This window comes from Trachymyrmex cornetzi, unplaced genomic scaffold (genome assembly GCF_001594075.2).
Source record: "Trachymyrmex cornetzi isolate Tcor2-1 unplaced genomic scaffold, Tcor1.1 scaffold16, whole genome shotgun sequence".
Lineage (NCBI taxonomy): Eukaryota > Metazoa > Arthropoda > Insecta > Hymenoptera > Formicidae > Trachymyrmex > Trachymyrmex cornetzi.
The window spans coordinates 6456218-6528306 of NW_017296201.1; the positions used below are offsets into that span (position 1 = coordinate 6456218).

At 34.9% G+C, this 72089-nt stretch overlaps 2 protein-coding genes across 2 annotated transcripts; one reads left to right on the forward strand and one right to left on the reverse strand.

Annotated features, from left to right (window-relative positions):
• Positions 1–7130: 7130 nt before the first annotated feature.
• On the forward strand, positions 7131–41927 carry LOC108758891 (muscle M-line assembly protein unc-89). The gene is made up of 6 exons (XM_018504104.1): positions 7131–9687; positions 24122–24288; positions 34274–34484; positions 35970–36097; positions 38874–39042; positions 41525–41927. Exons 1-6 carry the CDS (start codon positions 9642–9644, stop codon positions 41632–41634), a joined length of 831 nt encoding a protein of 276 aa, XP_018359606.1. The 5' UTR covers positions 7131–9641; the 3' UTR covers positions 41635–41927.
• A 2348-nt stretch (positions 41928–44275) lies between these two features.
• On the reverse strand, positions 44276–52838 carry LOC108758581 (tubulin glycylase 3A). The gene is given in 15 exon segments (XM_083287347.1): positions 44276–44583; positions 46194–46339; positions 46341–46430; positions 47965–48086; positions 48260–48320; positions 48449–48489; positions 48491–48512; positions 48514–48529; positions 48598–48685; positions 48687–48806; positions 50369–50785; positions 51110–51321; positions 51452–51541; positions 51544–51562; positions 52473–52838. Coding segments are annotated over 15 exon segments (2118 nt in total).
• Between the last annotated feature and the right edge of the window lie 19251 nt (positions 52839–72089).

The following is a 72089-nucleotide window of genomic DNA, read 5'->3' on the forward strand; positions in this document are numbered from 1 at the left end:
TTTCTCTCTCATACCTAAATATAAAAGGAAAGCATGATTTTGCTAAAGTATCTAAAAATTTAGCTAGATGCAGATCTAAAAATAATTTTATTGAGCCATCAAAATAAGTATGCAGGACGCTTAATTTGGTTGCCAGAATGTCAAAACTTTTTGCAGCATTGCTCATTATGCTTGAGATCCTACATAATTATTTTGATGGTTCAACAATTTTCAGATCTATATCTAATTTTTAGATGCTTCAACAAAATCATTGTTTCCGTATACGAATTTATAAATCAGTATAATTTATATTGATAAAGATCATATTTTTTGTATAGCGCTCTTATTTCAAAATCAAATGCGCATTTTACAAGGATGAAATCGAGACTCTTACCGCTTACTTATCTTTATCCTTCCATAAACAGAGAAGATTGGCGAAAGTACGGATAGTCTTAATGCAGCAGCGGCCGCGCATTTCACCCTGCGATTATACGGCGTTAATTAGCCGGCAAAGACCGCAGTTTAACCTACAGTTACCTCAACGATTTCCGGTCCGAATTTCAGCCCGTTCTGTCGGTGTACGGACCGTGAGCCTAATTATCCGACGAAAGACGCTTTCCATCTCCAAAAAGATCTCTAGAGGTCTTTGCGTCTCGATGGAAAGCGTGGCCTCGCAAGTTTGTTAGCTACCCTGTTACGACGAACTATCTCGCGCGAACTTCTTCAAAAGGCCTTACGGTGGTATCACGAACGCCCGAGCCGCGGAATTACCTTGCGGATCTCTAACGTGTTCTTCGCCCCGACGTCACCTAGGACGATACGTGTCGGTGCCTTGAATTTAAATTGAACGCGTCACGTACACGCTGCTGCTCGTGCATATCTACCCGTGCGGACTGTGTGCATCACGTGCACGGACTCTCGATATATGCGCATCCTTGTACCAGACCCATCGTCATCGTCGTCGTCGTCGTCTGGAACGAAGAGTGCAACTCGCGTTTGCTGGTGTATTCCAGCTTTTTTCTTGTTTTCTCTATTTTTTTACGTAGCTCGCTGTGCCATTTTGTTCGTTGTCGTTGCGGAGCTCGATCGATGATGGCTTTCGCCCGCGGCTTTTCCCCGTACCTCGTTTTGGTCCACGCGTCTCGTCACAATGGATGGAGACTACGGATTACGTTTGCGCGACGTTCGACGGAAGCGGGTGTATCAGCTTGTGCGCGACGCTGATAAGAAAAATGAATGATCTAGTATCGGGGTCGCAGGCATGTATGGCAACTCTCGCGAAACGATTCACGAGATTTCGTTTCACTGCCAACGGTCTGAAACGGATCGAGTCACTTACGAACTTTTGGCGATTTAAATACTCAATGGGACATGCAAACGTTATGATGGATGCGCACCTATTACATAAGGGAAATGGCGCAGCTTTTGTTTCCACAACGCGATGACAGAAGAATATAACGATGTTACAGCGCATAAAATACGTTGAAAAATTATCGAGAAAAGCTGTTGTTATGGGAAACATAAAACTGCCACATTGAATATTACGCAAAGGCAAAGAGAATATTAATACTTTTTATCAACTCTTTTAGTTCGTTGTACTTTATTTACAGTCAACTTCTTGTCGACAGATAAATACCAAGGATACGCGGTGAAACATATTTCCTACCTCTATTTGTGTGTAATTTTTCTTTCTTTGCAAAAACACTGAATGTCGTCTTATAAAACTTCTAACTGGAAAGCATCTTTGGAAGTGACATTGTATTTACTTCATTTAAATAACATTTTTTCTTTAGACGAATCGTCCTCGATTCACTTTCGTTGTGCGTAATTTTATGCGCACAACTCTTTAGAGATATAGCAGTAAACACATTTAGGCTCAATTTTTCGTTATCTGGTTAACTTGGAGTTAAGCTCTATCTGATATTTCACCCAATGTGCTTCATCTATGACATCATCATATAGATGGAGCCCATTGGATCATCAGATTAAGCCAAACACAAATTAACCAGATAATGTAAAACTGGGCTTTAGCGACATAAGAAAGGAAACTACAAAAATCTAAATAAAAAGTTAAATAAAAACAATTACTTATCATTTATATAAGTTTTTATTTAAAAAATAGTTATTTTAATATATATTATAGTAATTCAAACCATAATACTTAACATTCATATATTAATATAAATTATAATTTTAAACAAAAAACAAACCTTGCCATTCGGAATTATTTTTGTTCAAAGTTATAGATTATATTAATAAAATATAAATCTTAATTATTGTAGTTTAAAAAGCCAATAATCTTTTAAATAAAAATTTTATAATTGATAAATATTATCGTTTTTATACCGAGAAGTATAATATGTTATAATAGTATCGCGTTTATTCCATGTTCGCGCAATTTCTTACTCTGCCCTAATTAATATATAAAACGATTCAGTTCAATCATCATAGAACGAAACATTTCTATAATATTATGCTGTAAAATGGATTCTTTACAAATACCCAAATTCCTCAGATAGAGAAATTTGCGGTCGAGTGTGCGGTTTTCGTACGTGTTCTATATCTAATCTCAGTTTACCTACTGGTACGTGTACAGACATACCAACGGGATACTTCATTCTAGACAAAAATTCTTGGATCTCCATTCGATGTGCATGTTATTCCGTTTTTCGAGCATTTTGTTTTCTAGAGAATAAAAAGAATCTCGAGTACATTCTTTCAAGTAGGAAGACATAGGGCATTTTGTACGTCCCTGGAGCGCGTAAAATCTGTCTAAGATTAACTGAAAGCACATTGCATTACGATATGTAGACATCTCTGAGATATTCCATTAACATTCCCCAAAGCGACCAAGATCATCCTTAAATGTCCCAGATGGCTCGATGTGATAGCTACGAATACAACTGACACACGACGGTACGAGAGATTCGCACTACGTTCACGTGCAGGATCCACTCTCGTATTTTACAGCAGTTAAGGACTTGAGCACGAAAGGGGAAATGATGATTACTTTAACTTCAACACTGAAAAAGATTTGGTAATAGCTACCAAATGTAGAGTGGAATAATTTTAACTAAATGTTTAATTAATATAATTAATATAATTTCAAGTAATATAATTAAAGTAAGTTCAAATTTGTTTACGGTTTTTCAATACATTAACATCTTTCTAATATGATATCGAATTGAGCATCAAGTTACTAAAAATTTGCTTGACAATTCAATTTAATTTGTGATATATTATTACAGTAGTTTAATTGCGTTTATAAGTCCGGAAATCAATTCGGCGCGCAGTTCGAATGACTACAATAAATGTGGTGTAATATACATGTAGGGTACAGCAGGATAATTTGAATAATGGGAAAATTCGAATAATAGTAAGCGTTTGCAAGAATTTCAAAAAAATTTGAGACGTCATATTTATATTTGAGGTTAGTACTAGATATTAGTACTTAATATCTATATGTTTAAATTGCTTTTATAATCTATGTTTTATTATTGATTATTTTTAAGTTTAAATACATGTAAAAATGATATGATCTATTGAACGTCTTCACAATTTGACTCTTGAAGGCCTTATTTTTCGTTTTTGTATTTTAATTTATAAAATAAAAATCGTTTTATATAACTTTTATTGAAAAAAAGTAGCCTCAAAATAAATACATTCTATGCTTGCAAGCCAAATGAAAAAATATTCAAAATAACATAGTAGAATTAATAATAATAAACCCTTTGCAACGGATATAATTAAATAATACAGCGAAACACTTGTAACTACTTCGTAAAAACTTCGTTAAATATGTCAAAACAGAATTTGGAAAAGTTAAGCCGTTTCTGAAAAATCTTGCAGACAAACGGACGGTCGGATCAATACTGTGAAATTATAAACTAGTTTATTACACTCGCGCTGCACTACTTAATAAAACATAATGATGTTTTTTCATTGACTATTGTACCTAATTATAATAACAAATGATCACAAATGTACGTCGATCGAGGAACGGCTTGAAATCCCACAAGGCGCACTATCGCCGCGCTTCGGCGTCAAACAACGAAGAGGCAGCAGAAGCATTAGAGTCGCATTAGGGATTGCATTAGAGTCGGATAATAGTTCGGAATCAGTAGCAAGAGGCTTCACCTGCGTCTCACAGTCGGCAGACGCTGTTGTCCTGATGAGAAGGGCCCACTTCACTCGGCGCTGTATCCATAATTCGGTGAAGGATCGAGATAGAGGGAAGCGTGGGCTGTTCGGAACATTCGCGGAATCTGGAACGTACGGATGTACATTGTACTTGTCTATTGATCTCTCTTCACGACCGCACCATCGTGACTCGCCGATCGCAGGTTCTTGACCACAAGTCCGAAGTATGAAAGTTAGGCAAGAGATGTTCGCATATTGCGTCGTTGAACAGTAGGATCCTTGGAATTATATTCTTGGAATTCGGAAATGTGAGGTAAATGCCTATTGAACCGGACGGATAGCACAACCCCGTCGTAAATTCCAACTGATTGGCATTTCGTGCCATAGGACCGGCACGGCGCAGCGTGGTGGTCCTTTGGCAAGGAAAATGAAAATTGCAGCTTAAAGTCACGGTGCATGGCTTCTCAGGGGGAGAGGGAAATGACAAAGGCCCATTTGTAAATTAAAATTTACACATTGCGGTTTCAAATTTTCATTCTTGCTGCGAATATCGGTTTTTACGGTATAACGCGCGTGAATGATGTAATGACATGCGTTCGTAGATTTAAATATCGCAAATATTCGCGGGTTCGGACCAGTTGGTTTGGTTACCGCGTGTCAGATGATAAATCGTGACGGACGTTTTCGAAATTCACGTGCGTGGAAATATAACCATCGATCTGTCTGTATGGGTCGTGCCTTTGTCAACGATAAGCTCGCCATTGACAACAATTGAGCCGTGTGAGCTGTAAAAGCCGTACACAAAATCCACGAGAGAATCTCTCTCATGGAGCTATCAACGATATTTTTTTGTTTAAGGTTATCTGTACATGTACACACACATCTGTATAATCTCAAAATTTATAACTAACAATGCATTTTAATACAAACGATTACAATGCGTATACAAAGGTACATTGTAATTTAAAAAGACATAAATTTATTAAATTGCAATATGAGACTTACACTTGCAATATCAAAATCTATATGATTAAAAATAAAATGAAATATCATTGCGTTATAATAAGAAACAAATGTTGGAAAAACATAATTTTTTCAAATTATTTATCACTTAGATTTAACGGAAATTAACGATTTTTATACAGTCCTTTAATTTGGTTTATCTCTTTAATAAACGTAAAATATGAATTAATTTTAATCGATCAATCTAAAAGCATAATTAAAGCAATGAGATCCGAAACAAAGCAATGAAATTATTCGCGAGACGCGAGAGGAAGTAGTTGAAGTAGAAAGGTACATCCACTTGAAGTCGATGACAATATTCACAACACGTCGCGGGAAGCGCTGTAATGTGCTCTTACCTCTGACAAAGCGAATGCTAATCAAGTAGTACTACTCCGCGGAGTTCCGCGCGCATTAAAATTCATGGCAGATCGATATAACAATTAATCTTAGCACGCGCGGTGCATCGAATCGTCGTACGTCGGTAATCGATACTCGATGGAAGACAATTAAGATACAAGACCCGGTATTGGAGATGAGGATACGTACGTTGTTTCTGTGTCTTACGACAGAGGTTGCTGCGGCGATCGCTTCATTAAATTTATCCCATGCCCGACACGTCCCATCGGATTGTTTCGTTGCTTATAGGTTCTTATTATATGAGGATCCATATCCTGAGGATAATCCACAGGAGAGTGTTGGCATTCTCATGCCGTTAGCGAGAGCCTTTAACGGAATGCAAAATTCATTCTAGGATCGGCAGGGTCCTCAGGACCGATCTTCCCGTAATCGCTAGTCAATATCGTAAAGAGACGACGATCGCGAGTCGGGCGGTTAATTTTCCTGGGACGGTATGGGAATATCCTCGGAATTCTTGACGTATTCTCGGAATGCCGAAGACGCGTGGGATATGCCTATTGATCTTTCCGCGCTGAGTTTCCGATGTGGTCGGTATAGTCAGTGACACGTGACTGCAGTGCATCTCGGATCTCGTCGAGTCCTTAACAGGTAGTTCTTAACATGATAATTTCGTCCCGTCTTCTGCACGTTCCACGTGTTTCACTATTCTGTGAAGGGACATGCGACGCACTGTTCATTTCTTTATCTAGAATTGCAAAGGTAATTTAATCGGTTAGCGGAAATATAGGAAAGATTAAAGAAATCAAGATAGATCATAAAATAAACGAAATGAAAGTAAGAATGAAATAGAATTGAAGCATAAAATTAAGTATTTAGGTACTTTATATTACGGTTATCTACGCGAGTCAGCGTTTTCCTGACGTCAAATGTTCACGATGACAGAACGTCTTTGAGATCGCATCAGCGCGAGAAGAGTCGGGAAGTTGGCGATGAGACTCGCCAACCTGACCCAAGAAATGGGTGATCCGCTGCGACCACCAGTCAGCACGGATAGATCAGCTCTCGCTAGTGCACGGAGGCCGCGCAAGAAGATGACAGGGATGGCACTCCATTATCGTTCTGTAACTCCTTTTAATTATCTCGGCCATAAGTTATAACCGGATTCGCGCTTTTTCGCGTCCTTATCGGACCGGGGCCGCGATTTTCCCCGGTGCCGACGGGAAGAAGAGGAAAAAAGAAAGAACGAAGAGAGGAGAGTGGTGATGAGGAAAGAGGTCGACGCGCGAGGGAACAAGGAGAAGAGGAACAAGGCGCAGAAGAAGAATAAAGAAAACAAGAAGAAGTGGAAGAAGATGAGGAAGAAGAAGGAAAAGGGGGATGCGCGCAAGATAGGCAACGGGGTAAAAGGGTGGCGGCTCCCTCGCGGGGCGGGGGTAGGGGAAACGGTCTGATATACAACCGGGCTATGGGAGGAAGTGGCGCGCGCGCACATGTACGTGTAGAAAAACACATACACGCGCACGCCGCACAGCCACCCATACAGGTAGCTCGAGGTGCACACAGGCGCAGTTCCGCAGGCTGGACGGGGCGGCTGCGTGCTCGACACCCGAGTGGCGCTCGCGCAATGTAGTCCCTCGGCTATCCTCGACGCGGGAGCATCGTCGTTTCGAAAGAGCCGCGACCTTCTCCCCGTCGCGTCGCGTCGCGCGCGTCGCGTTCTCAGTGGTGTCCCGTGTCAGGGGGTGAAGTACGCGCGAGAGGGGCCCATTTCGCACTCCTCTTCTGCGAGAACCCTCTTCTGCGGACCCTATCGCCTAGTGTTCTGTTTCCGTAGAGGATCCCGCGAAATCACGTAGCGACGACATGAAAATCCAGCCTCGCAGACTCCGTCCCCGTGCGGTTCTTCGGAATTGACGGAGACGTATATCTATTTTGCCCCCGGTCTCTTTTCGCCCTCGTTTCTTCCCGCAAACATTTCTTCTTCCCATCCGTCTACGTGCGTATTCTAAAACGGAGTAGCGCGAAATAGTGCGTGACGCGGTGCGTAAATATTTCCGGGGGCATCTTTATACGATCTACGATCTCTTGACGAAGTGATAGTGATGGTATAGTGAAGTAGTGTCTAAATCAAACGATATATCTCGCGCTAAGTGGATGATTGCGCTGGAAGATTTTGATCGTCCAGCGAGTCATCTGCATGACGTTCGATTGAGGTGTGAGACGTTTGATCGGAGTGGAGAACACCAAGTACATATCGGAGCGTCGTTGGACATTCTGGAATTTTGAAAAATTTAGAACATTTCGTGTCACAGGAGTGGTCAAGTATTTATTCAGCAATAAATCCTTCACTGCCCGCTAGAAAAATTCAAATAAATTTCGCTGAGAAGGGAGAAGGAAGAAAACGATGCCGATCGATAAATAAGGAAAAAATCATTGATCACAGATACGTATGCGAATTTCTTCTGGTTAAGTATTTATTCAGCAATAAATCCTTCACTGCCCGCTAAAAAAATTCTAATAAATTTCGCTGAGAAGAAAGAAAGAAGGAAACGATGCCGATCGTTAAATAAGGAAAAAAATCATTGATCACAGATACGTATGCGAATTTCTTCGCAAATTCCGTCCTGCAGTGCTTTCCTTCGCTAAACATAAATCCTGCGTGAAACAACTTCCAGCTTCATGATAGAAGGCCTCTGAACGCTTAAGGACGTCGTCGACAGTCTCTCGAGGGTCTGCGTTTAATTGCCGATGGCATTAGACGTGCAGAAGTACGTTACAGGCGAAACAGACTAGAGAGAAACTGCTAGAGGAGAGAAGGCGTGGTAGAAAAAAAATCGTATCTGTCAGGACAGAGAATCGTGCAACGGGGCGACTGATGGGGAGATGTTAAAGTTAAAAGCCGCTCGTAAAATGCGTCGTCTCGCGGGTGCCACAACACTGCCGCTGTACAAACGAAACTTGTTTATTGGTTCCGCAACAACGACGTCGATGCACAATTGAAAAGTCAGAAAAAATCAGCGGCTTGTTCTCTGTTGTCAACGCTATCGAAAGAGTTTTACGCGTCGTGGGCGGACAGAGCTCGCAACCGTGAAAGGGAGCGATTTGTATAGACCAATCGTCGAGCGACAGCTATAAAGGAACAAAAGAAAAGAGAGGCGAAGTTCCTTCCTCGTTTGCGGTTATTATCGAAGCACGTTCGTAGTCGATCCCTCGAGCGGAGGAAGAGAAATTACGAGTCCGGAAAAATGCGGTGAAGCCGTGCACAGTGCACACAGGGCAAATAACCGTGGTGGAATGATCGATGGAACGTCCAGTGCATCGTGCGGATTGCATTAATAACAACGATCAGCCTAATGCATCGTCAGCGATCTTACGGTCGTCGACGTAGCGAGAGATACGAAGACGCTGCTTAGTGCCGGAAACGATCCTTCGCATCGATCAATATGGATCACAGGGGAATAATCTCCGTCGGCAGACCGAGTGATAATGGTGATGCGGATGTGTTCTCCATCTAAGTAAAAGTTGGAATCACGCGACCGATACTGCCAAGTTAAAGTTTATCACTATCGCGATTGACGTCAAAGCGACGTCGCGATGTAAATAACCAAAGTTCGTTCACGCACAGATCGCTAGATTTAACGACAATCTTCGACCGACGGACGTGAATAGTAGATGTCGAATTAATTATTCAAGCATCTGTTTTTCGGGATAGTCGATGTGGCCATTCGGAATACGCGATTCACGAAACCACAATACATTACGCAGCAATTAGTGACGTCGATTTGTAATTCGGAGAATGTGGTACCGTCGTAGAGTTGTTTCGTGATAGTGAGCGAATTATTGAGCAGTGACCTCCATCGGTCCCGTTTAGCGCGATTTTATCGACGAGGGAAAAACTAATTGAGACGCCACGTTTTAATTTGTGCGACGTGAAGCGAGATTACGGCATTCCCATTCGCGCGCGAGTGGTTGTGCATGGGATGTACGGTGATACGAAGTGATTCTGTCCGCTCTGAACGAGAATAGGTGGAATGCCGCAAACGCCGATGCGCCGAGTGTGTTAGTGGATCCGCCTCTATCGTTTAGCGTTTTCTGAAAACGACTGCGATGCGTCTGAGATAGTATACCAATATGTGAATGAACCACGCTGGGGAAAAGCGATGTCTACTTCTCTTCCCACACTTGTCTGTTTTATAATTTGTTTTGGTGAGTGTACTGCATCTATGTAAATTACAAACGCTTATATAGAAGCATTTATGAATTATGAAAGAGATCTGCTTAAGGATGTTTTATACATATTTTCAAAATGATAATAAAATTATGAAAAAATTACAGATTATTCTAAATCACATTTAAAAATAATACGACAAATTTGATGACGGTTTACCGTCTGGATCATAAGTTATTTTAATAAATAGCAGTATTTTTTAAATCTGTGCTCTAGTAAAAATGTATTATAAAAGTGAAAACGTATTATAAAAGAAATGACAAAAATTTCAATTTTTTAATATAAGTGCATAATATATTCAAGATTATATATATATATATATAGAGTTACATTGCGATGCATGAACTAGTTGCCCAGTAAATAAATAAAATATTTATTTGCTCTATATCTTTGTAACTAATTAGTAACTTTGCATAAGTTACTATAAATATTTCAAGAATTTACAAAAAAATTTAGATTTTTGTTATCATTAAAAAAATTTTAATTTTTAACAATAAAAATAATAACAAATAAAATAAATAAACAACAAAAATGTGTTATTAAATAAAAATATAATCTTATTCACACAACATTCATATGTATATAGTTCATTTGAAGTGTAAGTATTAAACACATTTCCACAAATTTAATTTTCTTTGCAGGGACTGTACGTGTAACACGTCTTTAATCTTCGATTACAACTTTGGGTCTTTCGGACCTAAAGCGAAAATATTTTACAATCTGTATGATTACATAATACTATGAGGTTCTATAAATTATAGATTTAAAAAATTTCTAATTTTCCTCTACACTGGGAAAAATTTTTGATTAAAAATGAACGAGAGGTTCTAATCATATCAATTTGAATTCTGATTATTCCAACTAGAATTATAATAGATTCAACCAGAAATTTCTGATTTGTTTATTTTTGATTAGAATTCCAATTAATGCAATCAAACTCTTCCCAGTAATATCAATCGCCGTAAGGTGGAGGTTCACTTGTATTCTGTACTCCAAACAGAATGCTTTAGAACTTAGGTATAGTTTTCATAACTGTAATTAATAATACAGTTATATTATAATAGGTAATTAGATAAATACATCGATGCGAGTGTTTATCTTAGAACTTTGGTTCGTGTATTCTGTACGTTAGTATTATTGAACGTTGGTTAGTATTATAATACATGTATGCGCATAATAACGCATTTCGAATGTGTAAACCTACCAGCTTAAAGTTTCAAATATCGGGAAAAGCCAGACAAATCAAACAGATCACGATTCTCGAACGTCGGTAATCGATGTATTCTCGTTAATTGCACGCGCAATTATTGAGGCACCTAATAATAGCGGTATATTACGTGGCTTTAACTACCGTATGCTGTTACGTTACGTTCAAGTCCCGAGCACGTACGTCCCAATTAATATTTCGTGACTCGACGCAGTCAAGTCACTTATGCAAAAATAAGTGTTCATTGACGATCGCGATGACATGTCTACCGACAATAATATGCATACGTATATGGCGATGATTGTAATGACTGCCTCTGAATGAATTTTTATGAACAGGGATTATGTCAAGAGAATATACACATATAACGCACAGTTATCAAAATATATTTTGCATTTTTTTACAAGCATTGTCACACATAACGAATCTCACTGAATATTTACAAAATTTGAAAATGGGACAATATATAAAATGTCATGCAATATGCAACATTTTAATGAATATTGTATGTATTATAGCGGGTTTCAGAACGAACATTAGTAGCGCTTTGTATAGGAAATATATAGATTTTGTACACTTAGGATAAAGAATAAAAATCAATTTGTATAACTGGGTGTGACATAAAATTGTTGAAACTGGCATTTTTTAACATAAAGATGATATATATATATTGTTTATACATATATATATTATATACATATATATTATATATACAATATAAAACATAAATAATAGAGAGCATACAGCCACATACACAAGTTATTTTTCGCACAAGTCATATATTTGAAATTAATTACATGTAAACGTTTCGGTCAAGTCATGACCATCATCAGTACAATCAAAAGAAAGCGAATATTAAATAATAAAATAACAAAATAAGTTGTAGCACTACAAAATTCGGAAAAAATTAATCCTGTTTTCCTGACCCTCTCCTTTACAATAAATTAAGAATTTATTCTTGATAATTTGTATGTTACAACACGGGATTACCAAATTCCATCTTTTCAGTTATCAAATATAATACGATAATGCAATGCTGAATATGTTTGAAGAATATTTACGTAGATGGCAAAATATTTTCTACGATGGTAAGACTGTTATGTACGAGAATTCATGTAATTACAGTAACATTGGACAATGTCATGACTTGACCGTAAAGAAACTTTTACATGTAATTAATTTTAAATATATGACTTGTGCGAAAAACAACTTGTGCATGTGGCTGTATGCTCTCTTTATTTATGTTTTATGTTATCGAGCCACCTCTAATAACTTTGTTTTAAATTTTATTTATACGATATAATTTGTAGTATATATGTACATATATATACTTTTTTAAGGATGTATTGGACGTACAGTCTCTGTAAAGAAAATTAAATTTGGAAATGTGTTTAATACTTACACTTCAAATAAACTATATACATATGAAAGTTATATGAATAAGATTATCTTTTTATTTAATAACACATTTTTGTCATTTATTAATTTTATTTGTTATTATTTTTATTGTTAAAAATTAAAATCTTTTTAATGATAACAAAAATCTAAATTTTTTAAATAAGTTCTTTAAATATTCAAAATAACTTGTAAAGTTTCATTGCGATTTACTGATTAGTTACAAAGATACAGAACAAATAAATATTTTAGGTATTTATTGGACAACTAATTCATGCATCGCAATGTAGTTTTATACAAATAATCTTGAATACGCATTATGTATTTATATTTAAAAATTCAGATTTTTGTCATTTATTTTATAAGACATTTCCATATATTTTTATCAGAGCACAGATTAAAAAAATACTACTATTTATTAAAATAACTTATAATCCAGATAGTAAACCTTCACCAAATTTGTCGTATTATTTTTAAATATGGTTTAGAATAATCTGTAATTTTTTCATAATTTTGTTTTCATTTTAAAAATATGTATGTTTAATTTTTAAAATATCCTTAAATAAATTGCAAATACATTTACGTCCATTTTTACTAATGTAGATTAATTTTAATATCGGTCGATTCAATTTATTCTTTTTCTAGTTCTAAAATTTAGAAAAATAAGCAGAAAAGATTAAGAATAAATTGAACCGAGATTAAGATTAATATGTATTGATAGAAACGGGCATTAATAATTGCTGTGAATTGTTCTTATATACATATAGGAACTATATGTCCTTACTACTTATTTTAGTATTTTTTTCCAATTTTTTAAATATTCCATATACTCTTTCATAGGCTAAGCATTCAAAATCAATTCTTATATTTAAGATCATCTTAAATGCAATCTTAAAATGTCATAAACCAATCACACATCCATATTAGCATTTCAAGACATTACTTAAGACATTCTTGAAGTAAGAACGGATATGAATACTGACCTTATTCTTTTAGTTCTACTATCTTTACATATTTCATGAGTTTCCTTATGATATTATTCATACTTTTTCTCTTGGAAAATTTGTACAGTAATTCTTAACACATCCTGAGTACATCGTCTCTACTAGAAAAGTAGAAACAGACGGGTAAAAGGTCCAGAATTTCCTCGGAAATAAGCCAATATTTGACACTTGGCGCAAACGATGTATTTCAAACTTTCTTGTGAAAATATACAAGATATGGTTTCAAAAAGTTGGATGATCAGTATAACGTCGGTGATAAAAGTTCTTTAAAAAAAAAATGATTGTCTGTCAATTATATATTCATTCATGATATATAAGATATTGCCAAGTTGGCTGAACGAAAATGGATCAAATAGGTCTGATTTATACGATGCTTTTTTTACTAGCAACTAATTTTTTAGCAAATTGTAAAAACTAGCAGCTGAAAAATATTAGATTAGGGAAAAAGTCTTTTTACAAGTAAAAGGCCTACAAAGTAAAAAAAAATTTTCATTTTTTTAGTTCGTAGTTTTCTATATGTAAAAATTACAAAACTTACATATATTCAAAAAATATAGTAATCATTCGAAAACAGAGATTTCAAGCTTTAAAACCTTTTTTTAAAATTTAAATTTTGATTATTTTTAACGAAAAATTAATGGAGAAAAGTATTTTTACCAACTTGTAAAAAGACTTTTTCCCCAATCCAATATAAATTATATATTTTTAGCTAATAGAGTTTTTTAAAAATATAATATTTAACTTATATAAAATAATACATTTTTAACTACTAGTTTTCTAGTTCGCTAAAGAACTAGCATGCTAGTAAAGAGGCATCATGTAAATTAAGTCACAGGCACATTCGATCAGCATTCAAGTTTGTGTTAATTTCTAGCTCAAACGGCTGAACGAATTGCTGATAAAAGTTTTCAATAAAATACATATTAATCGCCAGCACAACGTACAATCATTTATGCTTCGAGCTGTTTTCGATTTTATAAAATTCGCACTTCGTCGGAATTCCACCAAGTTCCCATTTCACTCGGATACGCATAAAATAACGTTTCACAGAGAGATTGTATATAAAACGAAAAAAAGAGCAGCGACTCTGCAATGACAGCGCGTGCATATTTTAACCGACCTACATGTAGCCGTAGCTTCAATTACAGAGTACTGCACTTCGCGACTGTACCTATACACTTATACTATACATGTGCGATAAATTACTTTTGTCACTAACACTTAAATAATAGTTAAAGTAAGGTGACAGTAAGTAATACTTAAGTTATTGCTGCAACATGTCTCATACTTTTTCTAATACTTTATGCTATGTATCAACACTATAAAAAAAAAAAGAAGTATAGGCAGAGATAATTATAAATTATTTCAAAGGAATGTATTATCAAAGTAAAGGTTGAGATTTATCTGATTCTATAAGGATCATCGGTGAAGTTTCGGGAAGATGGAATAACACGCGGATTAATATAGCTAGTAATTTTCATCCTTATATGTGTGCGACGCTGAATTCGCGCTGAAGTTTCTTCGATGAAAATAGTGTCATTGCGAAAACTCGCGGCAATTTTCTCACGTTTCACTAGCGTGTATGCGTTTCACGGAATGAAATGTGTCATGGCACAACTGTCACGGCTCGTAACTAAAACGTCCGGAAAAGAGAAGAAAGAGACACACAGGAAAGTATAACTCCGCTTAATACCATTGCGTTCCATATTACTTCCCATCGTATGCGCGATTTTTTCCCATTCTCGGCCGCGCGTCTTTGTTCGTTCATTTTCACATGTGACGGCATAATTAAAAACAACGACGGCGATAAACCGCACGTGGTCCGTCGTTAAAATTCAAATTTCAGTTAACTACTATCGCACCGACCGCGAAAGACGCAGTTTTAATTTAACCGAATTGGAATGTAACACGGTATATATTAGCATATTGAAAAAGACAATAATTTGACGCAAAACATGACGTTCTAATTTTATCGAAAATTTATATGACAGACGAAATTAATATCTCATTTGCGATGACGCATTAACTCGCGGACAGCTGAAATTAATTTAATCTTTAATTTAATCTTTTTCAAATAAATCGTATATAACATATGCTATAATTAAGAATAAATGGTTTATATTTGACGCGCTATAATTGATTCGCCGCTCCGACGATCCTGTGTCGTCGCAATCACGTGCTCGCCGTTCATCACGACTCAGACGTTTATTATCTAACGACTCATTAACAGCTTCTCGCAGCACTCTCTGCCCATCATGCTTCACGATTTGCAATGTGACGCGTCATTATTAACATTATCAGAGGGACAGAGAATTACGCGACATAGACATATCGACTGTGTTAAAACTTAATGAGCCGTACTACCGGAACGTAGGTTATCGTAATAGTGACAACTCGTAGAATATGTGTCGACATATGGTGATCTTCGTTTCGCTATTCAGAAGAGACGACGCGTGTCTCCAAGCGTTGCGTGTTAATGTTGCGTTTACACAATCACAGATCTCTCATAAACTTTACAGCGGACTTTATAAAGTTAGGGAAATTATGCGCTTTTCCCGCCGACCCACTGTGTCTTCATTAGCGGCGATGTTAATGAGACGAAATAGACAGCGAGATTCGTTAACAATCGAGCAAGTTCAACAAAAATATGAACGACGTGTAACATCGCTTCGTTACGTTACTTATTTACAAGATAAAGGAGCGACGAGAGATTAATGGGAGAATTAAGAGCTTCCTCACCTCCCTTCGTATGACTGATCGGAAATTAGCGACACTGACAGCCGCCGGATGGCAGAGTTCGCGCGAGGTCACATAGCAGTGCCAAGCGCTATTTCCATCTTGTGAAGCATATTGTAGCCGGGAGTAAAAGCGGCATGAAAAGTTTTCGCGATAGTTACTTACGCCCCATCTTCTCCCTATCGAGAGTCCCGGGTGTACAGCGTGTGCTCGATGGAAGACGGAAAGTCTAGTAACTTCGAGGCGCGCAAGTAGGTAGTACATTAGGTAGATGGGTAAACAGGGTAGATAGGTATACATGAGCCGGGCGTTAGCTATGTAGATAGATAAATGGATGGATATACGAATCGTTCGTTATGGCTCAGAGATTTGCTTTCTGCAAAATCGATACGAAATATGGAATACGAAATATAAGAGCGAAGCACAATGAATCTCTATAATAAATCGGAAATATATAAGAATGTAGTCTCCAGAGAGGACTTTATCAAAAATGTAATGAACTGAAACACGAAATTACTTGATTATTTATGAAACTTCTCTTGCAGCTACGAACTGTTTGTTGTGGAATATTTTCTAATTGTTCCGCGAAAGTTTGTTGTAATATGGTTGCACTCTGTACAATTAAACAGAGTTAACAATCATTGTTAACTTTATAATGTGACGTCTCGCTGCAGTACCTACGCGATTTACGCGAAAGAGTTTTTACTTTATATTAAATTATTTGTTTATATTAATATTCGATATTTTTTTAATTTTTTAATTGAAATATTATGAAACGTAATGAAAACGTTAATATCCAATATACGGATTTCTAGATTAATTGAAATTAAATTTTTGATGGAAATCTTTTTAATCAAATTTTTTTAATTATTTCAAAATTTCGAATCGCATATCTTTATACAATTAGGAATATGATTCCGTCCTCATTATTACTTTTATTATAACATTTAATGATTACGATTTTATTTTAATATTAATTACTATAAAATAATTATAAATCCAAGCACATGCGCGCTCAGATTACTAACTATTGTAACATTGAATTGGCTAATCCATTTAAACAAATCAGTTCGATGCATCAAATCGAACAAACTAATGCTATTCTTCTAGTTGAATCTTCCAAACGTTTCTGACGGCCTCAACCGATATACCAATGACGCAGACACATTCGATTCGGAGCTTTTTGCAATTGCAGTGGCCTCTTCCGCTCTTTTCTTTCTCTTCTTCCATCCATCGAAACGCGACCGCTACCCGCAGAAGCTCGCACTAGCTGTCCGGTGGAAGAAAAAGAAATAAAAAAGGGAATACGGGGTATTCGAGTGCCAGGAAACAAAGTTGGCTTATCCGGCTGCGGAGAGGAAGCCGATTGCGAGAGAGAGAGACAAGGTACAACGGGAAATAGGATTTTGCGGCTGGCTGGTCAAACCAACCATTGTCCTTCAATGTCCGAAAGAATCTACCTCTAGGTTGACGAATGAGGCATGATAGCGATGTCTGAGTCTTTCTCACTGAACATCGCTAGAGTCTGAAATAATTGTGTAATGTGTATAAAACCATCCATATACTCCACTCTTCGTCAGGTTGTAGCAGTTTTCTACAATTTACGGACGAGCTCGAAACGACATCGATCTGACGTATCGCGAAAGAAAGACGAAAGGTCTTCTTACTAATAGATATACCGTACACTGGTATCCACATTCCTATCTCCTCTTCCATTAGTTTAGGATTCGAAGTAGTTCCAATTTCGATCAATTTACAGTGATATCCTTTTCTTCGTAATATCAAAACGATTTTGTTGAAATTCCATCAGGGGAGATCGGAAAGACAACGACGATGTGCGACGGGCGGATGATCGAACCCGCGCAAAAATCGTTCCTGTGGATTCGAGCGCAAAATTAATTTCCGGCGAAGGATTATGGATAATCCGTCGTCTATGATAAACTTGCTTTGCAAACGCGTCTTTATCTTTAGCTATTTTCTGTGTTTAGTATATCTCGAGAGCCGATCAGAGAGGAAAAGAAGCGAGGGGGTAACCACTTAATGTAATCGTGGGACAGAATCCTTCAAAAATCATTATAAAATTTATATAAAATCTCTATGTATAATCCGATAATTACATATGCAACCACACCAAAAATCATTATAAAATTTATATAAAATCTATATGTATAAACCGATAATTACATATGCAACCACGAGAAATCATTGTATAACATTAAATAAAATCGTATATTTTACCAAATTACTTCATAGTAGTGAAAAAAATTATTTATAATCAGATGAAATCATGTAATCTGTGGGACAATATTTCAGCTAGTGGTTACCCCCTCGAAAAGAAGAGAGTGTCTAAATTTACATAGTATATTTGCAACAGATAAGTATAGAGCTTGATTATGAATAAAAAGTAGTATTTGATAGACTAATCACAAAGATTGGAAGAAACATGTTAACAAATATTATATTAACTCCAGGATGCTGTCGATGTTGAGTAACAATATTGATATGTAAATTTTACATATTAATATGTGAATTTTACATATTAATAACAAATAGCAAATAGGACATTCTTAATAAATGTAACACAAGTTTTTTAATACATTTCTCACTTTTAACGATATAAATATTTGTAATTTAGACTTTTATGAACACAAATAATCTAATTAACTTAAAAGGATAGAAAGAATAAGAGCACAGCATCAAATTCAATCTTGAAATTAGAGATGCATCGGATATCCGGAAAGTATCCGGTATTCGGTATTATCCGGTACTTTTTTACTATCCGACCGGATAACTGGATATCATTATTATCCGGGAATATATCCGGTTGAAATTTGATATCATTAAATTGTTGATTTTTTCTTATACAAATGTTTTAGAAATAAGTATGTATATTCATGATGCTATAATATCTTATATGTTGTTGCAAAATTACAATCTTTTTTCCTGTAGACTTTTTTTTTTAGAAGACACTTTCTTAGAATCCGGTCGGATATACGGAAAATGTCGGATATCCGACTCGAAGAAATTGCCTTCTCGGATATCCGATGTTACATTCTGTCCGGATATCCGATATCCGATAATTTTATGATCCGGTGCATCCCTACTTGAAATGATATGGAGTATGTAGTTTAATTATTTATATATGTTTACTTATAATATTTAAATAAAATATACAACACAAAATAATAATACAAAACTGCTTAAAAGTTGAAATCACTTTATCACACTCTCTGTTATATAATGTTGATCACCAAGGGATCTAAACTAATATATAACAAACAAAATTTGTAAAAGCTTGTCTCCGCTTGTCGTAGCTTTCAATACGGTAGATTGAACATCCTAATGATCACTGAAGGCATGTCTTAACTCTCAATGACCTCGTTTACGTAAAATTTACATATTGATAGCATTCTGGGGTTGAAACAGTTTGAGTAATTACTAATAGAAAATTCAAAATACAAAAAAAGAAATATTAATAAAATAGATATTTTCTGAGCAAAAACAGATACCAGTAAATTGCAAAAACAGATACCAGTAAAATTAAACTGTTCTTCCGAATTTTAATAAAGAGAAACTATAAAGTGACATCCGAAACTGTCAATACATAACGAAGGGAAAATCCGTGTTCACGTAGCTTCAGGAACAAAATTAATTTCTAGCACAACAGAACAGCTCGGTCGATCCGATAATCAGGGGTGAACTTGTTTCAACTTCCTTCCGGCTAAAAGGACCATAAAACTCGATCCACCGACGGTCGTTCGAATCAATAGCAAGCCCATTGCATCAACAACGTAGCGTTCCACTAAGGAGGTTTTAATCCGACCGTTTTTCACGCGTCATCGAGAAGTGCACTTAAATCATCTGCATACCTGCTCGCTTGCATTAACAATTATAACAATTGTCAACAAGATACGAAAACGTGGATGTTTTGTTATACAAAAAATTATTGCATTGGGACTGTATGAAATATAGAACGTGAAATGTCGTGTCTACTTATTATCAGCTGTTTCCACATCCGTATAATTTAATTTGCATATGGAATGAAGTGATTAATAACTTAATATTTCCCTTTCATATCCAGCTAATGCACGTATATATGCGTATATAAATTTAAACATTCTATTTTGAACGCAAAGCGTAATAGCAATCACATAAGAGTAATTCATATTAGCAGTTATTTGTGTGTTATTTGTGATAGTATTGTGTATAAAATTCTCTGTGATAATATTGTATAAAGATAATTTGTTTCTAGCAAATATACAATTATTGTTGTTTGGAACAAACTAAATATAAAGATAAATGATCCTTTCAAAAAAGGAAGATTTAATTATAGATATATTCATATAGTCGTTACAAGAAATATACAGTTGCAGATATTAAAAAATATAGCCAAGCATAAAAAGGAGATATTTATAGTTAAAGTAGTTTATTATGTCTCAATTGACTCAGTCAGACTCACAATCAGTCAGACTAATTGAATACGTCGGCACGGAAATAAATATCGTTGTTCCAATTGGCGTGCATTCCTTGCTTGGAAATTTCGATGAAAGGCGCACGGACTGAACTTTTCTCGCATGAAACGTGGTAAAGTTCCTGCAAAAGAATTCAAGTAGGAAAATTAATTTCGCGAGCAGAAAACGAATGACGTGAGGCTTGTGCGGGCATATCTGCATCGAACAGGTCCTGTTCGAGGGAACGCCTCGAACAGCAAGAGGCCTCACGGCAAACGGACTCAATGAGCGGCGGTCTCGCGAACCTGGGCAGAATTCTGTTCTCCCGTCACGGAAGTGCTTCTACTAGCGAAAAGTTTTGAAAGGCAATTACGAGGGTTATTTTATGACAATACGCGCGAGCACGCGGCCCTCGTGCGCGACGTTATACGCTACGGAAAACCCATTCGTTTCGAAGTTTCGTATTATCCGCAATGGCACGTCGCGACACGTCGACCAGTATTTCGAAAAGTTCGACGAAATTGGAGGTACGAAGAGAAATAGAGTGCGCCGGCGGCGATTATGTTTAATCCCGTCATCGATGAAGTTTGATATTACGCGCACGTCTACGTCGCCTTTAACTTCATAGCGCTTACAAGCCCGGAAGCTATTCTCCCGTTAAAGTCCGGAGATTAATCGTTGTCTTGCGGCGATGTTAAGAACGCAAAGAAATGCGTCAGTTTCATCGCACGAGTGCAATTTTTCGAAAGAAGATTGGAAAAAAGGATTAACTTTAATTATAAAAATTAAAAAATTAGCGAATACAATTGAGTAAATATCGTAGTTTTGATGTAAATTTGAGTGTCTTTAAATATTTCTTAATTTTTCTACAAATTTATAGAATCTCTTAAGATTATTATTTCAATATGCAGTATAAAATTGAATATTGGTGTTTTTTGCTATTAAAGAATAATACCTTTCCATAACTTGAATCGCGTCTGAGACCGACCTCGTTAAATTACTATATAATTCAAGGATCTTTGGTGGTTAAATATTGTCGCTAACAACACGTACAGTGAGGAAGTGGAGCAAGTATCTTCATCCCGGTTGAAATCAACTCCGGCAACGAGCGAGAGTACATGCAATTCCGTTCTAATCGCGAACTCGCCCTAAACATGGTGCAGTCGGAAATTCGCGGCGTACGGCTGTCTGGCTTTGTGAAGCACTTGACGAAATATAATTCGCAACTGAGAAAGTGCTTGCCCGCACACAGCTGATCCGGAAGTACAATTTCGGAGTTGGCGATAGTTCGTGCGTGCACCTCAGGTATTTGCGCCCGCTTCAGTTGCCTATGTATTTCCTCGTCTTAATCAAGAATCGCGAATTCGAGTGTAAGAATGCGGATTACACGTGAATTGTTGTCAACGCCGGAGAGAACATTTGCATTAGTTCATCTCAAAATAGCACGCAACACAGCACCAGTACTTGCATTTTAAGTTACGTCAAAGATTTATGTTCAATTTTTTTAATATTTTGTTTTTAGAAAAATATACTCTTCATATAATGTAATGCATAAATATACAATGCAAATGGTTGTTTATTCAAAAAGTAGCGGCGTGAGTATTTCACCGGGGTGCATTTGGGATGCATTTATTAAAGAGGTAGAAAGATACGTAATTAAATTGTATTTAATCACAATTGCATGTCTCGTGCAAAAACATATAACACAGCATTGTTTTAAAATTATAGAATGAGGTAAAGCTAATAAAAACTTAATAAGAGAAATTACATGGATATTCGGCTTGAAACGTGGGTAATTTGATGATAATATATATAATATGAAGAGTGCTATCCAAATATTTACATTGCACTGGCAGAATTACCTACGTTATATACACTAATGATGATTTTTGTCTGCAACTGAAAATATGGAGATGAAATAATCACCAAATGTGTGCTATTTTTGCGTTTATTATTTTGCAAATGCTTATTTATCAATGTTCATGTTACAGCAAAATGGCTTTATGTTAAAAAAGGAATTTAATTAAAGACTACCGTTGCTTAACGTCAGGATAACGAAATCCAACTCTCTTAAAAAGAAACAGTATTATATTTAATATTGGAAAACAAAGAGTCTTGGATCTAGGACTACTTTAAATAAAAATATATTACAAGTGTTTCATTTTTTCCAACAAAAATTTTGTAATTCGTATTTTGTTCAAGATTATTTTTTCCGACGAAAGCTTTTATACAGAAAAATAAAGCCTATTCTATAGAAAAGATACGCTGGAAATTAATATTGGGGAAAAAAAACATGTCGCGCGTTTCAAAAGAAACTGTGTCACGCTTCAGAAATATTTTTTCCGAATGAAATATTTTTTCCAAATATCGACAATTTTTTTGAATACATTCACAATGATGGATTTAAAAAGTTTCGTAGCGTACCGTATTGATATTTCAGTTTATATCTTAATCTGATATTTAAAGCGCGTGCTTCGCGTACAACTGTTAATAAATCTTTTGCGTTTTCTACCGAGTAGTCTCCTCCACAGAATTAATTTATTTCAATGGAATAATCTTTCCACGCGCGCGCGCACCCCCATACGTTCTATATAACGTTACACAAGATACGCGGGAAAAAATATCTCCCGAATAGCACGCGTGATAAGCTTAGCAGTTAGTAAATGCACGGTATGCGTGTACACGGTAACGCGCAGATTTCAGGGGAAATCCGGCTGTAAAGTCGCGCTGCCGTCACGAAAAGGAACGTTACCGTCACGTCAAGATATAATGTGATATATTTAAATAGGTCCGTTCGCGTACTGCCACGCGAACTTTCACGTACGCGACTGATGTGACGCGACAATCCGTGACGTTGATGCAACGTACGATCTCCGATGTGACGCAAACGTTAACGGGTTGACGCGGAGTTTCCGCGTTTTGAGATTCAAGTAGCCTTGCAAAATGTAATACATCGTAAATGCGCCGAGAGATTTGCTGGATTCTTAGAATATTCCATGGACACCGACTTCAAACGTGCACTAAAAAAAACTGCTTTGCTGAAGTATTTAAAAATCTAGCTAGATACACAGGTCTGAAAATAATTTTGTTTGATTGTCAAAATAAATTATGTAGGACGCTCAAACTGGTTGCTACAATGTCAAAACTTTATGCAGCACTGCTCATTATGCGTGAATTTTTTACATAATTATTTTGATGGTTCAACAAAATTATATTTTTAAATTTGTATCTACCTAAATATTTTAGTACTTTAGTACAATCATTTTTTTCCTATACGGAACGTTTAACGACGACATTACAAACGTGTGCCGTGTGCTATTGCACTGTTATACTAAAGAATTATGGGACGGGATATACAATTATTCCGTTGCCAGTTTTGACAGCCTGATATGACCGCGTTAAAAACGGGATAGAAAATTTGTGACAATCTTATTCTTACCATTCATTTATAAACGAGAAGTAACACTATACAAAATCAATCTGACAATCTCGTCAGAAATCTATTATTGATTACAATTCGCGATAGATCTGTTTTTAGCGAAATCTTAAATTTTTTATTATAATAAATGGTGCTTTTCAGAGGAATTAGCATTAATCGTAAGGATACTTTTGTTTTCAGGTGGTATAGCGTCATGCTTACGAAACTTTCGAACCGACTTCCTGGAGGAATGGCCGACGCCAGGCACCGGTCCTCACTTTGACATTTCAATGCAGTCGAATTTTACCGGGCTGGTGGGAAAGACGGTGCATCTCGTGTGCAAGGTGAAGAACTTGGGGAATCGAACGGTGAGCCATCGGAAAATCCATCGTCTGGTTCGTGACTAGAGGCGCTATATCTTAGCTCGAAGCGGACAGCGCGCTGGCCATCTACCCCACGCCACTGTTGAATAATTTAAGGGTAGGGCCGCACGAACGACCTTGCGACCCTTCCTCGCGATCGTAGCGGATACTTTAACGGCGTGTCACGTCGCCAGATTTGCCCGCTCGCTCGCTTGCTCGCCATCAAGAGACCTGTTAAACGACCTTATAATCGATCGATGGTCCACGAATAGAAAGTTAAAGTGTCATTCAAATCGTATCGGTAAAAAAGTAACAAACGTGAATTGCTGAGATAGGTAAAATATACTAAAAACTAATCTTAAAAGATTCTTTAATCAGAGAGAGAGAGAGAGAGAGAGAGAGAGAGAGAGAGAGAGAGAGAGAGAGAGAGATAACATAATAAGTGCAATTATGTTTTATTAAGATTTTAGAGCATTTAACTAGTCGTTGAAATCAATCTTGAATATTTTGAGTATATAATCTTATGTTACTGAGTTTTTTTTCTTACGATCGAGAATTTTTACTTCTTACTATTGTAATAATTACAACTTGATATAATTATGACATGAATAACGATATGATTAACGATGGCAGTCATGCGCGCGATAGGAACAAATACACGTCTATAGGGACACGATTCGCTTATAAAATATAAAATCGTAAAATATAAAATCTGTTCTTACACGGTGAAGTCCGTGGTGCAGTTCGTCCAACGTAAATGGGGCTATTAAATAAACATTACTGTTCCTTCATCGTGCACAGTGCCGGCATCTCATGAAAAAGGCAGGCGATGTTAGCGTTTATGTTCCTGCATTATTAACCGCTCTTCTTATATAGTGAACAGAAGCATTCTTTTTGTGCAACACGCGCGTCGACGAATTATATCGCTTGAAATATTCCCCTCGTACAATTATCTTGATTGTACCAGACGATTTTGATATTTGAGGGTGTCATCACGTCACCGGTCTCTTCATTCTGCGACGTTACTTCTTAGCTCATCGTTGTACAAAAGGCATCACATCACATTGATGCCTTTTTACTTCTATACTTATGTACGCAATATATATATGTTATATACATATATATGTAAAACTGACTTCAAATAGGAAACGATGTCTTTGAACGGCTTGCATTGAAACATCGCAGTTCATTCGATCATTGAATGGCATTGCTGAATAAACGTATTGAGAACGTTAAGAATAAAGAATTGATCGCATAAGTACGAGATAGCATGACCACATACGATCAACCGATTGTAACTTCCTTAAGAACGCCGCTCTACCACGAAACTAGTTTCGATAATCTTTTGCGCTTCTATAATCGCATATTTATTACATCTAAATTTCAGGTTTGCGTGTGCTCGTAACAAAGTTCGGGTAATTTTCAAAGAATTACCCCATTATATTTTCTTCCATCTAAAAATCAAACTGACAGTTTCTGATAGTTTCTATTTGAGGGTTAATCGTTTGCGATTGTAGCATATGACACTTAATTTTATTCAACTGTTCAAATTACAGAGTATTTTTGTTTTCGTCAAAGTCGAAATGTTTAATCTCTATTTAAAAAAATACAAATGGCTTGAAACATTCGTCATTCGAGTTTGCAAAAGCCCTGTTACACCACACATCCATTCTTTCGAGCTTACTTTGTTGACGTGATCGGATCTCTTGTAATATATGACGTTGCTCTCATAAGCGCTCTGGAAGATCAATTACCACCGCTTGTGAACGCACGAGAGTGCATCATTACTAGGTGTTTGCTCGGACCAAGAAGCTACTGCAAATACGTCTTACAATTAGATGATAATGATCATCTTCATTAGCAGACATCGTAATCTGTTCCGAGTGGCTTGAGATCGGCTTTCCTTTGCAAGAGGTAGGTCAACGTTATTATGCGGTCGATTTTGGCAGTTTTCGCTGTTTCGATGGAATATAATGAATTTAATGAATATAATAAGTTCAAATCTTTAATAATAAAGACTTAACATAAAATAGGAAGGATTGTAAATGAAAATTTTATATCGATAGAAATAAATCGAATAAGAGAGAGGTTTTTATTTTCGGTCAGAACTGATCTTGATGCTTGTATAGGTAATACAAATTTGCAAATACATTTTATTTTTAATTTTATAAATTGCGCGCCGATTCAGTTTATCGGACTTGAAACGCAATCATAAACTGAAGCTGAAAATATACATTAATCGTCAATTTAATAATAATGCTAATAATAAATAAGCGAAAGACTTACATATAGAGCTGTTTCAATGTCTTTTTGAAAAAAAACGACGTTCTCTCACTAATTACCGGTTATTGCGACGAATATATATATATCTCTATGCCTTGTAATCGAATTAATAAAACGCTCGCACGAAATGAGAGAGATCTAGGTTCGAATTTTGTCGGATATATTTTTCGCAATAAGTTCTTTGCAGATTTTAAATTGACGATTGATGTAATTTGTGATGTTATTTCCAGCTTCAGTTTATAATTGCATTTCAAGTTTGATAAACTGAATTGGCATGCAGTTTATAAAACTGTAAAAACAGCGTTTACTATAGTATCTAGAAAATCTGAAATTTTCAAAAGATTTCTTTTCTACTCTTAAAAATTAAAAATTTTCATGGAATTTCATCAGTATTTAAAGAATTTTTTGGAATTTGACTTGTAAATTTAAATTTTGTCTCTTTCTGGAAACATTGTTCCTTTGATAATTTTTTGTTATAATAATGCAAAACGTTGACAATTAGCATAAGTACGGCATTTATACATATTCGTGTATATTCACACACGTACATTCTTGTGTCTCACAAGTTTTTATTTAAAAAGTCAGATTGACAATAGAAGGCAATAATAGAGTAGTTCACTGACATTATTATATGTAGCGAACTTTCTTTATATTATCCTATAGCTCTCGCAGCTTCAAATTATAAAAAATGATAGATATAGTCTTATAAAATTCCTGTCTTCTCTCAATTTTCAATAGATAGTTTATTCATGTTACTTTGATTCCGATTTATTTCAAAGTTGCATTTAAAAAATTCTCTAATTTTTTACCTGGAATTTTGAACAAAAATACCTGGAAAATCCGGGAATTTTCAAGAAATTTTTGTACAAGATTTTAGTAAACATCCTGAAAAATATATTTATAAATTTACATATGAACATTATTCAAGCATGAAGATCCGCTTTGACTAAAAATTATAGGAATCTTTTTCTTATTAAAGCTTAATTTTTTATATTAATCGGAAATATCATTGCATTCTTTTTTTTTTTATGTTAATATTCAAATTAAATTTTTTTATTAATATTTCAGCAATATAAATATATTTATTTAATACTTCAATATTTTTACATTATTTGATATTTTATTTTATTTAATAAAAATGGGATATTAAATATTCTGACGCGAGTTCTCGTTCAATTATCGTTGCGTATCATTTGCTACAGTTTATACTGCATATACTTGTAGATAAATCCGTCGCTTTAAATCGATATATTCAGCGACGTCATAACAACGTAGCGAATCATTAACCGCGTGATTATCTTTTGCATTTCCAGATATCCATTTTGCGGCCTTCCGATAATAATTGGCGATCGTACAGTTTATTCGTTGCATAAATATGAGAACAACTCGTAATCGTGCTCACACATCGAATACGCACGGTTTAAATGTCCACAATGGATTGTTGATTAACGGCAGATTCGACGAATGATACAAAAACTTGATAAACGAAGCGTAATCGTAAACACGGACTACGACTTTCACGTTTGTGCACTGTTCGATGATTACCCAATATCCCTATGATTTATGAATATTAATCAAAGTTTTTTCCGCCTTCCCTCCTTGTCCTAAATTTTCGCGTACACAATTAGGTGTTGTCAACGCGTAGCTCTGAATTACGGAATTAAACCAAATGGCAAAATGTTCATTCCGTATAATTCCGCAATTCAAGTAAACTGCAGCATACGCAGCGATAATTGAACGAGAACTTTTGTCAGAATATATAATATTCCAATTTTATTAATCCTAAATTAAACATCAAATGTGTTCTGGTGTTCTGGATGCTTAATTTATTCGCACAACAGTGACAAATATCATCGACATCGATATTCTTTATGCAATCTTGAAACATAAATGCAACGTTTTGGGAGTATTACATTAATAATTGTAATTATTATAAATAAGAACACGCACAATAACAAGCAAACGATGCCTTTATTCAATGCAAGCAGCTTTGAAAAATTGACATTATTTCTGAACGAGATTATTCCACGCGACCCCTTGACACTTAAGTCCCTTGAGCTTTATGAGTTGCACATAGATCCAACTCTGAAATTTTATCACTCAGGATGTGTATCACTGCGCGCTTTTACCTCGTTTCAGCGCTAAGCTAAATTACTGCTGTCAGTACGTTCTGGATAAGTTTTTGTGCTTATTTCCTGAAATAAAAGCTATGCTGTACTATTAAAGCTCTTAGAATTATTAGAAAGTGTACCGTGCACGTTGCTCTTATTCTTGCTCCCTACGAAGATTGACGTGTACCTTATATCATAAAGGTTTCGGCCAATCATAATCTTCTCTTTCATTTCAAAGGAATTTCAGATTAAAAATCCGATGAAGCAAAGAGGAAACTATACATTTGCAGTATTTTGTGATTATCGGCTTTAAAGTTCATTACATTAACGTTAATATTGTAAACCATTATTTATTCTGGACAAACTCCAAATGTTATCACATTATTAAATTATTATTGCCATCGTATTAAAATATTAAATTAATGTAACATGTATATAATGCAGTGGATAATAACCATTTATTAGTAACGAGACAGTTGATACATTTACATATGAATGATTGGAAGCAGGAATGTTCAATATATTCATAACTTCAAAAACAGAGATGTTTTCTCTAATACGAAAAAATTTTCTTAAAATACGCAATTCTTATACTGCAATATGAATGCACGATCGTATTTTCGCTTTCCCTAATCATAGAGCCGTATAATCATACAGAAATGCAGCGCCATGCATAGTATCGTGCACCATTGCCATGCGGAGGTTTCGGTTGAATTTCGCCAAACAATGCAGCGATTAATGCCAATGGCACATACGCGTCATCTGGAGTACGTGAGAGTTGGCGCAAGTGTCAGGATTCGGTGCTGAGATGGGACAATGCGAAATCTCCATCGTGACATCATATCTGCATCCCAATGTAGTCCACATATAGGCGAATCTAGAAACGCGATCCAACTATACGGTCTCCAACTATGTGGCTTTTAAACCCTTTATCACCTCGATGCAACGCTCGAATGGATTGAACATGATATCGTATACATATATATAAACAGATAAAATATTCTTGACGAAACGAAAATATCTATCAAAAATAATTAATCATTTTTTAGTAAAAGTTCCATTTTTACGCTTTGCAGCATATTTTAACATTATACAATTCTAATTTTTCACTCTAATTAAATATTTTATTTTTTTCAGTATGAAAAAGCTTTTACTTTGTTATAAATTATTTACAATTTTCAATCTTGTATAAAGCGTTTGACTCTATTTACGTCGCTAGAGTTAGAAAATGTAATCCTTCCATTTTGCAAAAGCCGCCCTTTAAAGCTGCATGAAGATGGAGAATTCAGTTGAATCCAGGTATATACTAAAACGATCGCGACTGAAAACCCCTCACAGCACCAGAATCTGTAGAATCGATTTCAATAGCTAGCTACCAAAAGCCGATTTTGCATTCGCACGGCGTGTTAGGTGTGCGCGGCACGACAGTTGCGACGCCTCTGTTTTCCTCGTCCCGTTCTTCAGCGCCAGCAACCCCATCGCTTCGTCAGGATGGATAGATTTTGTTTGGCTTTCAGCCGGCAACGCTAATGCCAATAACACGGTCGTGTCATCTCGAGAGCTCCAGCTGGCGCAGGTGCCGGATGCAGGACGAACCAGGACAAAACGAATCTCTCCATGGCAACGTCACTCCCGTCGAGAGGACGTCAACCCGCGATCAGTTAATACATCGAAGTTTCCGTAAAATGATCCGAAAAGCGCGGTGTACGCTCAACCTGTTCGATCACGCCAAATACTTTCTCTTCTTCCAAAAAATAAAAAAATTGCATTATTCTTTACTCTAGACTTTTACTTAATTTTATTATAATATAATATTATTATAAAAAACTAGAGAAAGATATTTTTTTTAGATTATTTATACATTTTTATATTTATTTACAATAATCATTAGAAATATGTCGCTTTTCTAGCTTGATAAAAGAATAAACCTAAATTCAAAAAAATTATTCTGCCAAAATCTAGTCAAAATCTCATTGTCAATTTCTCAACAAAGCGTTAATTTTCTTTTTACATGCTTGAACAATATTAAAAATATTAGGAATTTGATCACTTTGATTGCCAATATCTTCAAGATATACTACCCCTATACTCAAATTAAATTTTTTCTAAGATTAATGTCCCATCACATAGCACTGTTTGATATATAATTTGATTTGAAAATCGAGGACCATAAAATACATAAGCTAAAAATGTATTTTCGGGATTACTCTTTTCATTCGTTTCGGTAAGTTATATTCGAACGAACTTCGAAATGCCTATCCTTCAAGTAATTTACGATGGGTTTTTTAGTAAATCAAGTTATCCCATAGAAATGTCTAATTTTTTTATATAATAAAATTGAAGTACCGAAATTGACGTATGCAAAATTCTACGTTAGGTTAACGATAAAATAAGAGAGAAAGAAAATATATTGAAAATGTAACCTTTCACGTATAATTTAGTGACGGATAAAGCTCACAGACGCTTCTTTGACTAACTGCACACAAATTTTATCATAGGTTTTTCTCAAAAACGAGATTATAATAGTTTAAAAAATTACAATTTTAATGATCACAAAAAAGTTATAGGTTAATGATTATTTTGGAAAGATATTTTACGTGCATAAACTTGCATTTTAAGTGTATCAAAAAGTAAACATAATGTTTTCGTTCGATGAAGATGCAGCTCTTGATTTACTCTTGATTGGTAGAGTTCGCTCTATCTACAAAAAAGCTCTTGGCCAAAAATTGCGGGACACTCTGTATATGTATATTCTGTAAAATCGTTATGCCTTCTCTCTCAACCATTAAGAAATAAAATTGCGAATCAAGATGAGATTTTGACGACTTTCGTATTTAGTTCGATCAATTTTAGGTAGGTATAGCGATAGGGGTAATTTCATAACCGAAATTAAAGGACAGAAGTTAATTATTTTGCTAACGTTTACCTAATATATATTTTATGAGCCACGATAAAGCGACAAGTTAAAATTTCAATCGGCAATTTATTAAACTTTTCATTAATACATAACATTATTACACATATTTTCGAAAACCTCGTCAAATTAAAAATTAATGAGCAATAATAAAAGATATGCAAGCATTTATTTATAGAACGATTACTTTACGTATACAATTAGAAGAATTATTTATGTACCTATTAGTTTCATAAAAATGCGGTATTTCTCGTTGAGCTAATTTGTATTTCAGTCGATGAAAACTTTCTGAATTTTCAAACCATTGGATGGAAATATCAATACTGAATAAAACAAATTATTTTGCGAGTATCAGTCGTTGTGCGGTTTTCGCCAATTTCTAGAGTTAATTAGGGTCAATCGAATGTAAATGTTACTTCGGAGAACACAATTGATGAAACTTTTTTTACATCAACTATTAGTTTTGTTCATGTTTTTTGCGTGCCGGCGCGATAGAATTATTATAGTATATATTATTGAGTACATTGGAACTCTGATGAAACTTACGTACATTCAAATTGTAATCTCTGTAGATTTGACAGAATTTTGTTTATTCCTTTCAGGCTATGACACATTCTTGGTTTAAACAATAAAAATTCAACAGTAGCAACGATATTTAACAAACAAATAAGGTCTCGATTTATTCATCAAGCAATGTATTATGCAAACCGCAGACAATGCCGTAGGATAGATAAATATATGGTAGGGCAGTAACGCGCCTGATATTGACAGTCCACCCATGGCATGTACACAGGTACATTATTTCCTCACATGGCCGTGGCCTATATACATGCATCACTTGCTTTGATCCACAATGACATAAAATTCGAGCATTTTGATATGCTATATTACGCAACTAATAAGTTTTTTCTCTATATCTTTATATTATATTTTTTTAAAGTGCATACATATATATTAAACATCTCATTGTCAGTTGAACCGTTTATAAAGACAACAATTTGTACAGCTATCTTATTATTAATACAACAAATGTTACGGAAATCAATTATTAATTCAAGTATGCGGTAATATGTCAATCGTATATATGAAAAAAATGTTGTATAAAGACTTCCATTCATTATTATTTCAGATTGTGATATCAAATAGAATAATTTTTCAACAAAATATAATTTTCAATCAATATACTTGTAAAACATATCGTATATGTGAAAATTATTTTCTTGTTTCGGGGAGAAATTAAATCATATTTATTTCTCTATATATTATTAATTTGACAATTTGGGATAGTTGTAAACAGCTCATTTCGTTTTTAATTATGCGAAATTCATTTCCAAATATATGGTTATTCATTAATTAATTAATGGAACAAAAGAAGAGTTTGCGGTATATTTTAAAATTGATTCCATCAATTATAAGAGTTATTTTATTGAAATATATTTCCATATTAATATACAATATCATGCAAAAATTTTTATTGTCTATTTTTCTTGATTCTGACGTCACAATATAAGTGTGTAGTAGTAAACAAACAGGAGTCTTTTAACAGCAATAGTTTAATTAAAAATAATTTTATCAATTTATATAATAGATAATAGTATTAATGAAACATGGTATGCTTTTATTTTAATAAAATATTGTTTATATATATATATTTTTTTTTTTATTAAGTTCTTTAGTAAATCGAGTTATCATAGAAATATCTAATTTTTTTATGTAATGAAGTTGAAGTACCGAAATTGACGTGTGCAAAACTCTACAATAGATTAACAATGAAATAAGAGAGAAAAGAAATGTTTAAAATGTAACTTTTTACATATAACTTATAATTAGTAACAGATAAGGCTCGGAGACGCTTCTTTGACTAACTGTACACAAATCTTACCGTAGTCTTTTTTTAAAAACAAGATTATAATAGTTTAAAAAATTACGATTTTAACGATCGTAAAAAAGTATAAATAGGTCATCCGACATTCTGGAAAGATATTTACACACATGCACAAATTTGCATACAAATCTCGAAAAGTAAACATAATCTCACCTATGTATACAAGAGTTATGAATAGTATTTTTGCACAATATGTGTGTTTCATACTATATTAAGATATACACGTAGGTTTAATTGAAATTATGCAGATATTTGTAATTTTAGGCGACCCCTGGTGAAGCATCCCAAATTTTCGAACACTTTACAAAGAACCACTTTAATATTGTTATTGAATTAACAAAATTATTTTTTTAATTACTCTTTATATTTTTTTGGAGTGAAATCTCACTTCAAACTTTATAAAAAATATAAAGATTAATGAAAAATACTGCTACTATATTGAAAAAGAGTGGAAAATTTGCAATTTTTTAATAAGAGTGACAGATTTCACTCTTTTTTTTTCACACTTTTGGAGTGAAATTTATTCAAAAGGAAAGAAATCTTACTCCTTTCTTTTTAGATTGATTCTCGCTCCAAATGTGTGAACTCTCACTCCGAAAAAAGTCAAAATCTACCACTCTTATTTAAGAGTGCATTTTCACATTTTTTTGAATAGTGGCAGTATTTTAACTCTTTCGGAGATTTCACTCTAAGAAATTTAGAGAATTATTCTGCAAATAAAACTTTTTTTTCGTATACCTATAGAAAAAATAAAGTGATATACTAAGAATAACTAAGATGCAATATCTTCTTTTGCAGGTTTCCTGGGTGAGGCACCGAGATATACATTTGTTAACGGTTGGTCGTTACACCTATACCAGTGATCAACGTTTCGAGGCACTACACTCTCCTCATACGGAGGACTGGACCTTGAGGATACGATATCCTCAGCGTAAGGATTCCGGGATTTATGAGTGCCAAATATCTACGACCCCGCCCATCGGCCATCCTGTGTATTTAACGATAGTCGGTGAGCGAACAATTAATTTTATGTAATTATAACATTAATTTTTCACTTCTTTGAAGTACGAAAAGAAATGAAATCCGAGAAGTGACTATATTCAATAGATGTCATGTGAATATTATATTCGCTAACGATCTTATTTACAAAACTCTTGAATTTCTAATTTCCTTCAAGTTTTCACTTTGGTGACGAAACTTCAAAGTCGTACTTTACTTTGATTGAGAAACGTATTTATTTGAAACGATATAAATTTCCTGGTAACATCATGAGTTTGACTCAAACGTTCCGCTGTATGCAATATAATTTCAAAAGTTTTCCGCTAGTTGAAGAAAGTGCAGATCTGTACCTTCTATAGTTAGCTTGCGTATAATATAACCATCGTTTAATTAACAGCTACATGCAAAAGAGGAATTTTCATTCATAATTAATCTTAAAAGCATACTGCCATTCATAAATTCGGGAACGCTTGCAATTTTCAATATAATTATATGTGTATGTATATAATTGATTATATAATTGCAATAATTGTTTTATTGCATTTCCCTCATCCTAATTAGTTGGAACGTGGATTTAGTGCGGTTACAAATCTTTTCAAGAAAAAGAGGAATCGACTGCAAATAGTTGAGCGCGGAGATTTAAGAATGCTGCTGACAAAAATGGAACCAAATATAGACAGATTACTAGCATCACACCAAGCTCAAACTTCTCATTAATGATAATTTTTTAATATTTATAAATTTATATTATGCTATAATTTTTTAATATTTTTTATTTGATTCTGTATAATTTTCGTTTTGTTGCTTTATTTAGAGTTCAGAGAGAGTTTACTTATCGGTTATGGTCAAAGCGCTGAACAAAAAGTATTTTGAAAAGGGGGCGGTGAGCTAAAAAAGATTGAGAAACTATGGTCTAATTATTTAAGCTTTTAAGCGATCCATTCGCACAACCGTCACGTAGCTACAGATGAGTGACCAACTGTCCCAAATTAGGAGGAACAGTCCCAAATTTTAACTTTACATGTCCCAAATTAAGGACGTGATTATAAATTGTCCTTCTTTTGAGTATAAAAATAATAAATGTGAAATAATAAGTGAAAATATATAAGCGAAAATAATAAGAATGTGAAATATAATTTTTAACTAATATGTGAAGAATTTTATGATCTTTTATTTTAAAATCCTGATATTATTCATAAAATACATTTAGTCAAAAAAATATAATTTTAAACAATAAAATGTGATCTCATAACTTGATATAATTTTTGTTGTGATCTCATGTGACGTTATACATTAAGTGTTATTTACAAATATAATAATATGTTACTGTTTACGTGTTTCGTTAATAATTATTTAAAAAATGTTTTTTCAAAAATCTATTAAAATTTGATTACGACAATTAATATTGAATTTTTTAAATGTCCCTTTTTACTTTCTTAAGGAGTTGGTCACCTTAAACTACAGAGACCACTCAAATCGTTCGTGTTTGTTTTAGAGCCGATAACCATTATAATTGGAGCGCCGGACCTCTTCGTCAATAAAGGCAGCACCATCAATCTGACGTGCGTCGTAAAATACGCTCCCGAACCACCTCCGACGATGACCTGGAGTCATAACACGGAAGTAAGTGTTATTTATTTGCTTCTATAAATAAATTACTGAAAGATAACAGAGTCTATCCGTAGAAGCAAAAAATCCTTAAATTTTATAACAATTTCGAGCTTTGAGTTCGTTTTGAATTTGTAATAAAACTTTTGTAATAAGATTTAATTAAAGTTTTAATGTGAAAAAAATGGGGCTCGCGATTTAATTCTAGCTATTATTTTGCTTTACTCATCTTGTACAAAACAGATAAATTATAATAAGTTCAATAGAATTTGTTTCTGTAATTACGGATTATAGTTTTATAATTTTCGCACAGTGGTCTTGCAGACCGGAATTCCAGACCGTGGCTCGATGTTCCATCTCCGATTTTCCTGTCCGTAATTTATCTCGCGACGAGTTGCATAACGACGCTCTTTGCCGCGTCGGACAACAACAGACATACATGATTAATATGGTCTGTCGGCGCGTATTTTCTTCGCGATGGGAAAATACATTTTGTGCTTTTAATACCACTTTGTGCAACAAAAGTTATTGTAAACGCGCATTTCATGGGGCACAAAGAGCACATTACACCACGGAACCCATTAATATTGACGAACTCTTTAGAATAATTTTGCGCGACGTAACGTTCGCGGTGTCGCGCGTCATTTTATTCACGATGACGAGATAATTTTAAATTCCCCTCTGTGAGCCGATATTTGTAATTCCACGTTTGGTATCGGCCGAGCGGAAATTATTCTGCGCGCGTTAATGAGACGCTCGTGTACGTGTACGCATGGTTTGTAGTAAAAACTAGCAAACGATCGATAAAAAAAGGGGGGGGGGTAGACAGTAATTTCTCGGCTGATTGCCGATACATCGGTATGCCATCGGTCGCCGGAGATACGCGCTACACTCGCCCAGCTACGTGCTTTTACTAGAATAAAACAGCAGGTAACACAATTTTCGCAAGGTACTATCGCGCACGTTGATCAAAGTGAAACGCGAAATAGAAGACTAGCCGCTCGCATAGCCGTACGCGGCAGCCAAGGAAATTATTTTCCGATTAATCCTCCGTGGTTTTCGATTCGCGGATAATCATTTATTCTTTAAAGCGATACATACACACGGCGAAACCGATTCTGCCATCGTATGAGGAATGGAACGAGTTAACTTTTTTTTTTTTTATAGAAAAGAAAAATTAAAAGCATTGGAAGAAAAGCGAAAGAGGAAAGGCGAAGGATAGTTTTCCATTTTATACGGGGGCGTGCCGTTACGCGTGTCTATTTTCAAAGAGAATACGAAAGAAATGTATACGTATATATACGCGCGTTTTCTGCTATTCTTTACCTCGTACCTCACGGGAAGGTGCCTTTTATCTTCCGCCAAAGGGGCGTCATTGCGTTGTCGGAAAAAGCGGGGGTTCCAGGGAAATGTAAGGAAACAGGTGCGCGCTGGTGTCTTTGAAAGAACGATTGCGGGTGAAGCGCATACGGCATCGCATGTTCGATATTAAACGATGCGAATCAAAAGAGGAGTCAGTCTTCATTTCCGGTATTATTAGAGTTTCCTGAAGCTATCATCATCTCATGGAGATCGAACCTCAGAAACTTTCAATAGTATAAAGTTCGGATAGATACCATCTCATTTCCGACATATAATCATGACATAGAGAAAGCTTCGCCTATTAATTTAATATCTTATAAGTTGATATGTATTAATAATTTGAAGAGGGCTGTTATTTCTAAAAAGAGTTTAATTTCGGTAAGAAATAGAGATAAAAAGAGAGACTAGAATTTATTATGCGCTCTGAGGAGACTGTGGCTATAGCTGCGTTCCATTTAACGCTCGCAACGCTCGCGAACATCGTTTGTTCTTGTTTAACATTTGATAAATGACAAGGATGAAATGATTCCACGAGCGTTGTGAGCGTTAAGTAGAACGCAGCCTATGTCTCCTCAAGCGCTAATACATAATTAAATTATAGCGGCATCTTGACAAGATATAGAACAAAGTTTTTTAAAGTGAGAAATAAGTAAACGTAAATAAGTTATAAAAAGAAAAATATGTATATGATGTAGTTGTATAGTGTATGTTGCAAGGGGGTAACCACTAGCTGAAATATTGTCTCACAGATTACATGATTTCATCTGATTACAAATAATTTTTTTCACTACTATGAAGTAATTTATGGTAAAATATACGATTTTATTTAATATTATACAATGATTTCTCGTGGTTGCATATATAATTATCGGATTGTACATAGAGATTTTATATAAATTTTATAATGATTTCGAGGATTCTGTCCCACGATTACATTAAGTGGTTACGCCCTCGTTGTAATTAGATCAGAAATCTTCATGGTTGGGAAATAAGACGTTTTATATAATATCGTTATTTTTTGTTATAACAATTGTTACTTTTATGAAATAACGTTCCTAATCCTGGAAATCTTTATAAAATAAATGTGGTGAGAGAGAGAGAGAGAGAGAGAGAGAGAGAGAGAGAGAGAGAGAGTTGAATGTAAAATACATATGATATGTATAATGTGAGTAAACTATTTACATTTTCTAATTAATTTTTATTATTATTTTAATCACATAATCATTTTGCATCGAATAACATTGTTATTATTACTGCAAGCATTCGATTATATTACGTATGTAAATTTGATGTCCTTCCATTATTGGCGTTTATACATATATATATATATATATATATTCTATTTTCAATTAATTGTGTAATACATCGTGCATATAATTTCATCATTTGAGAAAAAATACAAATACAAGTGTATTATAATTATGCTCAGGTTATCAATTTCGATTCGCCACGTGGAGGAATCAGTCTTGTCACGGAAAAAGGGCCCGAAACAACGAGTCGTTTGATGATCCAGAAAGCCGTGCCGAGCGACTCCGGGATTTATCGATGCGAGCCGAGCAATGCAAATCCTAGCAGCATAAAAGTGCACGTTGTAAACGGTGAGTTGAAATCTACTCTGTAGATATATGTTATAAAACAGTTTACGTTATAAATCACATTATAAAGTAATTATTTCGATGAAATAATTTTTTATTTCTATTTTACCACCCATTTCTTTTTCAATTTTTCGTGCTCTGTCGACGTAAAATTTTTTTTAAATTTCTGATCAAGATTTCGCGGTTTAGCGGAAAACTGGAAAAAATTCGAGCTCCAAGCGGCTTTACCGCAATTACAATGAATCGACAGAAATAGTGCTCGCCGCATCTCGCGACGAGAGAACTCGTAGAGAGCTGCGCAAAAGTAACGTTGATTGACTTTTCTGTAAATATTGCAAACTCCAAATCTATCTGGCAAGTCGCGCGTTAAGCTTGAAATCGATGGTTACGGCCAGTCGATTGCTCGGGCGCGGAACACCGCGGATAGATCTCTCGTACTACATGCAGTTGCAAAATGCAGTGGATTTCAAAATCTTGTTTTTTTTTTTTCGTTTCTCTTTCTCTCGTCGAATGCAACGCACTCTCGATGCGTCGATTCGCGATGACAAAGCAATGACAAAGCCTGATTTTCACGCAAAATCTCACGCAATTTCCGAGTGCGTCCGGTTACGAGCAAAATAAAATCAAACGAAAGCGGATTGTTTCGTCCATTCTGAAAGAAGGAGCTTTTTTTGTAACTCGATATATTTTTGAAGCCGGCGAAATTTACGAGTTTTGTCGCCCATTCTGAAGCAATCAAGTCACACGAGGGGGTAACTACTTAATGTAATCGTGGAACAGAGTCCTCGAAATCATTATAAAATTCATATGAAATCTCTATGTATTATCCGATAATTACATATGCAGCCACGATAAATCATTGTATAATATTAAATAAATTTGTATATTTTACCAAATGACTTGATATGTAGTGAAAAAAATTATTTGTGATCAGATGAAATCATATGATGTCATGTAATCTGTGGGACAATATTTCAGCTAGTGGTTACCCCCTCGAAATCACACGAGTACGATCTTACGCTTTGAAGCTTATAAGTTGATTATGCGAATTGTTTCATCGTCTCTATATATTACATCTTTATCCGCGATCGAATTCGTTTGTTTAAAAAAATGTAAGAGACTTGAAAAAGAAATACTCAAAAAAAATTCTTAATATAGATGTAACTATTTTATAATTTCGCTGTATTGATCTATCCGTCCGTTTATTTATTTATCCGCTCGATTATTAGTCTGCAAGATTTTTCAGAAACGGCTTAATCTTTTCAAACTGTTTTTTCGGCAATAGATATATACCTAAGAATTTTAGACGAAGTGTAGATCAAATCAATTGACCATAATGGGATCAAAAGTCAAGGTGAATAAAGACTTTCAATAATATAGAACCAACGACTTCTAACTCTTTTAAATTTTGTCATAATTCGATATTTTTAACAAAATTCTTCCAAATTAATTATAAATTTTTCGCTGCATTACTTAATTACGTCAGTTATAAAAATCATTGACTGATTGAATTATAGACGTGTGAGAAAATATCTTAAAACATGTTTACCAATTATGAAAAGGTATGTAATTGTTTCTTTTGACTCATAACATATGATAAACAGATCAATGCGTAATCAGACAAAACCGATGTATCAAATTACAAATTTGAAGCGTGTTGTTTAGAACAACAGCTGACAGTTTGGCCGGATGAAACAGTCCATTCATGTACGTCGATACCTACACAAAAGGAAGATATGTTATCGTCATCATGTATCGTCATCATTTATCTGCGATATTGCTCTTGCATACGCCACGCACATTGTTTTTTTTTTTTACAAATTTCAACACAACGCATTTCTATCTGAATATTTTTGTTTGTAACCATATTTAATTGTTTCTGTGCAAAAAGCAGAACAAACCGATGAACACACGAAGTATATATAATATACGTATATAACCAAAGTTAATGTTAATTTGTTACCACCTTGTCCTTTTTGCCGCGCCTATGTAATTTACCAGAAAGCGTTTAAACTCGTTTTGTATCGGCAATTTCAATTTAGCTTGTCGTCTAACTGATTAAACGTCCGGTGCATTATTAGTTTCAGACTTGCGAGGAATCTGTATCGGTTTTCGATTGAGTTGGTATTCACTAATTTCTGGGACACAGAGAAGGAGGGATAACTACTTAAGTTTTATATAATAACGTTTCAAGATTATAGCCATACGAGTCCGCGTTCACGAATCTTCAAGATAATATGCAAATGAAATTAGATAAAATATAAAATAACAACTCCTATATATATATATAGAGAGAGAGAGAGAGAGAGAGAGAGAGAGAGAACATATTATTCATATATGAAATAAATCCTAAATTAAAAACTAAGCACCGATGTGAATAATATAGATTTTGCATATTTTTAGTACACATGATAAAATCATATATTATCCGTTTATAATTCGTTCGTAGATTACCGTGTCGAATCGATGAAAATTTCTGTTGCAGAGGAACATCCAGCCGCGATGCACCACGGGGAAACCGGAAGCTCCTCGTACAGCAAGATACGGCCGATTTGTTTTATAATTTTAGTAATAGCTAATATAATGTTTATATAAGGCGAGAAGTACGAAAAACACACTTACCCCGACACACACGATGGAACGAGAAGCGCGATTATCGAGAATCGCGGATTGCCTATTTAACGTCGTTAACGTTTCTTGGATAAATATTTGTGCAGGGTAAAACCGAACATTACAGTTTACATTTAAAAGAAAAGACAAAAACGAACTTCCGTGACCAAAAGAATTTTCAAATATCAGCACGGCACAATAATCGGTAAGAGCGTAGTATTTTGTTAACATATATCATCAAGAACAAATAACTTACGACGTCAAAATTTATTGTATTATTTGTAAATAAATTTATTGTATGTACATATCAATAAAATAATTGTCTTTATCTGGATCGTCTGGTTCTTGCATGAGGCTACCGAGCCGTTATAAATTTCTGCCAAAGTGAGACTGATTTTGAATCAATTTGCTGAAGCAAACAATAATAACTTTATGTTAATTTAGACTTTCCGATAATAATGTTCAAATTTTTTATTTTTTCGTATTAAGATATTTGTATGTAAATTTGCTTAGTAAGTAGATTTTCCTGGCGTACTCTTGGAAAGTATAAATGTAAGACCGTCGTCGACAAGATTATGCATCGTGTTGCAAATTTTTCGCAAAAGTACTCCGTCAATCACCGCGACCGAGAAAGTTTACTTCGTTATGTTCCGAAGAAGTTTACATCGCTATATCCAATAGTGCAACTAGCACATCTCTTCAAACCATGCGCTTTTCCTCAGAGACGCGGAAAGAAAAGATGCCAGCGCGCGCGGACATCGCCTCGCTAATGACAACATTAATTACACTGCGCTATCTCACGCTCGTTAATTACGGCGTGGTGCTAAATTTACTGTGAAAAAATACGGACGCGTAAATTTCGCGTTCAATCGCGCGATGGTGCCCTCGATTAATCAGAAAACGAAGTCTCCTACAACTCCTTTACGTTCACCACCTTGAACTATCTTTTTCATCAATATCAACCATTCAAATTTTAACACTCTAAAAAAATATCTGTGTGAATTTAACATCATACGATTCATATAATTCTCTCGGTATTGATATTAATCTCAATATTATCATGATATGGATTAAATATGATGTTATATCTACATCATATTGGTGTCACTATTAACATCGATACGGTGAGAATCAGAGTTGGAAACATTATTTCATAAAAATAACACGTTACCATTACTGTTACTTTTTATGTAAAAAATAACTTGTTAGACACTAAAAAAAATTTCTGTTTAAAAATGAATGAATAAAAATTTTCTAGTTAAATTGATTAGAATTTTAGTTGAGATAATCAGAATTCTGGTTAATATAATATTTTTGATAAAATCTATTAGAATTTTTATTTTTACCAGAATAATTTTTTTAATCAGAATTCTAGTTATTTCAATTAGAATTTTAGTAGATTTAACCAGAAAATTTTTATTCGTCCATTTTCCAGAATCACTCATTTTTCTCAGCGTGTACCGCTACTCGTGTTACTAATTTTAAAAAGTAACGCATTATTGTTACTTAGAAAGTAACGATTTGTTACTTTTTTATCATTACTTTGTAATGTTAAAGTGAGAGGTTAGATTAAAGAATTTTATTATTTAATAATCAATATTAAATATAACAATCAAAATTAAACTTACTGAAATTAACTTATTTAAGCTTAAAGTACTAAAATTTAAAACTGTAAGCCAGTCTCTATATAGACTAGCTTTCCTTTATATTGAACTTACCTAACAAGTCTTCCATAATTCTTTATGCTAATATCTTTATATATGCTTTTCTTTAAGAATTCAGATTATAACTTACAAACGTAAATTTTATTAAACGTTGTTGTATTTTTGTTAAACGTTGTTTTTAAATATTAATACAGTTATTTAAAGGACATTCCAATAAAATAAAATATGACCTATTGAATAAATACAAAGATAAGCGATTAAAGTAACGATAAAAGTAACAGTTGAATTCAGTATCGTTACTGTAAAAGTATAACAACGTTTCTCGTTACTGTTACAGATAGAAGAGATAACGATAATATGATAACGTTACAAGTAATGCGTCATTTTTCAACTCTGGTGAAAATTATCTCGCGTAAAGTAGCCACGGTAGTGTGTCGTTGCGCATGGCTTAACGCCGAGACACTACTAGTGTCTCTTGATATAAACACAACATAGTGTTAAATTTATACAGATATTTTTTTAGGATGCACATATCCATTGAAATTGATATATATCCGGGATAAAAAAATTCCGTATTAACTCTTATGACACCATGTCCAATTCGATGTCTCATTCCTATGTAGATCACTAGAACTCGGTCATGTTTTTACTTATTTAAAATAATTTTAAAAATCTCTGAAAATTCACAAACATATATATTCAACTTTCTAGAACAAATGTTTAAACTTAATTTTTAAAAATAACAAAATGTAGTATAATTTATAATTATCGAAATACTCATAAGTTAGGAAAAAATAAGGAATCGTTCGATTACTAGTGATGATAGTAGGGTTAATATATTTTATATTAAATAATATTATAATCTGCTTCAACTGAATATGTACCTGTAAATATTGAAGAATCGCTTGACTCACCGATCGTTTTCATGTTTATCTTATGGCATCGACTGAGAGGGTTTCACGTCAATTGGTCGCGGTGCACCGAACGGCTTTCAAATGGTCAATAAGATCCGCCACGTTCGGTTCTCTCGAGCGTAGGATCATGGGCGGGGCGGTTCTTGCACGTTGCTGCTTGCTCCAGGGATCGCAAATGTTTGCCCTTCTTTCTTTCTTCGATGTCAGTTCCGGCGGCTGCTCGTGCAGTGTCATCAACTCGCCAGCTACGAAAAGGTAGGGACCGAGGTATGGCTGGAAGTCGGGTATGTCCTGCTTGTAGACCAGACTGAAGCCACCCATGTCGGCGCAAGCGTTCACTGGCACGTCCATTATCACTGTAAGCAAAGCGATCGAAGGATTTTCATCGTTCACCATACTACCGAAAATCGCTCTTACCTAGATTACGGTGATGGAGTTTGCGGAAAACAGATTAGCAGATTAAGAGAAACCGTGCGCTGCCACATACTAGTTTTCTTAAACCCTCTTATGTCACTTGCATTTATCATTGAAAGAATACGACAGGAGATTCTTATTCATTTCTTATCAGTGTTATTTATATATATTATTTGAATTACATATTTGTCTTTATATTCTCAATTCTTATTTTAATTATATTTTATAGATAATAAATCATTGTCACATTGATAAGTTTTCGGCATTTAAATCTCGGTGTAAGAGCAACAGAATTTCTGATTTATTCCGTTATTAAAATTGGTAAATTAACATCCGGTATTTTTAAATGTGAAAAAGTATGTTAACTGTAATATACCTGTTTTATTTATCTTTAATTATTAAAAATTCATTAAAAATTATTAATCATTTATACACGCTATTATTACAAGAATTAATACATTCATCTATTTATAAATGTTCAATATTTTGTTCGATATGATTGCGTTCGACAGATTCAGCAAATTAAATATTCAAAAATGAATTCCAAAAAGAGATCAGAGCGATTTTATTAATGAATACAAACGACGTACATATATCAGCTCTTTTCTAAAAAAGATAGAATATTGAATTTAATAAAAAGCCATGCATATGAGGGACAAAGAATAGGCAAAATGGAACTCTTTTCAACTTATTGGAGAATATGAAAGGACTGATTATATAACCAATTCACAAAGCTCCATTGTTTAAATTTATCGGTAGCCATAATAAATGAATGTTATTATTGCAAATTTAATATTTTTATTTAATATTATCTCTTTTTTGTATTAATTTAATATCTCTATATTATTAACATCAGGTTGCATATTACAAAAATTTTTGATACATACGTTTCCAAGATAAATTTGCTTCAATTAATGTTTGCTTTCATTTATGTACAGCATTTTTATAATTTCGCGTTTACATGAATCCTTTTTGTAATGTTATAAAATATTTTGATGTAAATAATAATAGAATAAGTATCCGTGCATTTCATAAGTTTAAAATTATTTAAAAATGATCGATATTTATTAAAAATAAGTTTGAAAACATGATAAAATTATTTCTATCAATTAAATTATTTTACTTCTTCATCAGTCGAGACAATATGCGAAAGGTGTATTAAAGATATAATTGACGCAATCAGGTGTTTGACCATTTCAGGCTCGATAATTGCGCTCCGGAAATCTCGCTAACGTGGTTAATTCCTCGCGTAAATCCATCACATAGGGCACGCGGCGCTTATCGGCATTACGTCGCCGCGAATTATGGTCACCGTTATCATTCTAGCAAACCGAGAGAGAGCCGTCTCGGTTGACTGTCCGGACGACGGGTAACTCGTCTAATCTCAGAATGTGGTTAACGATTTCTAAAGCTCGTGCAAGACAAGGTGTTAATAGCATGCGGATTGTTCAGTTTTACCTTCATCAGTCTATATCCGCTCTTCCGTCGCCATCTCGGAAAAATTTTCTTTCGAACACTACGATAACTTTCTCATATCCGTTTTGCTGCTCACCTTTAAACACGTTGGAGTAAAGGCATCTTGTCAATCTGGAGCTTGGCGGATGCATACGGGGATTGGTATTGATTTCGATCAGCCAGACTGATATGTCTTCGGCCAGCATGAAATCGGCGCCGTACAATTCAACATTGCAACGGCGTTATATGATTCAGCACTGCCAGCATCATCAGAACGATGGCCTCCGTCATTTTCGGGTAAATCAGATCATAATATTCACCTTCATGGCCCATGGATTTAGAAAAGCAAACATTCGCTTATTAATCTTATCTAAATTGTAAGTAGTTTTTCTTTAATTTGAAAATAAAATATTCTACATGCCAATAAACATCACGGTTTCTCTACTTACAGCATAGGTTACATGATTTAATTTTGAGATGTGTATTCTTTATTTTTATTTCTACATTTATTAGTTTAGTAATAAAAATAATAAAGCAGTATCATATGTTTCGAGATTCTGTGATTGATTTTTCATAAAAAGTGACAACCAAAATATAAATAAATTAGAAATCAATAAAACTTTTATAAATTATTAAAACAACAGGATTCACATTACAATATCGGAAATGTTCTGTTTTATTTTTAAAACCAGTCACTCAGTGTCATAGTGAAAACGGGTACCACAATTTAGAACTTACATAACTAAAAACATGAGATACGCGTTATATGTAGACAAAAATGATTTAAGCATATTTTTAATTCAGATGGAACAAGTTGAATAAAACATATTTTGTACATATTGGACAGTTTTAGTGAAAAAAACTTTGTACGATAAATTGAAACATTTGTAGTGATGGAGAAGTCCACTCAGCGTCAATAATCAAAGTGAAAGCTCGTATTTCATTGAAAAGTGCAATTATCGTAAATAAACTATGGCTTCACAAACAATCATATCTTTTTCCATAGATTCCAAAATAAATAATAAACTAAAAAAATACTGTAAGCTTTTATTTTTATACTGCTGCACAAAAATTCTTTGTGATGATCTGTATAAAATTATTTGTAAAGCCAATATTTATTTAAAAAGTCATTCTTACCAGAATATTGATAACAATGCAATGACATAACATTGTTATAAAAAATAAATTAGCAATCTCAAAATAGGAAAATTATACATCTCAACAAAGTTGAGATTCTCTTATATAACAAAATCAATAAGATTAATAATATATATATATATATATAATGGAATAAACTATTAAATTTCGATTTGCATATTTGCAATAAAATGTTTTTCTCTTTTACTATATAGTCTCTCTATCCCTCACTGGATACTTAACTTCCCATATCCGATTCTCATTAAAATGCCATTTATTTCGGCCGCCAGGACAAAGATAATCGACGGCGAAATCACTATCATTAAAATGAAACAGCAGCGAAATTTTCGATAGAAACCATTCCCTGGGTACATGTCTCAGGAACGATCTCTTCCACATGGTAGGAGCATACACATTGACATCGAGCCCATTCACGAGCAAAATCGTGGATAATATATTTCCTCTTTATTCGCAATTACGTGGACGTCGAATATACGTCGTGTCATCGAAAAATCTTATTCGATTTGTCATTCGAGAAAGGAACGGCGGGGAGAGCACGGCGAGGCCATTATCATCGGCGAAACGTTCTCGTGCCCGAACATTCTCGGACGAACGCGCTTCTCGAAGAAGGCGTATTTGCACAGGGGCCCTATCAATTTCCTTGGAATGCTCCCGGGGACCGAACGACGTGACGAATGGATAATCGAAACGTCTTCGCACAGACGAGAGATTACTTCAAATATTCGTTCAGCTTCTCGCAGTCCCATCCTTGATCGCGCACCGATCTGCTACTGGCGGATTCCTCGGGGTCTTTCTGCCTCCATCGCTGTCTGCGTCTCTTCTCATCGTCATACTTCTCTTAGACGGCAGTATTGCAAATGTGAATCACTTCGTGATAGTTCGAGAAAGTATATGCTTTGAGTTGAACCGAAGAAATGCTTCTCTGGATGCAGAAAGTAGGAGACGTATATTATAATAAAAATAAAGCGATAGTAAAGTTAAAATCTATTTTTAGACAGATCTTACTTTTTTTAGTTCTTTTTCCAAAAGAAATAGAAATAAAGTATGAAAGAACATGTTTAGGACACTAAATAAAATAAATGATATAACGATGATTTTCACACAAGATGGAATTTATAATTGGTAAGGACGATGTAAAAGAACATTTTTTAATACTATATAAGATAATTTAATTGTGATACGATTTACTTGAACAGCTATATTGTGAGAGGGAAAGTTGTTACCACGTACCACAAATCGTATGTCAAATTTGGTCTCTGATCAGCAAGGGACGTTCTGAAATATAAATAACGCGACTAACAGGTTGAATGCGATTCTTGCAGCGTGTTTGTATAAAAACATACCAATGTATTTTTGTACGATGTAATAATCTTTGGATTTCTGCTCAACTTTGTGCAAGATATCTTTGAGATTGTGGGATATAACGATGCCCATTGCCGCGACACAAATGACTGGGTTTTAGAATCCAAATACCTCTCATGTCGCTCGTCTCATACTGCGAATCGATAGTCTTTAATTTCTCCAAAATTGCGACGGCAACCAGGAAACATTTCTACGAACGAACGATATTGATATCGATTTATGCGGGAGAGTCTCAGTTTTCGTTGCGGTGCTCGTGGCAACTCGTGGATCTCTCGACTTTAATTCCGGAAAGTTCGAATAAATTCATCTACCGACGAATTGGATCCCCCCGGAGGCCGAAGCTGAGACCACAATTCGACTGTCGGCGAAGCGAAATTAATTTAATGAAATCGCGGAATGTCTCAATCGAGGAATCGTGAGAGATTGTCAGGTGACGTCGAATTTCAAGAAGCCACCCCCTAATCTTCTTTTCAATCGAAGACTTAGAAAGGATTGGAAAGGAGAGTGGATTTCGCGTACAAAGTTTGCCTGTACTACGTGAACAAAATATACATTGTCTACTGTGAATATGTATGAATTGTGTGATTGTTTTAGTAAAAGTGCTTGTAACCTTATATATAGGTTGTTAGAAACTAGTAATAAGCACGTATTTGACTTTTTCTAATTTACGTGCGCGCGACACGGAAATCCTTAAGACTTCATCGCTAAGAAATCGATGCAATAAACTAAAATCTCTTTTGTGATTTTTTTTACGAAGTCACTTAATAGAAGTGAAGTCTGACAACCTATAATAAAATTTCACTATTACGAGGAATGAAATGGCGAAAAAGAATTCCTGGAACACGAAAACGAAACGGACTTGCAAAATCGATAAATAAACATCAATTAAAGATCTCGTACGTCTTTCCCTCACTTGTACGGCTTAGCGTTTCGTTATCACGAGCCTTTAATTTTGTTTCATCAGTTAAGGGTTAATGGTATCACGCGGCAGCATCTCAGAACATGTTTAATGCAAGGATGTTTTCGTGCGCCTCGAATAATTAACACAGTTTGGTTTTGTTGCCTACGCTACCTCGTAACCGCGTCTATTATTAGCGCGAATCAGGAGGAAGTGCGAAATAAACACGCCATTCTAACGCAATCGATCGTTCAACATGTCATATACTTTTGTCGAAAAAGAACAGCGTCTTCTTCTTCGAAAGCATGGATTTTAATGGAAAATGCGTATGATGTTTAGAGAAAATAAAAATAAGAACCGACATATCAATTCGAGAATAGTCCGCTATATTTAAATACAGGCTGCCGATTTAATTGAAATTAAAATTAAAATTAAAATTGAAATTAAAATTTAAAAAATTATCTTATCGCTATTTTATCATGATATAATAAAGTTAAAATATTGAAGAACTGTAACGGGTTCTCACAAAACCAAAATTCAACTCGCTAAAAGTGAGTTTCTCTGTTTATTATACTCTGTACATTAATTAATTAAATATCGGACGAGAGAGATATTACGAGAAACCGCCAAGCATGCTCAATAGTGAATACTATTACGAATCGTTCGGTCGTGATTTCTCGCGATAATCCGATGTTAAATTAATTAACGTGCAGAGTGGAATAAGGGGAGAAACCTGAGTTAATTAATTTCAATTAAATTCTCCATTCTTTGAATATAGAGAAAATAAGAACTATTTTCGCAAATCCGTAGCATAATTGCAGTTTGCTGCGGAATTTACTGCACGAATCCTGTACCTGAAGAAGCTCGCGACTTTTTTCTGACGAGCTATCGATACCGGTTCCGTGATGAAGCATCGCTGTATGATCGTTCAAAAAATAATTCCATTCCTCGTCGGACAATTGCTCTCCTTTTTCGCTATCAATGTCCTCGTGTGTCGCGATGGCGACGAACTCCTCGCAACGCTGTATTGCGAACTCCAGCCTAGCGATCGGGATAGCTCATCGTTTTTCTGAATTAGCCACGAGAATCTTCTCGGCCACGGTTGTACCGCGAACGAATTATTTGAGTAAACCCGCAGTCGCGGTCAGTCGGAAGTCTTCCACGAAGGCTTGTTGATCCGTGCTGGGATTGTAAGTGCGCGGGAACAGGACGCCGGACACGTTCTCTTTGTATAGCCAATATGCATCTTCCAGTAAGTGCACCATTCCGAGCTACACACGTGCGGCAATTCGGGACTGTTTTACTTATCTCGCGCTACGCGACGATCCTCCATGATTCCACCTTTATCGCGGAACGGTGGCAATTCCGACTGAGAATGCAAAGGATCCGCAACTCGGCTCCTTTGCAACAAAATAGCACTTTCATAAAACGTTTTGCGACAGCGATAGGTATTTGGAAATAACACTAGACGGTAATGTTTAGAGTCAGATCATTTAGAGAGGAATATATAAGCAATATCTAGGCTCAAGAAAATATTTTAGAAATATTCGCTACTTCCCATTTGGCAAGGATAGTCGGTCTAGTTAGGGCAATACCTTCGAAGTATAAACGAAGGATCTTTGGTATTTGTTGAGCAGAACGTTGCAACCGAGTCCGCGATGCCACTCGACAAAATTGTTCCTGCAATCCTATATAAAGTCGGGCTGCTTGTACCGCAGGAGGGCAAAAATCACAGCTCTCTCGTTCAAAGTTCCATCCGCTTGCGTGATATCGCCCAGAGAGTGAGCTTCTAAGTTAGTTGCAGTGCCTAATCGTCGAAGCACATAGAAAATGGTAGACATTAGCGACAATATTTCATCCTCCGGCGGTGTGACGTTCGGCACCGTATTCTGCCGGCGGTGCGCATTAACTTTATCGTCCGCAATCTACAATCTAACCGTAGGGCAGTATTCTCGTTTTAGTTGACTCGTACTTCTGCACTCACCCTTGTGCTTCCAGCGCTTCCTTCAGTTTTGGCAGCTTACCTCAAGAAGGAATATTTTATGCTTCTGCGAATGGCGTTGATGTTAATTGCAAAACCGTTACGGCATTCAATAATCATAGACATTTCGAATTATATACACGAATATAACTTAACACAATTTTTGTATCTTAATCGATTAAATTTTACATTCTTCATGTCTACGATGTTAGAAATTGTTCCGAGATCTTGCAGGACGGAGAAAGAATTAACAAATCACATTTGAACAATTCGGCCATGTGGTTGGTCAACTCTTTTTTCATCCAAGATATCAGAGCGATTTCTATAGATGAAAAAAAACGATTTTGTTGAAATATCTAAAAATTTATTAAGATATAAATCTGAAAATAATTTTGTTAAATCAAAATAATTACGTGGAATACTATTATCACTAGAACGGCTGAAGATGCCATTTTTATTCCGCTAATCATTTCAATTTTTTGCTTTTTTGTATCAGATATACGGTATGGAATATTAAAAACACATAAATAGAGAATAAAAATAATTCTAATAATAATATAATAATAATCTAACGTAAATAGCATCAAAATAATTCTTTCCTAACCGAAATCAAGGATAAAAAATTATCAAATTAACATTTTCATTAATTCTAATGAAATACCATCAGCAGTTCTAATGTTAAGCGCTAATAACGATACTGTAAAAAGTTTTAACATTTTATAGCAATTAGTTTGAACATCCTACATAACTATTTTGTTGATCCAAACAAAATTATTTTCAAATCTGTGCAGTGTATTTAGTTAAACTTTTTAATGCTTCAGTAAGAACGTTCTTTCATGGAACATTATCGACACAATTAAGCTTAAGAGCACATTGAAAAAGCAAGAAAAAGAAAAAAGATAATTTAAAATATTTCATTTTCTAAAAGCTCATACAATAGAATAATATATCTTAAATGGCCTTGCTATTTGTTTAACTGAATTCAAGAAAATTATCTTGACAGCGTTCTTTATTTTGTCCTTAATTTTCCAGTAAGCCTCTTTCCTCGACCGTTCCTTTTTACAGCAGTTGTGATGTCTCGTGGCAATCGTCTCCTCTGCAAAAGTACAACAGGAACACGCGTCCATGTATGAATTTGCATCGCACTCAAATTCCGGTGAACCACTAATTTCAACTTCGCTCTGGTCATTTGTGTCCGGAAGCGTCCACTTCGGATGTGTCATCCTCGCATGGATGAATCGATGATATGGATTTACAGGGTTGTCCTTTCTATCCAAATCGACCGAGGAAGAAGGCAATTTCCAATTGGATCGAAACTTCTTATTCTGGCGCGTGGACTCCATTGTGATTGTGCTCAGAACGCGGCTCCCTCCTAAAATATCCCCGAACGAATAATGTTAAATTGCTGCGATTTATCGTAATTTGTCAACGTAACTCGTCATTTATAGTTACCAGACGGCTGACGTGGCCCGCGTGAATTAACGCGAGGGTCCGTTCCCCGCGGTGGCAGTAATGCGACTTCAACTTGAAGATTAAACTGGGACTCTCGGCGATATCTCAGTCACTCGATTAACAGCTAATTGCGTTCATTTAGCGCAACGGTCACGAATAGCGTGTGACCGTGCGTCCTCCACCATCATCTATCTCGACGAAATGCCTCATCGAATAATTAATCAAAGAGGTCCATCCCATCCTGCACGCGATGTAACACGTTTAATGAACTATGCAAACAATTTTAGGATCCGTTATGTGTCCGAGGATCGACGCGCGTGGTATTGTTATCGGGAGAACCTGATGTATGCCAGGTGAGTTTACACAGTTATGTGGAGAGCGTGATTTAGACACACAACTGAATAAATGTTGACCAACGTTCTTACAGCTGCGTGTTTAGTGGAAAATCCGTCATCATGTGAGCTTAACTCATTATACGTCGCGCAGATCTATAAGATCTATTTAGATTTCGGAACATATTTTATATAATAAAATAACAAAAGGGAATTTACTCGTAACATGACGCCATAAGTGTTTTTACTGCGTCTATGTAGAGAGTTTCCCAAAATTTCGACAATGACACGACGACCGATCACGCGATGGAGACAAGTTTGCCTAGATGACATTGTCACCAGCAAAATCCGAATGTCCGTAATGCACGTGCGACAGGATGAGAACAACCTCATATGCGTAACGGCGCGATAAATCCCTCGAGCGAGCGATAAATCGTTGGGTTAAATCGCCGTCTATTGGGCGTTAATACAATTAAACGTTGGAATAACTGCTGCGGGCATCCTGCCGCGAATATGCGCCCGTTTAATGAGCATTAATAACGGAAATGTTATTTTTTCAGTGCGCATTTATCATCTCTCTGTAAGTCGCTTATCGAAAACAGTTCGAGGTTCGAGTGAAATGTCACGGCCATTTCGCGAATACCTCTAGCAAGGCAAACAATAATTTTATAGTTCTCAAGGGAGTGGTCCTAAATCCGTCACGATGATCCGTCTTGGCTTGAGGTTAAGGTACCGACATATCTCCTCAAACGACGAATCGCACCAAAGATTTTTACGACGGCTCAGACGGCTCCAGACTACGGGATTTAGCTCATGATTCCTATGTGCTCCCCGGAAGCTTGCTGGTGCGGTGCAACCATTGGGTTTCCTATTCGTTGATCACGGGCATGTTCCTTCCTATTTCCCTGATTCCCTGTGCACATATCGTTGCCGATGAGCGGCCAGATTCAAGCAATCCCTGCTTTGCTGAATATTTTATTAATTCCTCCCGAGTGTGCAAACCACTGCGCTTTCCAGAGATTTTTCAAAGCGAAAGTCATTAGCGTGCAGCAACGGAAAAAATGCGCTCTTCCACGAAGGGAAACGAGCTCTCGGCATAACATAAAAATTCCGTAATGCACCAAGTTTTACTCTCGTACGTATTTCCATGTATATATATTTAGATAAACTGTGCTTAATAGAATAGAGAAAAGATATAATGTATAAGAATATTTTAACTAACCAGTTCTCGTTTTTTTTTTAAACATAAAACATCATTATGAAACCTATGTAAATATCAAATTAAATTACATCTTTGTAAAGACATGTATGAAGGTTTAACAATACGATATATATACATATATATAGAAACGAGAATTAGAATTAGTTAAAATATTCTTATATTTTTTCTCTGTTCTGTTAACCACAGTTTTTATCTAAATATATTTAGATATGTAAATTGTGATTAACAGAAAAGAGAAAAGATATAATATATAAGAATATTTAAAAAGAAACTAACTAATTTTCCTATATATATATATATTTCAAACATAAAACATTATTATAAAATCTATGTAAATGTCAAATTAAATTACATCTTTGTAAATTTGAAAATTGACGATACGACGCATGTATAAAATAATGAAAAAATTAATTTGTATGTGGAATTTTACGGTGAATATATTGCGAATCGGAAACTAACTATTAGAAAGTTATCACTAAAGTGGGTCATGCGCTGCGTATTATTTCCACAGTGAGCCGAGACTCGCATCGGTACGGAACGTCAGAATGAAAATCAGGGTTTCGGAACCATCGTTGCGTTCAAATTGGATTTCATAATCGAATTCCAGACTCCTTCGACGATTCGACGGTGCCGTTCTAAATACGGGGCGTGAAAATTCGCGGAAATAAACGTTCAAAGCGTGTTTTACCGTGTGCAGATTTATGACACCGTTCCGCGTACCGTATTTATTTTCACCCGAGCTCATATACACATATCCACTGTACCGCACATAAATTCCATATCTTGCTTCAATATTTTATCGCTGTCGGATTAAAACAGCACGAGATTCAATATGAAACGTTTTCGCGTTCCGCACGCGAAACGCGTTACACTGATTCGACGAAACACGAAATAATAAAACAAATCCATTAAGCGTATCCCGTATACCTTTTAACGATGTTCATCGCCAAAATGTTCTCTCGTCCTTAACGTCTAACCGTATCGGCATCGGAGATGAATCTACTATTAAAGATATCCGCTCGTAACGATCACAAGTTCTCGCAAAATCTTTTCGTCATGAAGCTATTATTATTGATATAGCTCGGAATTATAACAGCAAGAGAACTCACTGGGGTCAAAAGCTATATGATTCGGTCGGGGGGTTTCCAGGAAGTGAAAGAGGTAGGAGAATGTGGGCGGTACTTAACCTTATTTTAACTAATATATTTCACGAGGTTCTTCCGCCGCGCCGCGCCGTTCTCTTTCGCGATATAATCAGAATAATGGAAGGTTTAATAGAGGCCTTCGTATGAATAAGGATGTAACTGCGGAAGGAGGCAGGGAGGTTTAAAAGCACTCTCGGTGCCTTTGGTGATTAGGAAGTGCACCGAGCGTGGTTACTTAGCCGGTTAACTCGTTCGCTCTCGTGCTCTTGTATACTCGCGCATCGTTTCCCGACGCAGTGCGTCGAGACACAGGTTGCGTTTCGAAGCGCAATGCGGCGCGATGAAATTAGCGAGACAGCGTTTGCGGCTGTTGCTCGTCGAGTCATTACCGTAATGCATCGTTTCAAGATAAAAACGAAGCACGAGCTCGAGCCGGTGGCTAAGCAAGAACTTGAGCCGCCAGCCATTGGAAACAGACAAATTTTACTCCATTTTGATGACATAGCAACGTAGAATTCTGTCGCAAGGCGATAGTTCGCTTAATGCATGTAATTTATGGATCGATAATGATTTTTAGCTAATTTATACCTATTCCGCAAAGTGGAGCAACTAGACTATCTAATATTATTTATTGCTCCATCAGTCGCGATAACATCAGCGGATAATACGTTTAAACTTGGACTTAATGCATTATACTTTTTCAATTAACCATTACTTTATCACCCGCTTTTCGAAAATGCCGGGTAATAATCACTGCTATCACACGCCAACGGCGGTGTCGATAATTAGTAAACGAATTACGCAGTTAACTTACAATTTCGTTGTGCATGCACGACACCCAACACTGTGAGCGCCGCGACGTGCCATGCAAGCAAAGTAGCTGTAAATTACCGAAACACAACTTCGTGGTCTATGGACACTGCCACGTTTATTAAGCTAATGCGAGTTTTCGGCCGAAAAACTTAATCCAACACAGGCGCCACGATGGTCCTTTCGCTTAACGAAGTAACTGACATAATTCGCGTGTTTCACCCAATTACGTGCGTCCGTAGCTCTTTCATATTAGCGATGCAATTTTGCGAAGGTAACTGATGCCCAGAGCTCCATCAGGTTATTGTAAATAGTGACAGTGCTTGAAGGAGTACGGAAGATGGGAATATGGATAATTCAGGCTCGTGAATGTTGTAGAGTGCAAAGAAATCCGTAGATAAAACAAAATACGGATAATCCGGGAAATATACATATATATATATACCTTATACATCATCTTGTTGACCCTTTCCTCACGCAATCCATGCATATATACAGTGTATATACAGAATGTCTCGTAAATACCGTAACAACGCTTAAGGGCAGATTCCTGAGATTATTTTAAGACAAATATCCTAATACCAAAATTTCGAGCTAGTTTTCGAATTATAAGTATTTAAATTTAGTGAATTATACCGCTTAAAATTTACGCGTTCAGATGTGATACAATACAAAGTGCTAAAAATGAAAGCTAATTGCCTCTTAATATAAAGATTACGTATGCAAAAATAAAATTATCGATATTTATTATGTTAAAAAGTTTTTTTCAATATTTTGATATTGGGATTTTTATTTCCAAATAATCTCAGGAATCTCCCCTTAAGTGTTGTGATTTTTACGGAACGCCCTGTTTATATATACATATATAAAGAACGTAATATCTTTAATTCATAAAGAGTAAGACGGATAATTGGTCTTCTACATATGAGAATTGTGTTTCGGTACGGCGAGGGCAGTAGCGGAGAAGTAATTCCATATATGTAAGAGCGTGTTATACGAACGTGAGAGGCGGTAACCAGCGGTCGACGCCACGCCGGATGCCGGAATAGCAAAGCTGTAACGCCCGCCCTTAGCCGCGATATGTCATTCGCGATGAAATAGCGGGGTAATGACGTTCGCTCTCGCGTTACGTGCCGCTGCCACAATGTGGCTTACAACGAAACATAATTCCTCGTGGCTGTGAGAGCTCGATCGATATAGGCCTCGCAAGTAAACACCGCAATATCTAGCCGTAACCAACACATACCCCGATACGTATTTAAATTAATATAATTTTGATAAAGGTATTTAATTCAATTCTTGAAAGTACAGCATGGAAAAATTTTATTTTCATTTTCTCTTAGTTTTATTAATTTATTATTATTTATTTTTATAAAGTAATCGGATCTTTATATGGCCTATTTATAAGCTTTCAAATATTTTCCAATTTTTTGCTAAGTCAAAAATTAAAAACCGATGGTTAGATATAAACGAGAAAGCATTCCTAAGCATTAAGGAGATCTCCTACTTTATAAAGTTAAAAAAAGTCGATATTTTTTTTTATAAATCGATAGTACAACTCTTCGAAAGAATATGCCCCTAAAATTTTAGAGCAAAATTCGAAGTCCTTCGATATAAATTCAGCACTTGTATATACGGATACGGATGCACAGCGCGAAGGTATAATAAATAATTAAAAATTTTTTTATTATAGTTCTAAAGCACTCTTGAAGCCATTTTCATATATTCCGGAAAATTTTTTCTCTCTTATAGTTTCGATGATATTCGCTTCGAAAAAAGAAATCTGATTTTCTTCGAGTGAGTGTTTCACCCACTAAACCTAAAGATAAGCACAAACATATGGGTGTAAAAAGTATGGGTGTAATATTTTTTCATGCTCTACAACATTCCAAAACTCATTAAAATCAGTAAGAGTCAGTTCCGATGTTAGTAGCACGAGTACCTCATAAAATAGCTCAAATTGCTCAAAATGTATTCCATGAGGAAGCTGAAGGATTATTGTATGCCTCTGGAATAAATTAACCTCCGAGCACTGTAGGCACTCAAGAATTAAACCAAAAACTTTAAACTTGTATGAAATTTTTATATCGCAATTCATTCAAAGTAACATGGTACTAAAAATATAAAGTCGTATAAGTTACGAAAGCTGTGCAAGCTATTAGACCTAAAAATAAATTTGGACTTATAAAACATGCGTTATGAAAAAGAAAAAAGAAATAAAGTATAAACTTTATTTTTATTCAGTGTAATTTAATTTAAATAACAAAATTTTCATGTCAAAACATTTGACACTGCTAGACCGAAAAATGTAATGGTGGAGTACTAAAACATAAATATAATAATAACAGAAGTATTAAGACACACATAAGTTCTATCATATAAAAATAGGATAAAAAGAATTTTAGAAACAAAATACGATGGAAGTAAATATAATCAATGTGAGTACGTTAGATTTAACTGTAGCACAGCAATATCATTGTAATTTTTTTTTAATATTGACCTTTTTTTTAAATTTTAACCTTTTTTTTAAATAAAAGTATTCAAATTAAATTTATTATTACGTTTGAACGGTTTTTATTGTTTCATTTTCCGGTCCAGCAGCGCCAAGTGTTTTACATGAAAATTTTTTATTTAAATTAAATTACACTGAATAAAAATAAAATTTACTCTTTATTTCTATGGTAAATATTCCCCTTTACACAGCCAGCCCCAAATGACCTCCGAGTGACCTTGACCTTGACTTTGACTCTCAACAAGGTCAAAATCAATGACCTTTCCTGTCGCTCGTTAATCATTAAAAAGTTATTAATAAAAATGTTTTTATGAATAGGACACTTTTTCAACACAACATACACATTCCAACATGAAGAATGTATAACATTTTATTCATTAGTTGACGATACATCATTTAATGGATATAAAGAAGCCATTAATTTAAAAAATTGCGGTATTCTGTCATTAAAATCATATCGTTTTTTAAACATAAATTCTGCTAAATAATGTTCGTAGTGTTCTTCTCGTACACCAAATCGTGATAAAGCAGTATCACTTGAACACGTAAATATTGGACTAACCCTAATCCTAACCCTAACCTAACCCTAACCCTAACCTAACCTAATCTAGAGTCCTATATTAATGTGTCCAAGTGATACGTGTCCAATATTAACGTATCCAATATTAACGTGTCCAATATAACGTGTCCACTTGCAACGTGTCCAATTGTAACGTATCTAAATGAAGGCCACTCCTTTTAAAGGTACATATCCTTTCCATGAATCATTGTAAATATTATACTGCCTGGTGCAATACGTTCCTGAATTATTCTCGTTAACGTTTGTGCAGAGTACGATCTTTTACAGGAACAATAAAAAAAGATTTACTGTTACGTTCGACAGCACCAAAAACCCATTGCTCACCAATTAGTAAAATTATATTGATATAGAAATATATTCTTGCCTGCAAATTGTAATATAATATATATGTTTGATAGTAAAAGAAATAATCAGCATTATTTAAACTATTTAAGGAATAATGAATGTAAACATGTAGGGGTGTTTTCAACATCGGTGCAACTGGTACGACGAGCCGACGGGCCTCAGAATCCGCGGGCCTTCGTAAGCTTTTGGATCCACGAGCTTCTGCAGGCTCCGGTGCATAGTAAACATTATGAATTTTTTGCTGCAATATTACAGATCTATAGAAATTGCTCTGAATTAATAGTAATGCCCGGGCCCCCTTTCAACTTTATCTTCGCATCGAAGCTTTAGCAGCCTTAAAAACGCCACTGTGTAGACATGGTAAACAGTGAAGCAAGAGCGTGCACAGCTGATCGCGAATGCACCATCGTTCCTATTTCTAGGAACAATCTTACGGCGTTCCCCGCTGTTTCTGAAAATGTGCGTGTACATAATAATATTTTGCAAGCGCACGCAATGTAGATCGCAAGATAAAGGCACGTCCAACGGGCCGAATGATCGATTTTGCACCGTTAAGACGTCTTTAAGATATGTTAATATTTGGTTTTTATTACAATTATTATGTAACAGCAAATTTATGAAAGCATATTTATTAATCGGATAAAGATAATTATGGCACTGACAACAATCACGCCTCTTACTTTACTCGTATGCACTTAAGAATATTTATGTTTGACTGATTTTTTGTTATCTAATAAATATATATCTTTAAATGGGAATTATTGGATATTATATGAGCATTGCAGGTAATACGAGCACCCTTTATATTTTTGCAACGGTTGATATTAGTAGTAGTGCTAATGTAAAAAGATGCAATCTGTCTTTGCAACATTCCAATATGCTGCAAAGTTCAACTAAATTTATGTACTTTAAATATTTGTCATATTAAACAAACAGATACGTTATTTTTTTATTTCTTACAATTTTTTCTCCTAACTTGATAAGGTTCCCAAACCACATTGAGATAAGATATTTTGTTCTGCGTGTTAATATTTGTAAAGTAAACGATATTGAGCTATTCTAACTTTATATTATCTCGAGAGTATTATTGATTTATTAGACATGGGAGTGTACTTTACGCGAGCCGGCGAGTTGCCGGTAGATCGAAATTATTGAATTTCAATAAGGGCTGAACTGATCAGGTTCTAAGTGTGCTCAATCGATTGCATCCGCTCAAAATATATAATAAAAGTGTTTTTATTTTTTCTCCACGTGCTCTACGAGCGGAGATATCGCGATGCAAAATCTGAAATCTTTGATTTTATTAACGTCGTTGACCAGAGGAAAAATGTACAGTTGCACCGTCTGACACTAGATGGCGGTAGAGGCGCCGGATGCCCACATATTCCAGTTATGACGTTTGGAGACTCGCGGTCTCGCGGATATTCAGCGCTTTAGAAATTAATATTTTTATCACACATGACGGCATGACGGCTGTGATGCGCATGGCGCAAATTATGCAAGAAAGATGAAATATCTCATAATCGAGGAACTGTCTAGGTATTTGCCGTCGAGGAATTAAATGTCTAAGTGTTCTGCGTGTCCGAGGAACTGAGTGTTCAGGTGTTTGCTATCGAAGAAATAGGTGTCTAGATTATCCAGAACACATTCTACATAAGTGAGGTTACAGTCGCATTCGGATATTTCAAATCAAATTTTAATTGATTGATAAAAATACATTCAATCGATGCATTTTCGCATAAAAATAAAGGCTTGACAAGAAAAAAGTGTCGCTCTGTCTCGTGAACCGTGATGATATTAATCATTGAAGTCAACGACTATTCAGGTTAGGAAGTCTGTCATAGCCACAAAATACTGCGATGCAAGCATACACTGCAGACACTGTGATAAAATTTTCATTTCTCTGTTCTAAAATATAAGAAAGTAACTTGTATTTTTAAAGTAGGAAATATGTTTTAAAGCAGAGAATTTCACAGTATTTCGTGGCTGACAGAACTTCTAATCTGAATAATATTCGAATTTAACGATTAATATCTCGGTTCACGAGGCAGAGATTATTGAAAGTAAAATTCTTACTTTAGATGAGCAGACAGTTAAAGAAAAGAAATAAACGATCGTTCAAAGTATATGATCTTTTTTTAACTTTTAATTCTCGCAATTTTCTCTAAAAGTTGGAAAACAGAATCGCGCGTATACTATTTAGACAATACAATTTGCATTAAAATTCATAACGCTGCGTTTACAAATTAGAATTATAGAATGTGAAGGAGAGAGACTACACAAAATTATACAAAATTAAAAATACATCTTTCCGTAGAAACGGAACATTTAATTTATAGAAGTCAGATTTCGTCCATAAACAAAATTTACATTTCGTAATCAATCAAGAGATTATAAGTCATACAAATGCAATCACACTCGATCGCCTACAGTTTACTAAAGATTTGCGGCTTGTCTTAATAAATAACAAAGTGCTCGATTTGAAGGACCTACTTAATTCTACTTAACTTCACGCTTAAAGAGTGCTTGGCAAAGTTTATACGATGATGCCGAGTCCTTCTTCGTTGTGAGCCTCCTTTTGATTCAATCCATTAGTTTTCTGCCTCCTCAGAGTGGGAATAACATCCGGGTTTCCTTATCCGCAATCAAGGTTCGTGCTCCAAGAATTAATTTCTGAGCCGTTGCTTCAATCCGGAAATTATGCCCAGGTGTATCTCTGCGTGTGCCAATCTAGTAATTCGGTTACTCGGCGGTGCCAGTAGTAGGAGCAAGGCTCGGACCCGACTAAACTCTGCGACACTCATTCTACCTCTTCCACCATCGTCGTCTACCATCCCTCTCCTTATCCTAAATAGCGGGGATTATCCCGTTGTCCTTACAAGGCAGAATGATATGGAAGCATTACCTGATTCCTGTCTTCCCATTATACAATCTCTTTCCCTCTCTTAGTTTTTTCCCTCTCCTATTTTACCCTCTCCATACCATCTCCTTAGTTCGTTTCCTACAGGTCGTCATTTTTTATTAATTACGCATTTATATTGTACGACACTGAAGATGACCCGATAAGGGTCGAAACGTTTGTAGATTACATGTATTAGATTTTGGTGAATTTTGATTAACAACTACCATCCGGTTTGTGACTCATAGCCTTGTATTAGAATTTTTTAAATATATAATTTTACTTTTTGACTTACCTTTATTCTGACACTACAATTTTATTATCGGACTACACATTGTGATTATATTAAAATACCTTTTCATTTGTACAAATCACTTTACGTTTCAAAATTTTACATAGTTTCGTAGGTTCAAGAAAATACGAGAAAAAGAGAAAGGCAGAGGGATCAGAAATTTGCTAGTCAGTATGGTGTTCCCACGACTTATAAATTTCTCTCTAACACTCGCTTCTAAGAAAGACCGCCCTTCTTGGAAGGATACTTTGTCTTTAGCTCTCCGTGATATCCAGCCGGCATTATTGACGATAAAATTTATTTATCGATGTAATTTGCTAGTCTATCCTCTTCCCTAAGCTAGTAAACACGGAAAATCTACGGGCATTTTTATATTACAGAAGCCTTACTTGAATTTTCTGCGTCGTGCAATAAATATTATTCACTTTTATTAGTATTATTATCTTCTCTTTACTATATCCGCTTTTAGTAGAAACTGTTTACTCCTGAAATTTTGCTGAAATGTACGCTTTCAAGCTATATAGTTACGCGTCAACTTTGGGAAGTTGTTAGTTACAACTTTTTGGTTGAAATTTCGAAGATCAACTCTAAGCGTATGCGACATGAACAACTCCTCCCTCTCTCTCTATGCAGGATATTCTAAATTTTACTCGTTATTGCATGTATCGATTTTCTCCATGAACGCGCATCAGAAATCACGCCTATGGATTACTGACGTGCCGCGAATTCGGCGTTTATCCGATGGCACGACGGAAAAAAGCCGAACTGTTCGGTACCGCGGAAGCCATTACACAGATAGTCTATTCGAAGGAAGCCAATAGATCAGGGGAAATGGGTTAGAGCGCCGAAAAAGTACATCCAGCGTCGATGCCTCCGGCCGCCTCGTGGCCGATAGATCACCAGTCTAAGTGCACTAAATGTCCCTTCCCCCGTTCGGTAGTTATTATGCGGCAAACTGCAGTGGCTTTTTCACGCGATGATACATTCATCATGCCTGACGCCATTGCCAGAAGGCATGTAAAGAGTGCGTCATGTGTGCAAAAGGAAATCGTACGAAACAGTCTCGACACGCTCGCTCACACAATACATTTTACGTTAAGCCATTGCAGAGATATCGGAGTATAGAGTATAATTTAAAGTCTTTCGGACTTCTCATATAGAATAAGTTTCCATTCGAATACGGCATTGAAATCTCGATGGTGAAAAAACGCTCTCTGTGAAAAAATTTCCGTTCGAAAACATTTAACTGCGAGACGCGTTTCCATGAAGTTCGTATAATTATATTTTTGTGAAAGTAACAAAAAAAATAATTTTGTGCCGTAGTTCTCTCGCTTCGAGCAGAGAGTTAATTTGTAACATGTCCTGCCGGATGGCGGTTTCTCATCGCGCGAAGTTAAGAGATCGTCGCGGTTGAACTTCCACGTCACCGGGGAAAAAAGTTATCATAGCTCCCAGGATAGATTTCCATACTGAAGCGCAGATGAATGACGGGCAAATGGAAGCGGCGTGGTGGACGCCAGCTCTATCCATGCCATCCCTCGAGCTTACCGCGATATAGAGCAGCAGTATGTGGTATTACATACGTAATTGATGCTCGGCTATTTTTTCCACGGTAATATATTGTGGTGTTGCGCAGCGCAACTCCGTTTGCGCGAGGCGTTACATTGTAACTAATGCGTCGCGATTTTTAACATGTACGACTCGACATATCGCTGCTTGGAACATTTTCATAGCGGTATGCTGTTTTTATATTTTTGTTGAATGCCGCGAGTAGATCAGGATCCTGCGAAGTCTTTATCAACACGTCATTTATAATCGTTATCGCAATCTTCATGTAATAGTAATAAAATTATCAAATAAACAATTAATCACTTTTTAAAAATACAATTTTATTATCTGGACTGTTTCAATTCATCATTATTTTTATTATTACATAACATATAAGTTAAATGCAAAAACATAAAAAATATTTTTATCAAATTGTTCAACTATAGTTCAAATATATTTAAAAATTATTTTTACACAGTAATTGCAATGACTAATTTTACGATAAGAAAATAATATAGATACTAGTTATGACAATAAACATAATTATGTATATGTTTAATATAATATAATATAAGTTTAACATAATAATCTACAATATAATAAGAAAAATTTGATGTCACATTAATTTACTGATTTATTTAAATTCTTTATATAGTATCATGCTTTATAATTTTCTATTTTTTATACAAGATAATTAAAGAATAAATTAACAATTTACATTTCCTTTTGCAAATAATAATATTCAGATTATCTACTAAGTGAGTGCGCCGCCTCTGCTTACCTTCCGTATTCGACTTTTGATACGCCAACTATTTCCCTTTATAACTTAAAAACTAAGTTTTGGACAAATTTTTGCCAAAGAAAAAATCATCTCATTACGGTTAGAAATATGTCCCTTTAAGGACAAAAGATTATTTGGAATCACCCTCTATATACTTCTTCACAATATCACATAACGTATGTTATTAAGGGGATGCTGGAGGGACCCAATTATAGTCATTTATAATTGCAGTTTAATAAAAATCTTTGAATTAACTAAATGGAAAAATCTTTCTACAGGATTAAAGTAAACGCAAAATCCTAATGTGGTGCAGTGGATGTTATACTAAAATCGAAAAAAAGTAAAAAACTTTTTTAACTTTTTTTTATTTTAGTATAAAATCCACTGCACCACATCAGGATTTTGCGTTTACTTTAATCCTGTAAAAGGATTTTTTATTCCATTTAGTCAATTCGGAGATTTTTATCAAACTGCAATGTCGATAATTGGATCCCTCCAGCATCCCCTTAAGGTGCCGATTCTGTAACTCTTAACGACAGCCGTTGATGTCGTTGCACAGATATTATGTAGAGTAAAAAAGTTACGCAATGACATCGACTGTCGTTTAAGAGTTACAGAATCGACCCCTTAATGTCTTAGGGAAAGTACGGGCAAAGCGAATGTGTTAAGGGGGGATGCTAAAGCCGTCTGTATTACCGACATTTCTACTTGGTGAAAAATCTCCGAATTGGATTTACGGATTACAAAATTGTTATTATAGAATTAAAGTACGCACAAACAGGACCTCAGTTGCACTGGATTTCATGAGAAAATCGAAAAAAAGTTAAAAAAGTCACTAGTCGATTCTTATTTCAAGACCATCTTAAGTAATGTCTTAAGACGTTAATGCAGCCCTTTGATTGGTTCGTGACATCTTAAGACTAAACTTAAGGCGGTCTTGAATATAAGAACTAACTATGAATACCGGCCTTTGAGATCATATCTTAAAAAAAGCGTGCAGCTGAGTTCACATTACTGGAACGAACGACACCGAGTTTATATACAACTAAAATTAAAAATCTAGAAGAAAATTTTTTCGAGTGGAAAATACACGTGTATACGGATAATTTTCGAAGATTGGGAATACCAACAGAGCCAAAATTCCATGTAGCAGTAGTTGCGCGGTCTTGCGATAGATGGTACGTTTGTCACCTTGTGTTGCTTTTCTCCTCAATTTTACAATTAATAAGGTCTTTGTAAGTGATACATACTGTTAATCTTGGAAATATATACCTTCCTCTATTGTACATATATACATGATATAAAACTACGAATTTTTACATTTCAGATATCTGAACAAGATTTGTACATATTATAAAATGCCTGCCAGAGATGCAGTGCTCCAAGATGTAGAAACTCTAATAAAGAAGGATATTGTTGCACGTTTTCCCAAGATGCAAACTCGAGACAAAAATAGATCGATGCTGCCGGAATTCCTGATTGGAAACCTTCAAAATCAGCTTTACTATGTGAGATTGGTATCGAAGGTTAGTACTGCTTTTGCAGTCATCTAACCTAAACGGCATACCCCAATTATGGCTCTACGGAGCTTAATTACCAGGTCCAATCAGAGGAGACCGAGTCACGTGATGCAGTTTGCCACTCTCTCCCTGTGAGGCTCTCTGTATATAATATAATGTAAGAAATGAATCAAAGACGTCACTATTATCGAATTTGGAATTAAAAAAGTCTATACTATCGACCTCGATCAAGTTCGGTAATCGGTTTAGCATCCTTTTAAAGTTTGGGAAGAAAAATGACAGTTAAAATTAAGATCAGAAATCTTTTTTATTCTCATAATTCTATTAATGGAATCAGTCTTGAAATAAAATAAAATTAAATTAAAAATCTTGAACATTTAAATGTTTTTTTAGTCAAAACGTAGATAAAGAGAAATCATCTGCTTTGCTAGATCACCCTGAGCAAAGTGGATCACTCGAGCAATGAGGATGGAATTAAAAAAATAAAAATCAATGTTAGCAGTCACCACAAAAGTAACTGTCAAATCCTCTATATGTAGTGCAGCCTTCATGAGCCCATTGGTGTACTAACTGCACTGGATCCAGTCTTCGGACATTGAGTCGGTGTATTCTGCAGAACACACATCATACTGCGTTGTGGAAAAAAAATAAAAGTGAGATGTAAACAATCATGTGCCATTCATTCACTCAAAACATCGTCTGTCCCTCCGTCTTCCCAGTATTTTCAGTACAATCACATACCGAGTAAAGACGATGCCATAATTCGCTTTATCCCTATTCATTTTTCCCAAAGAACTGTAAACAATTGACGACAACAAAGAAAAATATTAGGATACTCCTGGTACACTTCGGGATGGCTTTTTAAGAGGCAATCGTGGCGAATAAACTGTCCTGGTATGGTAGCCGATCACTGACTTTATTCGCGCACTTAACGAAGTACCTCGCCACCGGCTCCGTTCCTTAGGACAGCTGACTCCAAAACATTTTTCTAAAATCTCCCTTTTCCCTGAGGAGTACCAGGCACAATCCCACTTCTGAAGATGTAAACAATTGACGACAACAGAGTAAAATATCAGGGTGTTCCTCGTCTCGATCCCAGGCCTGGTCTCTCCTCCGAGTTGGTAGACTTTCTCGCTGCCACTGAACCACACAGCCCTGAAGCTGGTGGTTTCTCTGTTGTGTCTATATCTAGTAAATTTCTTACAGAACCTACTTGGCGTTAATTTGGAAAAGTTAGAATAAATTTAAGCAATAAGTGACAAATTTTAATTTTGAATACACATTTAAATACAGAGAATTCTTATAAAAAATAATTTACACTGATTAAGAAACAATTACTGCTAATAATTAAGCTACGTACCTTAGCGAAAATGGCAAGAAAGCACACAATTTCTTTTATTTCTCTATCAAGCACAAACGAGCGCAATCATATGTTGTTTCGCACTTTCATGGCGTCGCCGGTCGGTCATTCCTTCAACAGTTAGAAACTCATGGCATTATCTCCGATAGATAAGCAAAACTAAACAATATTCGCTTTGCCCAGGGCGTTCGCTTTGCCCGGACTTCCCCTATATATCATGTATGTCACGGAAAAACATTTGACAAAAGTCGAAGAAATGTTGATCTTTACTAAAACGTAAATATTGATATATAGATTGAATCTGTCTACGAGTGATATTGCTGTTGATTCTTCTAATAATAATACGTATTGTGTTTATAAAATAAACTTACGTACATAAAATGAAAAATATAGTAATGTTAATTTAATAGCGATTTATAAAAAGTACGATTTAGAGAAACTTTCGAATGTCAGACTTATAAATTATTCTCGCGGTACTTAGGATCTCTGAACAATCACCACACACACAGTGTGACTCTTTCAGAAAAATATTAAAATAATAAAATTTGGAAATAATAAACTGCAAATTAATTGATATTTTTTAGATTTAATTTCAATAAAGATTTAATTAAAATATTACTTTTTACTTGGAAATGTAATTATATATTAAGTAAAAAAAAAGGAAATGTTCACCTTCCTTTATGAATGTATTATAATATCAAAAATTTACTATATATAAGCAGAATAGAACACGCATCTTAAAAGAAGTAACTTTTATATTAAGTATTTGTTATCAAAGAACTGAAAATGATTTTTTTAAGATAGCATAATGTTAAAATTTTATTTATTGCTTATTTATTATTGTATTTTACTTGTTTTTAGCTATATTTCTTACGGGTTAAGTATTGGTTCATTTTATTTTCATTTGTGCCAGCAAATGATACATCAATTATTAATTAGTAAACTAAACACGAAGCGGATATACCAGTAAAATGATCATTCGTGTTGTTCGTGATCAAGTGTCAACAGATTGGTGGTTAAATATATGTATTTTGATATTTCCATGTACTCTCTAAATCTGTGAATCAATGAATAATCACTGATATCAGTATCAAGTATGCTACTAGTATGCTACTGTAATCAATGAATGAAATGTATGATCTCTAATGTCGCTAATCTTTATTATGTGATTTAATTAACCTTGTTTTAGTGCATAAATTTAATAAATATGGTAGTACAAGATTGAAATTAACATGCAAATATCAGTATTTTAAGTATATAATACTCAAATTTTCTGTCTTCTTTAATTGAACTTCACTGATTATTCATTGCCAAGTATGCCATTGGATAATCAATCACTATCCACTGATTCAGATTTAGAGAGTATCTAAGTAAATATTAGTCTTCTCACAATTCTCATTTTATATTAGTACTCTTGAAAAATATTAATCATTATTATTATAAAACTATTTTTATCATATAAAAAGTGGCGAATTAAAAAATTATTTTAATATTATATATAAATGAATAAGGACAAAATAATAGATTCTCGTTTCCTTTTCTTTTTAGAATTTATTTTTATTTTTAAACAAACTCTTTAAGTATGTCAAATTCTGAGAACAATAAAGGAAAAAAATGTATATTTATCAAAATCTATGTATTCTTTTTCTTTTAAAAGGAAAACTTATATACTGGTCATTTAGTGTTTCTCGTGGTTTTTCGCTTTTTAAAAATTAAAACTATCATTTTTATCTTGTTTTTTAAAGATGACGTATGATATTCTTAAAGATTAAACAACCAACTATTACTTAATTTTGAGTGATTTGTTATCTTTTCTCTTTTACATACGCACTATAATTCACTGTTTATATTGTGAATTTCTTATTTATTCATTAACTGATGTAGTGACTCTATTATGCGTCGACGATTACCCGTAATCGTACCGCAACAATTATCCGTTGATATCTTAGAAAATAAGCAATTCGAATTCTAACACGGCCGTTAATCTGTTAATGCTTTTCTAAACACCCTTTTATAGCATAAATAACCTATTTTGCTGTACGTGACATGCCTGTCGTTACGCTGTATAAATGTATAGTGATGGAGTAATATTTCGGTTAAGCTAGCCGTAAATGTCAACAATCCGTATCGATCTCTATAAACCTTTCTCTCGATGCACGCACGGAACTGACATTGATGTCCAAGTTTGCAGCGACTTATTCATATACCACATGTTTATACTCCGTCAAATTTCTGTCAAATACCTCCAAACACGCGAAGTGACGGTGCATAAAAAGTCTTTTCATCTCTAAAGAGCATAGACATTGACATTCCCTGTTTCAAAATATTCAAGTTGATTTATATTTATATAGGTGTTAAAAATTATAATTTGCTATTAGAAAATAAAATTTTCCTGAGATCTTTTTTCATATTTTTAATTATATTATAATTTTAAATAAAATAAAAATCTAAATTTTTCTCTGAAATTTTTCTGAGTATTATTTTACTTAAAAATTATTTGCAAATTTGATACGTTATAAATATCATAATGATTTGGTGATATAACTGAAATATACAATCTTTATTTAGACTTTTACAAAGTCCATCGTGCACGGTAATCGACACATTTCGTCTTCAATATCGCGCGTAACAACTGAAGATAGTTTACGAGTGAAACATGTAAGGTTGTAGTTACGATGGTAGTTGCACGGCGATTAAGTTTTATTACGTAGACGGTAAAGGGTGGGCGAATGCTAGTAATAAAGAAAATTGGTAATAATTTTCTTGTAACGTCGGTAAAATGAACGGTCGACAATGATAAGCATAGATAATACTTCTAAATTGCTTGACTCACCTTCATTTGTTCTAAGGCGCGAACGGATCGAAATCAACACTCATTATGTATTCAAAGCAAGTGCTTATATTTTTTTGACGACGCATCTGCTTTTTCAAGGAATAAATATATCTATATTACCCCCAGGTTAATACTCCGTGAATCACGTCACAATAATCTTTGAGGCAGCTGAGTTAACGGCGTTATTATGAGCTAAAATGTACTTACACGCATACAATGTCATCTCTATCTTTGATATAAATCTTTATGATCGGCGGAACCACCGCGTCTCTCGAACTTCCTACAGCTTCATGATACCTCTCGGGATGAGGGATTAAAGACGTACAGCAATAACCTGACGGAGAATAATTGCGGCATAAAAACTACCGTATGTGTGCTCAACGAAAAGTATTCCCGAAAATGTTGTCTTTATTTAGTTTTAAATTAATTCCATAACTTCGACATTTAGTAGATATAATAATGTAGAGTATAAGTTAAAGGAATATTCTACAGGGGAAAGGAGTGGAGGAATTGTGCGCACCTAAGGGAAATTTATTAGCCTGGAATAGTTTTACAAGTTCAAAGCGATATAAGTATAGAAATAGGAACTATAAACATTCTTCTATCATTATGTATCCTCATATTAAACAGATTTTCATTCAATAAGAGGGGTTGTATTTGACAAAAAGGAAAAAACGGAAAAGCGAAAAAATTTCTTGCGCGCGTCGGATAATTGTGCTCAAAACAAAAATCGTAGAAAATGAATGAATTATGGAATGTTGACAAAGAAATCAGAAAATATATTTATTATATTGCAATATAAATATATAATAAATATATTTTAAATATATGTATATTATATATATTAAGCAAAAATACAAAATTAATATAATAATAATGCACATAGACTTTGGCAAAATGAAATGGCAAAATAGAATAATAATGCAAAGAAACGAAAAAATTAGTGCTAGTTATATAGTATAT

What these genes read in the sequence shown, in the direction of transcription:
- LOC108758891 (XM_018504104.1), top strand. Translation starts at nt 9,642, where the DNA reads ATGTCTACTTCTCTTCCCACACTTGTCTGTTTTATAATTTGTTTTG. An exon ending in CTGTTTTATAATTTGTTTTG is followed by an intron (nt 9,688 to 24,121) that starts GTGAGTGTACTG and finishes TTTTGTTTTCAG; the next exon opens with GTGGTATAGCGTCATGCTTA. An exon ending in AAAAGTGCACGTTGTAAACG is followed by an intron (nt 39,043 to 41,524) that starts GTGAGTTGAAAT and finishes TTTCTGTTGCAG; the next exon opens with AGGAACATCCAGCCGCGATG.